The 72,089-nt window shown below is 43.7% G+C and overlaps 3 protein-coding genes across 4 annotated transcripts; 2 read left to right on the top strand and 1 right to left on the bottom strand.

The window, feature by feature from the left end:
• Nucleotides 1–2,044: 2,044 nt before the first annotated feature.
• Nucleotides 2,045–29,562, top strand: LOC115542633 (NLR family CARD domain-containing protein 3-like). The gene is made up of 10 exons (XM_030354958.1): nucleotides 2,045–2,230; nucleotides 4,357–6,196; nucleotides 7,003–7,176; nucleotides 8,654–8,745; nucleotides 18,878–18,968; nucleotides 19,918–20,091; nucleotides 24,848–25,021; nucleotides 27,954–28,127; nucleotides 28,304–28,350; nucleotides 28,843–29,562. The coding sequence occupies exons 1-10, from the start codon at nucleotides 2,188–2,190 to the stop codon at nucleotides 29,394–29,396; spliced, it is 3,363 nt and encodes a 1,120-aa protein (XP_030210818.1). The 5' UTR covers nucleotides 2,045–2,187; the 3' UTR covers nucleotides 29,397–29,562.
• Nucleotides 29,563–35,739: 6,177 nt separating this feature from the next.
• On the bottom strand, nucleotides 35,740–40,414 carry LOC115542757 (stonustoxin subunit beta). 2 transcript variants are annotated; one of them, XM_030355164.1, is made up of 3 exons: nucleotides 40,244–40,414; nucleotides 38,478–38,912; nucleotides 35,740–36,291 (listed from the first exon to the last, which is right to left on the bottom strand). In XM_030355164.1, the coding sequence occupies exons 2-3, from the start codon at nucleotides 38,908–38,910 to the stop codon at nucleotides 35,747–35,749; spliced, it is 978 nt and encodes a 325-aa protein (XP_030211024.1). In that variant the 5' UTR covers nucleotides 38,911–38,912; nucleotides 40,244–40,414; the 3' UTR covers nucleotides 35,740–35,746. The 2 variants fall into 2 exon arrangements, with proteins under 2 accessions (XP_030211024.1, XP_030211025.1); XM_030355165.1 differs by lacking the exon at nucleotides 40,244–40,414 and adding an exon at nucleotides 39,704–39,968.
• A 16,656-nt stretch (nucleotides 40,415–57,070) lies between these two features.
• Nucleotides 57,071–65,951, top strand: LOC115541274 (NACHT, LRR and PYD domains-containing protein 3-like; the record flags this gene model as incomplete). The annotated part of the gene is made up of 6 exons (XM_030352959.1): nucleotides 57,071–57,540; nucleotides 58,702–60,180; nucleotides 60,229–60,520; nucleotides 62,528–62,701; nucleotides 63,184–63,357; nucleotides 65,867–65,951. Coding segments are annotated over exons 1-6 (2,535 nt in total), but the record flags the coding sequence as incomplete, so codon positions are not given.
• Between the last annotated feature and the right edge of the window lie 6,138 nt (nucleotides 65,952–72,089).

Genomic DNA, 72,089 nt, shown 5'->3' with positions numbered 1-72,089 from the left:
TGTACTTGGCCCTGGTGTGTTCTCAGGGATGGAGGCAATTAGGACAGGGGGGTTGGTGGAATGCCTCTGTCCCAATCCAATACCTTATCCATGGGGACAAACCAGGGCCAAGTGGCAGCAGTGGGTTTCCCACCTACCCCCTCTCCTTACCCTGGATACTTGCAATCCTAAGGCAGAGGAAATCAATCATGGCAGTTTACAACAAGAGCAGTATCAAAACAAATTTCAGCAAAAGTTTTTCTTTGCCTGCGGGGGAGTCACCTTCCCCTGCAGGCCTATTTCCTCCAGAATTGTCCTAAACACAGAGACATTATTAATCAGAGAAAACAAGAGACACATTTATCAATCATGTTAATAGCCCATGTTAACAATAGGCCATTTATAATATATATATTTGACCATCTTGTAAAGGTTACATTTAAATTAGCCCTCATCCTATATGAAGCCCATAATAATAAGACAACCAGTAGAAGTCAAAACACCCTTTTTCTTTGTGTTTTTCTAGTGCTGTCTAGTACTGATGCGAGCTGTGACTTTTTTTGTCTTTCTTTCTTTAATAACCCAAAATAGGACATCGTAGTAAACGATTTCTGGGGATGTTGTATCCGTCCTGCTGTTTAATGAGGGCTAATTGAACTAACCTTTAAAAGATGGTCAAATGAAGATACATAAATGGCCTATAATAATTTTTATAAACTAACTTACGATATAAATAAACGATTGTTTCTTTACCCCCAAGCCACACTTGCTGAGTATTTCACCCCGGTGAACAGCTCATCGTTCTCCCCCCTCTATAGAATAAATCGAGCAGTATGCTGCTGGCTCCCTAAACCAAAACCAAATGTTAGAATTAGTTTTGCTTTACACTACCAAACAAAAACAGCTTAAATAGCAAGATAACGAAGTTAACTGTGTAATCAATCCCAACGTCTGTAACGTTACGGTCTGAAAACCAGGGCCCACAACCTGTGTTCACGTTGGTCCATTTATCTAACGTTACAGAATAGCAAATTATCTATATAATCGCCAAAATTTCGGTAAATATAACCATTTTAACCTCTTACATTTGAAACTATAGGGCTTAACGGGTGTTCTTAGTTAACATTACGGCGACAGCGTCACTAACTGTAACGTTACCTTACTTATATTGCCTATTACTTTAATGAAAAACGTTTTAAGGGCCCTTGTTTTTTTTAACATTTGTATCGTTAAATACTCGAGTGACTAGAAACCAAATACTTACATTTAAATGCAGAACTTAATTCGCCATTCTCCGCCATCTCCATTGATTGAGTACGCAATGAATCTTGGGAGGGATACGTTGGGCCGTGAAGGATCTTGGGATACGTTGGGCCGTGAAGGATACAGCCGATGCATCCTTCAAATCCGGGAAAAGAAGGCTGCATTCGTAGGCCGCATTTGAAGGACCCTTGGAATTGGGACAGCACTTGGCGCGTCGCTGTGACGCAATCTGCGTCGACGCATCCTTCGAATGCAGCCTTCGAAGGATGCGTCCTAGGAATTGGGACACAGCCTATGTGTCTATAACGGTCCTGCACCAGACGGCGGTACCACAGCCTCCCTCTGCGTCGCGTGGCCTCTTGGTCCCGATGAGAGACAGAGCAATGATGAGCTGGAGAAAAACAGTCCTAACAGTACCAATGTCAAAGTGTGTGTGTGTGTGTGTGTGTGTGTGTGTGTGTGTGTGTGTGTGTGTGTGTGTGTGTGTGTGTGTGTGTGTGTGTGTGTGTTCTCAACAGACAACACCAGGAGTGGTCAGAGGTTACCAGTGGTCAGTCTGTACAGCAGCATCAAACCGAGCTGATCAAGGTGTGTAAATGTCCACCAAGACGTTTGACTTCAGCTCTCCATGAACATCAGAAAGCATCTCTTGTGGACCTCATAGTCTCCAGGCTTCCCTCTTTAGACCAGCTGACGTGAATCCAGGACAGATGCTTAGAGCTCAGAGTAAAGTTCTCCTTGATGTTTGTTCTGTTCCAGAGGGCTGAGGAGAACGCACACGCTTTCCTCGACAAGGAGCTGAAGAAGCTCTGGGGGGATCTCTTCTCAGATTACCCACAATGCTCAGAGGGTCAGAGGGAGGAGGAGGTGGAGGTGGATGGTGAGAAGGAGGAGCAGAGGAGGCGCGCCATAGAGGGAGTGGTGGAAATCACAAAGCTCTGCCTGATGGAGATGAACCAGGAGGGATTGGCCGACAAACTGTTGAGAGGTAAGAGACTCTTATCTTGAAAACAGAGAAGAAATACACATTTTGAATTTGATTATTATTTATTCTGTTCAGACTAAATTACCAAATGTGTGACTTATACATTTCAAACTTCAATGTGGAGGACAATCTTTCCTCTTTGGGAATAAATGGTTTGATCCAGATCTGTAGAGTTTCTGTGGGTTATCAGGTGAAATGGTTTGATCCAGATGTGAAGGGTTATTGTGGGGGTATCAGGTTAAATGGTTTGATCCAGATATGAAGGGTTATTGTGGGGGTTCCAGGTTAAATGGTTTGATCCAGATATGTAGGGTTATTGTGGGGGTATCAGGTTAAAGAATGTTAAACAATCATTACCAGCAGCAAATCCCCCGACCACATCACCCCCCTTCTCGTCCGACTACACTGGCTCCCTGTCCAACACCGGACTGACCTTAAAACCCTTCTGCTCACCGACTAAGCCCTCCACAACGTGGCCCCCACTTATCCCCCTGACCTCCTCCAGGAGGACAGGCCCTGCCGCTCCCTTCATCATCCTCAGCTGGTCTTCACCGTCCCCACCTCCCGCCTCAGCACCGTGGGTGCTAGGGCTCTCGGCACCGTGGGTGCTAGGGCTCTCAGCCCCGTGGGTGCTAGGGCTCTCAGCCCCGTGGGTGCTAGGGCTCTCAGCACTGTGGGTGCTAGGGCTCTCAGAACCGTGGGTGCTAGGGCTCTCAGCCCCGTGGGTGCTAGGGCTCTCAGCACCCTGGGTGCTAGGCCTCTCAGCACCCTGGGTGCTAGGGCTCTGAGCTGCACTGCTCAAAGGCTTTAGAGACACCCTGACAACATTCAAATCTCTCCTCAATACACAGTTTTTCGAGGACCCCCTATGACCCCCTACCGTGGGTTCCCCTCGTATCCCCATTGTGCTGCTGTTCTTACCCCCTCCTACCTGGGTCTCCTCACTGTTCTTACCCCCTCCTACCTGGGTCTCCTCACTGCTGTTCTTACCCCCTCCTACCTGGGTCTCCTCACTGTTCTTACCCCCTCCTACCTGGGTCTCCTCACTGTTCTAACCCCCTCCTACCTGGGTATCATCACTGTTCTTACCCCCTCCTACCTGGGTCTCCTCACTGTTCTTACCCCTCCTACCTGGGTCTCCTCACTACTGTTCTTACCCCCTCCTACCTGGGTCTCCTCACTGTTCTTACCCCCTCCTACCTGGGTCTCCTCACTGTTCTTACCCCCTCCTACCTGGGTCTCCTCACTGTTCTTACACCCTCTTACCTGGGTCTCCTCACTGTTCTTACCCCCTCCTACCTGGGTCTCCTCACTGTTCTTACCCCCTCCTACCTGGGTCTCCTCACTGTTCTTACCCCCTCCTACCTGGGTCTCCTCACTGCTGTTCTTACCCCCTCCTACCTGGGTCTCCTTACTGCTGTTCTTACCCCCTCCTACCTGGGTCTCCTCACTGTTCTTACCCCCTCCTACCTGGGTCTCCTCACTGTTCTAACCCCCTCCTACCTGGGTATCATCACTGTTCTTACACCCTCCTACCTGGGTCTCCTCACTGTTCTTACCCCCTCCTACCTGGGTCTCCTCACTGTTCTTACCCCCTCCTACCTGGGTCTCCTCACTGCTGTTCTTACCCCCTCCTACCTGGGTCTCCTCACTGCTGTTCTTACACCCTCCTACCTGGGTCTCCTCACTGTTCTTTCCCCCTCCTACCTGGGTCTCCTCACTGTTCTTACACTCTCCTACCTGGGTCTCCTCACTGTTCTTACCCCCTCCTACCTGGGTCTCCTCACTGTTCTTACCCCCTCCTACCTGGGTCTTATGTCTTGTTTTGATCATGCTGTTGGCAATGCAGCTCTTGCTGTTTTTGACACTCGATTTTTTTGTTGTTTTATGAACTGTAAGGTGACCTTGGGTGTCATGAAATGCACCTTGAAATTAAATGATATTCAATGTAATTATTATTATCATTTTCACGATTAATAATATTAAACATAAACCAGACCAGCTTCTCCGACCACAAGTTATGAAGCCATTTAATATCATGAAGTTGATCATTTAACGGGAAATATTGACATGTTCCCACTGATGCCACCATCCACTTACTGATGTCTTCTGTTGTTTTTCTCATTTAGGATCTGCTGCTGTCGAGTGCCAACATAAAATCAAGTCTCAATTGAAGAAGAAGCTCTGGTGTGTGTTTCAGGGAATTGCTGAAGCAGGACGTTCAACACCTCTGACTGAGTTCTACATAGAGATCTTCATCACAGAGAGAGGCAGTGGAGAGGTCAACAAGGAACATGAGGTCAGACAGATAGAAACAGCTTCCAGGAAACGAGCCAAGGAAGAAACGGCAATCAGATGTGAAGACATCTTTAAACCCTTACCTGGACAAGATAAACCAATCAGGACAATTATGACAACTGGAGTGGCCGGCATTGGTAAAACCATCTTAACACACAAGTTCACTCTGGACTGGGCTGAAGGCAAGGCCAACCGTGACATACACTTCACATTTCTCTTCAATTTCAGGGAGCTGAATTTACTGAAAAATAAAGAGTTTAGCTTGGTGGGACTTGTTCATCACTTCTTTATTGAGACCAAAGAAGCAGGAATCTGCAGATACGACCGGTTCAACGTTGTCTTCATCTTGGATGGTCTGGATGAGTGTCGACTTCCTCTGGACTTCCAGAACAACCCGATCTGTAATGATGTCACAGAGTCAACCACGGTCGACGTTCTGCTGACAAACCTCATCAGGGGCAACCTGCTTCCCTCCGCTCGCATCTGGATAACCACACGCCCTGCGGCAGCAGATCAGATCCCTGCTAAGTGTGTTGACATGGTGACAGAGGTGAGGGGGTTCACTGACCCACAGAAGGAGGAGTACTTTAAGAAGAGATTCAAAGACGAGACGCTGGCCAACACAATCATCTCCCATGTCAAGAAATCACGAAGCCTCCACATCATGTGTCACATCCCAGTCTTCTGTTGGATCACTGCTACAGTTCTGGAGGACTTCTTCGAAACATCCCAGATAGGAGAAGAAACGCCCAAGACCGTGACTCAGATTTACAGCTACTTCCTAAGGGTTCAGTCCATACAGGGGGACAGGAAGTATCGTTCGATAGCTGAAACAGATCCACACTGGAGTTCACAGAGCAGGCACATCATTGTTTTACTGGGAAAACTGGCTTTTAACCAGCTGGAGAGTGGCAACCTGATCTTCTACGAGGAAGACCTGGCAGAGTGTAAAAAAAATTTCAACGAAGCCTCAGTGTACTCAGGACTGTGCACCCAGATCTTTAAAGCAGAGTGTGGGCTGTACAGAGGTGACAAGGTGTTCTGCTTTGTCCATCTGAGCATCCAGGTGTTTCTGGCTGCCCTTTATGTCTTCTGGTCCTTCATCCACGATGGGGTCAATCTGCTCACAGAAGAACAACCCACCTCCAGGAAAGATAAACTCCTCCTCCTCTACCAGAGTGCTGTGGACAAGGCCTTAGAGAGTGAGAACGGACACCTGGACTTGTTCCTCCGCTTCCTCCTTGGCCTCTCTCTGAAGACCAATCAGATTATCCTACGAGATCTCCTGGGACAAACAAAAAGTAGATCACTGGTCACTAAGATTAAACAAGGTCTGCAGGGACAGACAAGATGTAGCTCACAGACCAACAAGGAAACCGTGTCTTACATCAAGAAGAAGATAGGTGGAGATCTCTCTCCAGAGAGAAGCATCAATCTGTTCCACTGTCTGAATGAGCTGAACGACCGTTCTCTAGTGGAGGAGATCCAACAGTCCCTGACATCAGGAAGTCTCTCCACAGGATATCTCTCCCCTGCTCAGTGGTCAGCTCTGGTCTTCATCCTACTGACATCAGATGAGGAGCTGGACGTGTTTGACCTAAAGAAATACTCTGCTTCAGAGGAGGGTCTTCTGAGGCTGCTGCCAGTGGTCAAAGCCTCCAAAAGATCTCTGTAGGTTCACTCATAATAACATGTATTACAATACACACAACACAATATACCTAATGGTAGAATATAAACACTACAATAACGTACAAAACATCTCTGTAGGTTCACTTATAACATAGATTACTATACACACAAGGTTATATTGTCTAACCAGGTTGAAGAGACAAACTCATAAAAACCTTATTTATTATGTAACCAGGGTGAAAAGTCAAACTCAAAAGCTATATTTATTAAGAAATAATGAATGAATGAAGCCAAAAATGCATAATAATTGTTTATTAATAATTAAATACCACTGTATTTCAATAAAAATCTCCTGAATAATAGTTCCCCTGAGGTAGTATTTTCTCATATGTGAATGAGGAGTAGGAAGTCTGTATTTCTCACACCACTTCTGTGGGCGTGTTGATGACGCTTCTGCATGTCATTGAGTGGCCCCCTAAATGATTATCTGCCTGTTGCCTTTTGGTCACTGAATGGTTAAAAAATATTTAAATGTTGGCACTGCTTTTAAGAGTAATTTGTGGTGAACAAATGTTATACATTGTAACATTATAGGCAAAATGTTATGATATTATGCACTCAGATATTTGTTACATTATCGACTGGGGTTTCCACATTATTGCTATGGGTTTAAATACAACTAGAGGTTGAGCGAACGCAACGCGAGCGCCAAAACTCTAGTATATATAATAGCTGAATATAAAAGTTATAACAACTTCACCAAGGTGAAAAGTCCAACTCAATAGTAAAAGATCTACATTAGTTTAATCACACCTCCTAACATGTTCTTTTTATTACCTGTGAAGGTTGAATAGCTGTGATCTGTCAGAGAGATGCTGTGAAGCTCTGGCCTCAGTTCTCAGCTCCAACTCCTCTAGTCTGAGAGAGCTTGACCTGAGTACCAATGATCTGAAGGATTCAGGAGTGAAGCTGCTCTCTGCTGGACTGGGGAGTCCACACTGTACACTGGAAACTCTCAGGTCAGTTTCACTCAATGGTCAAACACTTACACAACAAGTTCCATATCAGAGGACGGTTATATAACTCACTTCAGTCAGTGGCATGTGCTCATTATACCACTGTGAAGGGGGTCGCCGGCCCAAATTATATTTGAATATAACTTCTAATAATATGCAAAACACCTCTGTTGATCTACTAATAACATGTATTGCAATGTATAATAAACATAATAAATACAATAAAAAGCAAGATTAATATACAAAACGATTTTCAAACACTATAAAACAACTATTCAATATGAATAAAATGAAAGAATAAAATGTTAAATTGATAAAACAATTCTAATAAATGATTTCAACAAAAGTCCTTCATAACGTTAATAATATAAGATCTGGTTAAATAAAGGTTTAAAAAAATATATATATAAGATATTTTAATCACGGTTCCTAACATGTTATTTTTATTACCTGTGAAGGTTGAATAGCTGTCACCTGTCAGAGAGATGCTGTGAAGCTCTGGCCTCAGTTCTCAGCTCCAACTCCTCTAGTCTGAGAGAGCTGGAGCTGAGTTCCAATGATCTGCAGGATTCAGGACTTAAGCTGCTCTCTGCTGGACTGGGGAGTCCACACTGTACACTGGAAACTCTCAGGTCAGTTGTCAGCCTCTTCTTCAAACTGGTTATTCTAGCTTCCAGTAAGTGCTGCTCCTTCCTGATGCATTTCTGTTGCTCTTTTCCCTGCTGACAAAACACTCCCTGGTTCTACACAATGTTAGAACCTGTGAAGAAACGGTCTTAGCGTACCAAACACAGCAGACTTCTCCTACAATTATAATTAGGGCATTTAGCAGACGCTTTTATCCAAAGCGTCTTACATCGTTTAATACACACATTGACACCCCGACGGCGGAGTCAACCATGCCAGGCGACAGCCAGCTCGTCAGGAGCAGTTAGGGTTAAGTGTCTCGCTCAGGGACACGTCAACACTCAGCTAGGAGGAGCTGGGGATCGAACTAGCAACTTTTCGGTATCAAGACAACTGCTCTATCTCCTGAGCTAAGCCGACCCGACTCCTGACTCTAATCAAACAATATCTCATTGAGTTGTAGCTATTGAGAAAGGATCATTTGTTTAAGATCCTTTCACATCCAAGTGAAGGAAGTTCTGCTGTCTGTGATGATGTCAGCTCCCCACTTCCTCTTCCTGTTCTCAGACTCTCAGGGTGACATAGCTTTGTCTCAATATTGGAATAATGTCCAAATGGAATGAATACACTTTATAAATGTGGTTACTTTACTTTAGTACGAACTGCTCTCAAGCAGATAAAGTAAATGATTGTGTGTGTGTGTGTGTGTGTGTGTGTGTGTGTGTGTGTGTGTGTGTGTGTGTGTGTGTGTGTGTGTGTGTGTGTGTGTGTGTGTGTGTGTGTGTGTGTGTGTGTGTGTGTGTGTGTGTGTGTGTGTGTGTGTGTGTGTGTGTGTGTGTGTGTGTGTGTGCAGGTTGTCTGGCTGCCTGGTCACACAGGAAGGCTGTGCTTCTCTGGCCTCAGCTCTGAGCTCCAACCCCTCCCATCTGAGAGAGCTGGACCTGAGCTACAATCACCCAGGAGACTCTGGAGCTGCGCTGCTCTCTGCTGGACTGGAGGATCCACGCTGGAGACTGGACACTCTCAGGTATGGAGAGGACAGCTCACCACTCAGGGACAAAGTCTCCTTCAAGGATTCAAGCCGCTGCTAGATGAAGTGGTTTGAAGAGGCAGCTGTCACTCATGTTGTGTAGAACGTTATGAGATGGCAGATGATGAAGGTGAATGTTTCAACATGCTGCTCTCACTTTGTTTCCCCCCCAGTGTGGAGCACGGTGGAGTGTGGAGGCTGAAACCAGCTCTAAAGAAGTGTAAGTGTCTGTTTGATTCACCACAAAACACACTCACTATTGAGATGGAAAGTCCATCCACACAGCAGGAGGTGACGTCCGTCATTCACATGTGGACTTGTGTATACGTTTGCGTAGCTATGTTTTCCTGTGTTGATCTATGTCTAGTATGTTTGTTATAGGTGTGTGTACGTATGTGTACATGTCTATATATAGAATGTATGAACCAGTTCTATGGTATCAACAGTTAGTTTCCAGCCTGTATGTGAGCTCAGTTGGTTCAGTCTGTTGTTTACACAGCTGGATTACAATGGAACCTTTCAAAGTCTAATATCTTGACAAGTATGTTGACCATATCTTAAATATTCCATAGGAGCAATGACCTCATCATGCTGAACGTTTTGATATAAGTGTATGTCGTGCAAATATTACGGTAGTAGATTCGGTTCATACATTTTTCGGCTAGGCTTCAATGTTTGAATGGGACAGTCACTCACACACACATGGGATTTACATTTAAGTTTCACTTCAATGATCTTATAACCAATGTTCACAAATATTTCTAAAGGCGATGATGATGGCGATGATGCAACCCATTCTCACGGAAATACGTGACACTGTCACGTCATTTAATCTATCCATTCGTGATCAAGAACACGTAATTAAAAAATTGTCATGCCCAAAGCACAAATTTCTAACAATATGACAGCTTTTGGCCACCCGTTTCTACTTTCACCTTTGATTCTGACAAATTGTGACAATTCACGGATATATTTAATGCAGGTGCGCTGCTCTTTAGGCAAACCACAACTGAAAAAAAAGGTAGCTGCTTCATCTCATCTTTTTTGAGTTTGAAATTTGTGCTTTTGGCACGAAAAAAATTATATTACATGTCCCAGATCACGAATGAATAGATTAAATGACGTGACGTGACAGTGTCACGTATTACCGTGAGACTGGGTTGGATGATGATGAAGAATGGTTCAGCAACTCATCATGTCCTGGTCCCGGTACGGGTCCTGGTCCGGGTCCTGGTCCTGGTCCAGGTCCCGATCTGGTCCTGGACCGGGTCCTGGTCCCGGCTCTTGTTACAGTCCTGGTCTGGGTCCTGGTCCCGGTCCCGATCCGGTTGGTCCTGGTCCCGGCTCTAGTCCTGGTCCCGGTCCTGGCCCCGGTCCGGGTCTTGGTCCTGGTCTTGGTCCTATAACATCACATGACCCCCCCCCCCCCCCCACACGTTTTGCTCAGGAGAACAGTACTAGTGATGATGATGATGATGATGAAGAATGGTTCAGCAGCTCATCATGTCTGGTTCTCCCTCAGATGCCTGTGACCTCACACTGGACCCCAACACGGCCTACAGAGACCTCTCTCTGTCTGAGGACAACAGGAAGGTGACGTGGGGTGAAGAGGACCAGTCGTGTCCGGATCACCCAGACAGATTTGACTCCCAGTGCCAGGTGTTGGGTAGAGAGGCTCTGACTGGCCGCTGTTACTGGGAGGTAGAGAGGGAAGGACGGGTTGGTATAGGAGTGACATACAGAGGAATCACAAGGAGAGGAGACGGTGATGACAGCAGGCTTGGACTGAACAACAAGTCCTGGAGTCTTCATTGTTCTGATGTTCGTTACTCTGCCGTGTACAACGGTAGACCAACAGTCCTCCGTCTCCCCCCCGCTGGCTCCACCAGAGTAGGAGTGTATCTGGACCGGCCTGCTGGCTCTCTGTCCTTCTACAGAGTGTTCCCAGGTGGAGGAGGGTCCTCAGACACACTGACACACCTCCACACCTTCTGCTCCTCCTTCACCCAGGAGGACCTCCTCCCGGGGGTCTGGGTAGAGAGGCGGGGGAGCAGCGTCTCTGTGTCGGGTGTAGAAAAAAAAAAAGGGACCTCCTCGTCGGACTGAGCGGGGCCCCTGCGCACACGCACGCACGCACGCACGCACGCACGCACGCACGCGCACACACACACACACACGCACACGCACACGCACACACACTGCCTTGTCGTTAGAGGATGAGTGTATTACTTTGTACTTCTTTTTAATGAAGAAGCTTTGGAGGCCTGAGAGAACTTATGACTCAGTGTCTGTGTGTCAGTTATAGTCTCTCTCTCTCTCTCTCTCTCTCTCTGTCTCTCTCTCTCTCTCTCTCTCTCTCTCTCTCTCTCTCTCTCTCTCTCTCTCTCTCTCTCTCTCTCTTTATTGGGCTTTTGAAAATTTGATCATGAAAGGAAGATACTTATCTAAGCAGGTTTATTAAGATTAAATGTAATAGAAATGTATATTAAATACCTATTGATGATAAATCATGTTTTTTATGCTACAATATTTGTACATTTTTAGAGACAAAGAGTTTGGATTGTAGGATTGTTTTCTACTAATCCTAACAAGGAACCTGATTTAAAGCAGTTTTTATATTTTATTCGTAATAACCAAGAGGTCTGTGGGATAATGTTGCGTGTTGTAAATGACTTTAAGCTGAATCTTGATTCCTTGTGTTCTCTTGGGAAACAAACGGCCGCAGAACATGTTCAGTTATTAAAGATACGTGCACACCTGTTGATGATTTGTAAAGTCTGCTGCTTCTATTGTTTTAGTCCTCGTGTTTATTGTGTACATGTCAGGGACTATTGTGTACATGTCAGGGACTAAGTAAGGGGCCACTCACCCCCTTAGTGGATCTGTGTTAACTGTCTGTAGCGTTGGATAAACGCGTCTGATAGAAGACTAAATAGTAAGATGTGAGGCCGTTTATCAAAGCCATGTTTTAGTCCTGTTATTGCATGTGGAGCCACTAGGGGGCGGTGAATCCACCTCGGTGGGGTTCACCTTCTGGCCAACAGGATTAGGGTGAGGAGTCGCAGGTGTGTGTGTGTGTGTGTGCGTGTGGTGTGTGTCGGTGTGTGTTTGCGTGTGCGTGTGTGTGTGTCATCAATAACAACATGACGACAAGGAGGTCAACACAGTCCCACATGAGGACTAAAGTCCCGATCAATAATCAACAGTAAAAAATGTCATTGGATTCATCAGAATCTAAAGCAATAAGAAAAATAAACAATTATTGCTCGAAATACGACCAAGATGTAAAAACTGAATGTGTGTGTGTGTGTGTGTGTGTGTGTGTGTGTGTGTGTGTGTGTGTGTGTGTGTGTGTGTGTGTGTGTGTGTGTGTGTGTGTGTGTGTGTGTGTGTGTGTGTGTGTGTGTGTTTAGTTTGGCACCTTTCTGAATAGCTGCCTGTAAAGTGTGCAGCAAGATGAGGAAGCAAGAAACACGAGAAGAATCCAACCCAACAAGATGACTCAGATGGTAAACATGCTCTTGTGTATAGAACAAAATTACAAGTAAGAATTAGGTTTACCTTCCAAATTAACTATTTTTATTCTCCTTCATTTAAGAATGCTCGATTCTGATTGTCTGGGAGGGGTGCATTAATCCGGCATATTGCCCGCTGACTTGTCGGTTCTACTTGCTGCTGACTGAGCACAGTAGATCAATACGCCGCTTGTATCGTTTTCTATCACATACATTTCAAACATGAGGTCCATTGTAAAAATAAACCTTGTTTAAAAAAGTTAAACAAGTTTTTAAAGCAAGTTTGATCGATCGTCATTAAAGCTGACTTGATACGAATGTAGCAACTACATTATTAAACTAGTGATCAGATGCAGCCATGTGTGGTTGCTATAGAAACGAGTTACCTACAGCTGAGCTAACGTTATTCACCGTAGTTCTAAAGGGAACTACTTTTCGAAGGAGATTAATTTAAACAGAGTATACATTTAATAAGCATGCAATACGAATAAGAAAAAGGCTAATTGTTTTATTATGTTGGCCGGCGCGAAGTAGAATAAACGGAATAATCACCTCAAGGCAGGGCAATAAACAGTTTAACAGTGATATGCCCGGCTCGCGGAAGGTAACAGGATATCATATGTATATTCCTTACATATGATATCCTGTATTTTCTGTTTTGTAGTGTCTTAATATAATATATGTTCATTGTTAAATTGGGACTACTATTTGTTTTTATAAAAACTAAATACCGTCTTCTATATCACTTTAATAATGTGTGTGTGTGTGTGTGTGTGTGTGTGTGTGTGTGTGTGTGTGTGTGTGTGTGTGTGTGTGTGTGTGTGTGTGTGTGTGTGTGTGTGTGTGTGTGTGTGTGTGTGTGTGTGTGTGTGTGTATGTGTGTGCGTGTATGAGTGAGCGCGCGTGTGTGTGTGTGTTTGTGTGTGTTCATGCGTGGCCTTATTGTGAGTATTCTGAGGACGCTCTGCTCTTCTGAAAAGTGAAATCATTCATTGTATAGATTCTACTGATTTATACGTTCACGAAGCAAATCAAGTGTTCATACGAACAAGAGGCTGAACTGTCTTTAGAGGATGGAGGAGGATTCACAAGGAGGAGATCAGCAGAAACAGAATAGAGGACGCACATTCTCTTCATATGTTTCAATGTTTATGAGTCTCTTTTTTGATAACATGATATCTATGTTCCTGTGGGTTCTGCTGTAAAGAAGGAGCTGCATCTGTGACTTAGTGTCTAAACATGCTCTTTGAACTCTGTCTCTTTGTTTTCCTCTGTCTGAGCTTGTAGACATCCGAGCTCCCTACACAGCGTTCATATTTAACAAAGCTATTGTTGTTCATCCCTGAGTGAAGTCATGGAACAGCAGCTATTAGGAGGCAGCACTGCGAGGGCAACTGGTCCAACTGGTTGGTTCACAGCATCATTTCCTTATTATGAGTCGGACGGTTGAGTGTGGCTCACTTCACTACAGCAGGGAGAAGACTAAGGTACTGTACTCCACTCTGATCCGTGATTGATCATAAATACGGTTGAATTATATTTCATATCAATAGGAGTACTATAAGAGTACTACTTTTCAGTAAAGGCGAATGGCGTTACTAAATGTTACGTACATGATTGAACTGTAGCATACATAAATCTCTCACTGTGTCTCTGTCTCTCTGTCTGAGCTAGACATCATAGCTCTCTTTATATTTGAACAAAGTCTTAATCACTGGGTAGACCCCAACAAACATCATGTGTGTCAAAGAGTGTGTTAGTGTGGGACAATGAGGGACACGTTACCAATGCGGAGAGGTAGTCTACAAAGGTGTCTTTCTATCTTAAGAAATTCCCGCATGTTGCTTCACATCGTATCCAGCGTGGGACGTTAATTCAAGCAACTCTCTGAGAACAACATTGCACCGGCTTTACCCAGTTCTAAGGTGTTTTACGGTGTTTGTTGTGAGTGCATTTAATTTTTTTTTTTTTCATTAAGGAGCAGGTAGGGTCAGACAGTACAGAGAGAGGTCATTAAGGAGCAGGTAGGGGTTAGACAGTACAGAGAGGTCATTAAGGAGCAGGTAGGGGTTAGACAGTACAGAGACAGGTCATTAAGGAGCAGGTAGGGGTTAGACAGTACAGAGACAGGTCATTAAGGAGCAGGTAGGGGTTAGACAGTACAGAGAGGTCACTAAGAAGCAGGTAGGGGTTAGACAGTACAGAGACAGGTCATTAAGGAGCAGGTAGGGGTTAGACAGTACAGAGACAGGGCATTAAGGAGCAGGTAGGGGTTAGACAGTACAGAGACAGGTCATTAAGGAGCAGGTAGGGGTTAGACAGTACAGAGACAGGTTATTAAGGAGCAGGTAGGGGTTAGACAGTACAGAGACAGGTCATTATGGAGCAGGTAGGGGTTAGACAGTACAGAGACAGGTCATTAAGGAGCAGGTAGGGGTTAGACAGTACAGAGACAGGGCATTAAGGAGCAGGTAGGGGTTAGACAGTACAGAGACAGGTCACTAAGGAGCAGGAAGGGGTTAGACAGTAGACAGGTCACTAAGGAGCAGGTAGGGGTTAGACAGTACAGAGACAGGTCGTTAAGGAGCAGGTAGGGGTTGGACAGTACAGAGACAAGTCATTAAGGAGCAGGTAGGGGTTAGACAGTACAGAGACAGGTCATTAAGGAGCAGGTAGGGGTTAGACAGTACAGAGACAGGTCATTAAGGAGCAGGTAGGGGTTAGGGGATTTTCTTCTCTATAATAATTTCAATAATTATAAAAAGATCTTCTGATTTAGGATTTGTCTCCTAGGGGACCTTTAAAGGTACTTGGGAAATAATGTACAGCTGCTATAATTGTGATGTTATGATTATTTATATTATTATTATATTCATTAGTGAGGAAGACGGCCCTCTTGGTTACTGAAGGTGTTTAAACTTCATCATGTTCTGGGTCTTGTTCTCTGTGGGCCCGCATTACAGATCTGGTTGTGATGTCACACCACCTGAGGAAGTCCATATATGGTCATGCTCTCAGAGCGGTTTAACCAGCACAGGGAGCAGAAAGGAATGTTATTCGCGTGATGACCTTGATCTTGATCACACATTTGAAGAACTTAAGAGACCTTCTGTGTGGAAAGATAAATAGTTATTAAAGAGTTATTAGAAACGTCTGGGAGGCATCTCCACACCTTTCCCCTCATTGAGAATAAGAGGGTCTATGAATATGCCTGCAGGCAAGACCTGCCGCTCGTCCCACGGACAGAGCCCCCTGTGACTGGCAATAAGCAATTGATATAAAAGCAGAATTAAAACGCCGGGTGGCAGTAGAAACAATGGGTAGTTGTGTTTGTGTCCAGGTTCCAGTCTACTATGGATGAGGAGATAGAGGAGGGGGGTCCTACCTCTAAGACCACTCTGTCTGGGGAACATGGCCGCCGGAGCACAGCTAAGAGGTAAGAAGAGGATCTCTCTGTCTGTGACTGTTGTCCATCTCAGAGCTCAGCAGTGATACATCATGACTCCATCATTAGTCTGAGTAACAGCTGTGTGTCTGTTGAAGCCCAGAGCAGCAGCAGAGAGCAGACTCCCCTGGACCCAGCTGTGTCTCCATGAAGAGTGACCACTCTATGGGTCATCCTGATAACTTTAAAGATGGAAATCAGTCTATTGCCGCGAGGTGAGGATTTATCAGAGATCATGAAGATACAGCTTCTATCAAGCGTCCATAAATCCTGTTTCTTGTTTTTCTAGAAGAGTCCAGCAGAAAATAATAGACTCCCCTGGACCCAGCTGTGTCTCCATGAAGAGTGACCGTTCTATGGATAAAGCATGGCAGTTTAAAGATGGAAATCATTCTATTGAGAAGAGGTAATGATTTATCAGAGATTATAAAGATACAGCTATCAAACGTCCATTTTCTAGAAGAGTCATGCAGAAGAGAGCAGACTCTTGATTTCAGACGCTACTGGTGCTGATGTTTACAAGTCAGGAACAATGCAATTGTGTGTGTATGTGTGTGTGCGTGTGTGTGTGTGTGTGTGTGTGTGTGTGTGTGTGTGTGTGTGTGTGTGTGTGTGTGTGTGTGTGTGTGTGTGTGTGTGTGTGTGTGTGTGTGTGTGTGTGTGTGTGTTCTCCACAGACTACCGGAGAGGTCAAAGGTTACCAGTGCTCAGTCTGTACAGCATCAAACAGAGCTGGAGATGAACCAGGAGGAACTGGCCGACACACTGTGGGGCGGTAAGAGACTCTTACTTTGAAGACAGAGGAGTCTATTATCATGAAGAGACTCTTACTTTGAAGACAGAGGAGAATTACTGAATGACTTTTAACTTCAATGTGGAGACATCTTCCCTCTTTGGGGTTAAATGGTTTGATCCAGATATGTAGGGTTATTGTGGGGGTATCATGTTAAATGGTTTGATCCAGATATGTAGGGTTATTGTGGGGGTATCAGGTAAATGGTTGGATGCAGATATCTTGGGTTATTGTGGGTCTATCAGGTTATATTATATCATAATTAAACTGCAGATCAACAGCACAATAAGTGGAAGGGATGCAAAACAGTCTTGTTATATCGGCAAAGCAAGTCACTTTACACTAATTCACCATCATTATTACTGTCATTAGACCAATTATATTGCTGTCCTGAACATTTTGAATCTATAACATGCAGTCCTTGCCAAGACCAGCTTCTCAGACCACAAGTAATGAAGCCACTAAATAGCATGAAGTTGATAATTGAAAGGAAATATTGACGTGTTTCTACCATCCACAAACTGGCCTTCTGTTGTTTCCTAATTTAGGATCTGATGCTGTCGAGTGCCAATATAAAATAAAGTCTCATTTGAGGAAGAAGTTCAAGTGTGTGTTTGAGGGAATCGCTAAAGCAGGACATCCAACAGGCCTGAATGACTTCTACACAGAGATCTTCATCACAGAGAGAGGCAGTGGAGAGGTGATCAAGGAACATGAGGTCAGACTGATTGAAAAAGCTTCCAGGAAACCAGTCAAGGAAGAAACACCAATCAAATGTGAGGACATCTTTAAACCCTTACCTGGACAAGATAAAACAATCAGAACCATGATGACAACTGGAGTGGCCGGCATTGGTAAAACCGTCTTAACACACAAGTTCACTCTGGACTGGGCTGAAGGCAAAACCAACCAGGACATACACTTCACATTTCTCCTCACTTTCAGAGAGCTGAATTTACTGAAAGGGAAAGAGTTTAGCTTGGTGGAACTTCTTCATCACTTCTTTATTGAGACCAAAGAAGCAGGAATCTGCAGATTCCACCGGTTCCAAATTGTCTTCATCTTGGATGGTCTGGATGAGTGTCGACTTCCTCTGGACTTCCAGAACAACCCGATCTGGACTGATGTCACAAAGTCCACCTCGGTGGACGTGCTGCTGACAAACCTCATCAGGGGCGACCTGCTTCCCTCAGCTCGCATCTGGATAACAACACGCCCTGCGGCAGCCAATCAGATCCCTGCTGAGTGTGTTGACATGGTGACAGAGGTGAGGGGGTTCACCGACCCACAGAAGGAGGAGTACTTCAGGAAGAGATTCAGAGAGGAGACGCTGGCCAACACGATCCTCTCCCACGTCAAGAAATCACGAAGCCTCCACATCATGTGTCACATCCCAGTCTTCTGTTGGATCACTGCTACTGTTCTGGAGGACATCTTAAAAACATCCAAGAGCGGAGAAGAGATGCCCAAGACCGTGACTCAGATGTACAGCCACTTCCTGAGGGTTCAGTCCATACAGGGGGACAGGAAGTACCATGGGAGATCTGAAACAGATCCAGACTGGAGTTCAGAGAGCAAGGAGATCATTGTTTCTCTGGGAAAACTGGCTTTTAACCAGCTGGAGAAAGGCAACCTGATCTTCTACGAGGCTGACCTGGAAGAGTGTGACATCGATATCAGAGCAGCCTCAGTGTACTCAGGGGTGTTCACCCAGATCTTCAAAGAGGAATGTGGGCTGTACCTGGACAAGGTGTTCTGCTTTGTCCATCTGAGCATCCAGGAGTTTCTGGCTGCCCTTTATGTCTTTCAGTCCTTCATCCACACTGGTGTCAATCTGCTCTCAGAAGATCAATCAACCTCCAGGAAAGATAAACTCCTCCTCCTCTACCAGAGTGCGGTGGACAAGGCCTTACAGAGTGAGAACGGACACCTGGACTTGTTCCTCCGCTTCCTCCTGGGCCTCTCTCTGGTGACCAATGAGATTCCCCTACGAGGTCTGCTGGGAAAGACAAGAAGTAGATCACTGATCCCTCGGATTAAACATGGTCTGATGCAACTGACACGAAGCTGCTCACAGACCAATAAAAAAACAGTGTCTTACATCAAGGAGAAGATAGGTGGAGATCTCTCTTCAGAGAGAAGCATCAATCTGTTCCACTGTCTGAATGAGCTGAACGACCGTTCTCTAGTGGAACAGATCCAACAGTCCCTGACATCAGGAAGTCTCTTCAAAAAACGTGTTTCTCCTTCTCAGTGGTCAGCTCTGGTCTTCATCTTACTGTCATCGGAAGAAGAGCTGGACATGTTTGACCTGAAGAAATACAAAGCTTCAGAGGAGGGTCTTCTGGGGCTGCTGCCAGTGGTCAAAGCCTCCAAAACATCTCTGTAGGTTCACTAATAACATACAACACAATATACCTGATAGTAGAATATTAAAGTAATGATAACATAGAAAATATCTTTGTAGGTTCACTAATAACATGTATCACAAACACACAACGTCATATTGTATAACCAGGTTGAAAAGTCAAACTCAAAGCTTTATTTATTATGAAATAATAAATAAGGAAAGCCAAGAATTAATAATAATTGTTTATTAATAGTTAAATACAGCTGTATTTAAATATGCAGCCATAACTTTAAATAAGTAAATATTGAGAAGAATACATTAATAAATAATCATTTATTATGAATAAAAGGTAACCCACTATTTTTAAAGGTTTTAACCATGTTCAGTATGTTTGGTTACATGGACGCTCTTTGGGTTTAACCAATAGGATGGGTTGATATCGAGACTTCGGGGTCATCTGGGGAAGGGTGAGAGGTCACTAGTGAGCGGGAAAAAGGAGAGAGAGGGAAGAGACAAAGGAGGAGAGTTCTTTATGCTCTCTAGAGATCGCCCAGCTAAATGATGTTGAGACATTTACTTCTTAGTTGATTGATGGTTAAAGGAGTACGGGAGAGAGTGTATGTGGGGATCGTTTTATTGGTGCTTCTGGTCGGGTCGGGATGTTTTGGACATTTGGTGTGAAGCTAGCTTGGTTTGCTAACCACCGGAGCTTCCTCCGAGCGGGATTTAAATCATCAGAGTTGTGCCCGTGGACCACAGCAGGGGGTCGCCGCGCGCATGGACTGCAATACAATACATCATTTACATAATACTACGATAAACATTAACATAGAAAACCATTTTCAAAGACAACAAATGAACTTTTCAATATTATACATTTTATAGCCAATATTGAATAAAGGATATTGAATCTAAGGATCTAATGTATTGTAAAAGATGTAAACTATTTTATCCACAGTTAATAACATTTTTTTGCGTGCGAAGGCTGGATGGCTGTGATCTGTCAGAGAGATGCTGTGAAGCTCTGGCCTCAGTTCTCAGCTCCAAGTCCTCTAGTCTGAGAGAGCTCGACCTGAGTACCAATGATCTGCAGGATTCAGGAGTGAAGCTGCTCTCTGCTGGACTGGGGAGTCCACACTGTACACTGGAAACTCTCAGGTCAGTTTCACTCAATGGTCAAACAGTTACACCTAGGGTGACCAGATATCCCGCTTTGTGCGGGACAGTCCCACATTTCCATGACTTTGTACACGTCCCGCAAATTGAGACGTTGTTCCGCATCGTTATTGACAGTCAGACTCGATTTTTTATTTTTTTGGAAATGCGTGTTTTATAATCGGGCATTTATCAAACAGCTGTGTGCGGATACAGCAGTGAGGGCTGTCATCAGGGGGAGGGGCGGGCTGTGTGATCATGTCAATCAAACTGGGACACGGACGCCGGTTAAGGACACGCCCACCAACAAGAAACAATCAGGTCAGAACAGCAGGAGATATGGAGGAGAGCGCGACCCGTGTTGTGCGTCCTGGAAAACATATGCTACAACAAAGACAGTGAAACCATATATCCATGGGTGAAACCAGTGCAAGGGGAGTCTGGTAAAGTCTTATGTGACGTTTGCATAAGTCAATTTTCCATTTCACACGGAGGAGAATTCGACGTAAAAAGACACAGAAAATGCGAGAGTCACAAACAACGGGTTGCTCAAAAGGAGGCTTCCCAGTCCATGCATACGTTCCTGCTAAAACCCAAACAAGATTCAAACGCAGATAAGGTAACAGCAGCTGAACTAGCTAGCGTTCAAACCCCCACTGAAGGCCCCCCGCTCGGAGGTGTCGCCGAGCGTAATTTCTCGTAGAACCGGGCCTGCCCACTTTGTCCCGCACAAACGTAGTGTTTGTCCCACTTCTGGTGAATTGGGATCTGGTCACCCTAGTTACACCACAAGGTCCACATCAGAGGTCATTGGACAGATTTCTCTCCAGAATGTTAACAGATCTAAATAAATAAATAGAATATATCCTCTCAGGGCTCAAGACACATTTTCTACTGGTGACACAAACGTTTTAATTTGGTGGCACTCTAAGGAATGTGTCACTGGTCACACTCCTTTATTAGACGTGAGAATGTCCTTGGTCACAGACCATCCATCTGTGTCCATTCATGTGAACAGATTCATTCACTTTAAATAAGTGGTTAATGTTTTGATTGCGTAGGGGGTATTTTTCTGTTTTTACCGCCAGCGTCTCAACAACTCTTTCCTCACCAACCAACTCTTCATACTCCTCCTCCTCAATCAAATACCAACTAATAAATGTAACCGCAAGCGGTGATTAACGGGGTCAGAGCAAAATAAATGTCAAGAACACACTAATGGAAGATTTATAAATATGACGTATAATTATGAAGGAAAGATGTTGATGAAGATGTTCCACTTAATGCTATACTGTGGTTGGCTTTCAGGTGAGCTGCAAAGCAATGGCCCAATGTCATGTTCAGCTTGTTCATAGTCTCGCAAAGCCAGACCAAACTACAGCAAGTAGAATGGTCTGGAACCACGCTACCTCGAGCCGTCTATCCGTGGGGAAACTGGGCGGGCCTGTTTTTTTTTTTTTCTTTAAACCAATCACAATTGTCTAGGGCGGGGCTAAGCCCGGGAAGCAGCAGCGGTGTCCATGCTAAATAGTGCCGGGGGGGAAATGCCAGCAACGGGAAGGGGAGGAGTAGCCGTGAAATCAGACGCTAGGCAATAGACGCTGTCCACTTCCGTTCAGCCAGACTAGCTTGTTCATGATGCTATGATTGAGATTCAAACTCTCAACCTAAGGATCACCTGTACAAGGCATTATCCCATTATTATATATGAGCCACTGATAAACCTGAACTGCAGCCTCATTCACATGGTCAAAATGTATATTGATAAGCACACCACAACAAGAAAACTCCAAGCACACATTTCACAAGATAATTAAGGGATCTGTATTAAGAGTACAGATCTGAAAATGTGCACTGTTAATGGTATCCACCTAATGATAGCAGTATGGTAGTTATTCAATAACAAAATGGTCATATAGGCAAAATGAGTTGAGTCTGTGGACGTTTGGCTTTTCTATGAAATTGTGGGAAAAGTAAAAAATCTTAGAGCAGAAGACCAGGGTGAAAAAGATGCATCTTATTTTAGAGATTAATATGATAAAATAATTTTGAGTCCATGTCAATCTGGTGAGGGGAAATAAGCTTAATTCATGATTTTTTATAATAGAGCCACCTTTGGGTGCAGTATCACAAATTTGGGTTTAAGGATAGTGGGGGTTGTTGGTAACCATACCTGAACATTTCAAGAGTTTTCAACTTACGGTATAGGCTGCAGTATGACATTTACAGAATTTGAGGAAAAAAATAAACGTTACAGAAACAATAGGGGCCAAGCATCTTTTCTGCTCGGACCCCTAATAACCGGCTGCTGATTGGATAATATGCTCCAATTAGGATTTATCTTCTCTGGGTCGTCCAGAATAGTGCATTTCTTCACATGCTCTTGAATAGCTTTAGTGCTGCGGTGACATTTCAATGAAACTTTGTACAAAGTACAAACCAGTGTTTTTTGATTTTCTGATTAAAGCAGAGTGTCTTCATGGGAACTTAAGTGGGTCGTGTTTCCCAATAAAGCGATCACATCGGCGCTGCAATACAGCCGCGCTTTAACTCAGCACTGAACTAAACCTTAGCAGTCTGCATGCATCGCAGCGCCATTACCACTCATCTTATCAAACACAAGACCTCATCTCACTCTATTTATGTTGCCATGACAGCAAAAGGTGTACCTTAGATTCAATTGGTTAATGATGGTAAAAGGTGTATGTTTTATTGCATTCCTATTCTACTCATAATCATGTAATCAGACAGTAAGGTGGACTTAAGACTTTTTTATTTAAGTCTAATAATATTTTTAGGGACATTTTTTAGGAGTTGTGTTGAATATTTTGTTATCTGACCTCTAAATAAGTCAGGTTTTGAAGATCTGCTGTATTGACATTTAGGTAAACTAATAAAAGATGTCTAATATCAAATATCAAATACAACATTAAACACAGTTCCTAACATGTTCTGTTCATCGAGCGAGAAGGCTGTTCGGTCAGAGAGATGCTAGTAGAATAGAAAAGTTATGATAACATTGAAAACATCTTTCGAGGTTAACCTATAACATGGATCTCAGCATACATAACGTTCAATCGTGTAACCAGGGTGAAAAGTCAAACTGAAAAGCTCTATTTATTATGAAATAGAAGAAGAAAAATCCTAATAAGAGCATATAATCCAATCGGCAGCCGGTTATTATTAGTAGGTATTTGATTGAGGAGGTGGTTAGTGTGGTCCCCCCTTCATTGTAAAGCGTCTTTGAGTGTCTTGAACATCCCTATATGAATTCAATCCATCAATCCATCTTGGGGTAGGGTGACAGGTCACGAGTGAGCGGGAAAAAGGAGAGAGAGGGCAGAGACAGAGGAGGAGAGTTCGTTACTCTCTGTAGAGATCGCCCAGCTAAAGGATATTTAAACATTTACTCATTAGTTGTTTGACGGTTAAATGAGTACGGAAGAGTGTATTTAGGGATTGTTTGATTCATGTTTCTGTTCGTGTCCGGGATGTTTCACACTTTTGGTGTGAAGCCAGCTTGGTTTTCTAAACACCAGAGCTTCCTAAGGGGATATATATCATCAGAGTGGCGCACAAGGACCACAGCAGGTGGTTGTCGTGCGCATGTACTACAATACAATACATAATATACATAATACTACAATAAAATGTAATATTGATTTAAAAATACATTTTCAATGACTACAAATCAGCCTTTCACTATTTTACATTATACACTCATTTTTTAATAAACATAAGAATCTAATGTAATGACTAGTATATGTTAGTTAAATTAATAAAACACCTCAAATTAAAGATTTCTACAAAAATCCTTCATTATGTTAATAGTAAATACTGTAAATTACTTTAATCACAGTTCCTAACATGTTCTGTTTATTTTGTGTGAAGGCTCAATGGATGTCATCTGTCAGAGAGATGCTGTGAAGCTCTGGCCTCAGTTCTCAGCTCCAACTCCTCTAGTCTGAGAGAGCTGGAGCTGAGTACCAATGATCTGCAGGATTCAGGAGTGAAGCTGCTCTCTGCTGGACTGAGGAGTCCACACTGTACACTGGAAACTCTCAGGTCAGTCTTTTTCAATAGTCAAACAGTTACACCACAAGTTCCACATCAGAGGACTTTGAACAGATTTACCTCCGGAAAGTTAACAGGTCTAAATAAATAGGTAAAATATGTGGTCTCAGGGCTCAAGACACATTTCCTACTGGTGGCACTATCTTTCTCATTTGGTGGCACACTAACAAATGTGGTCGCACCCCTTTATTAGACGTGAAAATGTTTGGCCCATAACACTTATATTCTGGATTGGAGAGGGAAGAGACAAAGGAGGAGAGTACTTAATTCTCTGCAGAGATCGCCCAGCTAAATTATATTCAAACATCTACTTCTCAGTTGTTTGATGGTTAAATGAGTACGGGAGGGAGTGTATTTTGGGATTGATTTATGGGTGCTTCTGTTCGTGTCGGGATGTTTTGGTGTGAAGCTAGCTTGCTTTGCTAACCACCGGAGCTTCCTGCACGAGGACCACAGCAGGGGGTCGCCACTCGCATGTACTACAATACAATACATAATTTACATAATACTACAATAAAACATTAAGATACAAAACCATTTTCAAAGACTTCGAATTAACTTTTCAATATCATACATTTTATAGCCAATATTGAATAAAGGATATTGAATAAGGATATAATGTCTTGTAAAAGATGTAAATTATTTTATCCACAGTTGCTAAAAAAAACTTTTTTTGCGTGTTAAGGTTGAATGGCTGTCATCTGTCAGAGAGATGCTGTGAAGCTCTGGCCTCAGTTCTCAGCTCCAACTCCTCTAGTCTGAGAGAGCTCGACCTGAGTACCAATGATCTGCAGGATTCAGGAGTGAAGCTGCTCTCTGCTGGACTGGGGAGTCCACACTGTACACTGGAAACTCTCAGGTCAGTTTCACTCAATGGTCAAACAGTTCCACCACAAGGTCCACATCAGAGGACATTGAACAGATTTCTCTCCAGAATGTTAACAGATCTATATAAATAAGGAGAATATTTCCCCTCAGGGCTCAAGACACATTTCTTCAGGTGACACTAACTTTTTAATTTGGTGGCACCCTAAGGAATTCGTCACTGGTCCCGAAACTTTATTAGACGTGACAATGTCCTTAGTCACAGACAATCCATCTGTGACCATTTCACTTTAAATAAGTGGTTAAAGTTTTGGTTGCGTACAGGGTCTTTTTCAGTTTTTCCCGCCAGCGCCTCGACATCTCTTTCCTCACCAACCAACCAGTGTTGTTTTCGTCAGGCAAGACGAAAACGAAAATGACGTCGTCAGACCCCTTTTTTCCATGACGAAAATGAGACTAAGACGAACGTCACCAAAGCCATATAAAGACTAAAATGTGACGAAAAATGTAGACATTTTCGTCAGACGAGAACTAGACGAGACTAAATTGTTAGTGAGTGGACGAACAAAGTTTCAAAACATGCTTTTTTCCCGCCAACTATAATATGCGTGCAATGTCAATCAAGAGCTCAGACATCAGAAATGGAGCCAGCTGCTTGTCCTAACAGTCACGCCCCCATCACACTAAAAGCCTCGCTCGCGCGCAGCTGCGCCTGCACGCACACGGCACACACACACTCATTGGGTGTGTTCGAAACCGCGTACTTGCTTACTGCTTACTACCTACTAAATATTTGGCTTACTTATCGAATCCTTAAATAATGATTGAGTAATCCATTTGAGTAATCGACGTTCAGAAGACCGTCCTTACTTAACCACCTCACATGACGTGAATCAAATGACGTGTCAATAACCTACCGGCCGGGCGCCGTTAATAAATATTATAAATAAATATATAAACGTCACATTTAACGTCACAGTACATCTTCAACCTAAGGATTTGCGGTGATATGTTAAAAACAATTATTAAACAATTATTAAAAGCACTGCTGCTGCGGCTCCCCGTTTAGCGCCATTGCTTCCACTGTTCTTTTGAATAGACGCAGTGCATTCTGGGGCAGTTGAGTACGTCTAGTAAGCTGGCGATGCTTACTCAAAATCTTTCCGGAAGTCGAAGACATTCGGATACTACTCGCTTACCTAAAACTCGCTTACTACGTTCTGCATACTCAATTTGACGTAATAGTTAGTAGGAGTAGTAAGCAAGAACGCGGTTTCGAACACACCCATACACTACAGAGAGAGGCTGGTGGACGAGGCACACACACACTCATACACTACAGAGAGAGGCTGGTGGACGAGGCACACACACACACACACACACACACACACACACACACACACCATGGCAGCAGCAGCGGTGCTAGCAGCGGTGCTAGCAGCGGTGCTAGCAGCGGACTAAAACTAGACTAAAACCTTTGGAGTTTTCGTCGGACTAAAACTAGACTAAAACCTTTTGAGTTTTCGTCAGACTAAAACTAGACTAAAACTTTCAAAGATAGAAATGACTAAAATGGGACTAAAACTAAGAAGCATTTCGTCAAAAAGACTAAGACTAAAACTAAATCTAAAATGCCTGCCAAAAACAACACTGCAACCAACTCTTCATCCTCCTCCTCCTCAATCAAATACCTACTAATATTAACCGGCTGCAGATTGGATTATAAACTCAAATTAGGATTTTTCTTCTTCTCTGTGTCATCCAGAATAGTGCATTTCTTCACATGCTCTTGAATAGCTTTAGTGCTGCGGAGACATTTCAATGAAACTTTGCACTAGTACTAGTACAAACTTGTCTTTTCATTTTCTGATCAAAGCAGAGTGTCTTCATGAGAACTTAAGTGGGTCGTGTTTCCCAATAGAGCGATCACACCGGCGCCGCAATACAGCCGCGCTATAACTCAGCACTGACCTAAATCTTGGCAGTTTGAGTGCATCGCAGCGCCATTACCACTCATATTATCAAACACAAGACCTCATCTCACTCTATTTATGTTGCCATGACAGCAAAAGGTGTACCTTCGATTAAATTGGTTAATGATGGTAAAAGGTGTATGTTTTAAGGCATTCCCATTCTACTCATAATCATGTAGTCAGATAGTAAGCTGGTCTTAAGCGTTGTTTAGCAATGTTCAGTGTATTCATTGTATCAGATTCTTAGAACTTTTTAGCGTCATTTTCAGGAGATTTGAATCTTTAGTTATCTGACCTCTAAGTAAGATGTACTGCACTGAACTAATAAAACATAACTAATAACAAAGTTCCAATAAAACATTCAACACAGTTCCTAACATGTTCTGTTTATTTTGTAAGAGGTGTGTATTGTAACACATTCATAGTTTGTTAATGACGGTATAATATAATTAAATTAATTTTAATGGAAGTATAATGGTACGATTTGTTTATTAACTATGTGAAATCATACACTTAATATTTAAGGATCCAGTTCATTAATGTTAATTATATTACTTTCTTATCTGTGAAAAAATACTTTGGTTTCAATTCTCCTAAAACTTCACTGTTCCTAAAATGTTATGTTTATTGTGTGTGCAGGCTGAATGGCTGTCATCTGTCAAAGAGATGCTGTGAAGCTCTGGCCTCAGTACTCAGCTCCAACTCCTCTAGTCTGAGCGAGCTTGACCTGAGTACCAATGATCTGGAGGATTCAGGAGTGAAGCGGCTCTTTGCTGGACTGGGGAGTCCACACTGTACACTGGAAACTCTCAGGTCAGTTTTACTCAATGGTCAAACAGTTACACCACAAGTTCCACATCAGAGGACATTCAACAGATTTACCTCTAGAAAACGTAATAGTGTGTGTGTGTGTGTGTGTGTGTGTGTGTGTGTGTGTGTGTGTGTGTGTGTGTGTGTGTGTGTGTGTGTGTGTGTGTGTGTGTGTGTGTGCAGGTTGTCTGGCTGCCTGGTCACACAGGAAGGCTGTGCTTCTCTGGCCTCAGCTCTGAGCTCCAACCCCTCCCATCTGAGAGAGCTGGACCTGAGCTACAATCACCCAGGAGACCCTGGAGCTGCGCTGCTCTCTGCTGGACTGGAGGATCCACGCTGGAGACTGGACACTCTCAGGTATGGAGAGGACAGCTCACCACTCAGGGACAAAGTCTCCTACAAGGATTCAAGCCGCTGCTAGATTAAGTGGTTTGAAAAGTCAGCTGTCACTCATGTTGTGTAGAACGTTATGAGATGGCAGATGATGAAGGTGAATGTTTCAACATGCTGCTCTCACTTTGTTTCCCCCCCAGTGTGGAGCACGGTGGAGTCTGGAGGCTGAAACCAGCTCTAAAGAAGTGTAAGTGTCGGTTTGATTCATCACAAAACATACTCACTATTGAGATGGAAAGTCCATCCACACAGCAGGAGGTGACGTCCGTCATTCACATGTGGACTTGTGTATACGTTTGTGTAGCTATGTTTCCCTGTGTTGATGTATGTCTAGTATGTTTGTTATAGGTGTGTGTACGTATGTGTACATGTCTATATATAGAATGTATGAACCAGTTCTATGGTACCAACAGTTAGTTTCCAGCCTGTATGTGAGCTCAGCTGGTTCAGTCTGTTGTTTACACAGGTGGATTACAATGGATGTGTATCGGAACCTTTCAAAGTCTAATATCTTCAAAAGTATGTCAAATATATCTGAAATATTGAAGAGGAGCAATGAGCTCATCATGTTGAACGTTTTGAGGCATATTATGTGTATGTCGTCTAAATATTACGGTAGGAGATTCAGTATATACAATTTTCTAAAAGCAGAAGCTCATCTTGCCTTGTTCTTCCTCAGATGCCTGTGAACTCACACTGGACCCAAACACGGCCTTCAGACGACTCTCTCTGTCTGAGGACAACAGAAAGGTGACGCGGGTTGGAGAGGACCAGTCGTATCCGGATCACCCAGAGAGATTTGACTTCTGTTACCAGTTGTTGGGTAGAGAGGCTCTGACTGGCCGCTGTTACTGGGAAGTAGAGTGGAAAGGAAATGTTGAGATAGGAGTGACATACAGAGGAATCACAAGGAGAGGAGGGGGTGTTGACAGCAGGCTTGGGTTGAACAACAAGGCCTGGATTCTTGTTTGTGATGATGATCATTACTCTTCCCGGTACAACGGTAGACTAACAGTCCTCCGTCTCCCCCCCGCTGGCTCCACCAGAGTAGGAGTGTATCTGGACCGGCCTGCTGGCTCTCTGTCCTTCTACAGAGTGTCCCCAGGTGGAGGAGGGTCCTCAGACACACTGACACACGTCAACACCTTCCAGGCATCCTTCACCCAGGAGGACCTCCTCCCTGGGTTTGAGGTGTATGGGGAGGGTGACTCAGTGTCTCTGTGTCGGTTGTAAAAAAACGAACGGGGGGATGGGCGGTTACACACATTGCCTTATCGTTAGAGGATGAGAGGCTTTTGATGAAGAGGCTTTGGAGGCCTGAGAGGACTGATGACTCAGTGTCTGTGTGGCAGTTATAGTCTCTCGCTCTCTCTCTTTTTCTCACTCTGTCTCTCTCTCTCTAGCCCTCTCGCTCTCTTTCTTTCTCTCTCTATTTCTTTCCTGCCGTCTGTCTCTCTTTGTTTTTCTCTATCTATGTGTTTCTCTTTTGTCTCCCTCTCTCTCTTTTTCTATCCCTCTCCCTCTGTTCTGCAAAGTATTGCATGGTAAACCAGGAAAACACATTTAAGATCTTCCATAGTTAAATAAGCACATTTATTATTTGAAATGTATATAAATTACCTATCGATGGTGAATGTTTGTATATTTTCTGATTTTCATCACCAGTTTTGGTCTTAAGGGCTCTGATATCATCATTTTTGTCATAATCCTGATTTACACCTGATTGAAAGCAGATTTCATATTTTATTCATAATAACCAAGAGGTCTGTGGGATAATGTTGCATGTTGTAAATTACTTTATACTGAATATTTATTCCTTTTGTTCTCTTGGGAAACAAACGGCCGTAGAACATGTTCAGTTATTAAAGATACGTGCACCCCTGTTGATGATTTGTAAAGTCTGCTGCTTCTATTGTTTTAGTCCTTGTGTTTATTGTGTACATGTCAGGGACTATTTTTCTTCTGTATTTGTTAATGAAGCATAATTGTAATAAACAACTCAGTGGATCCAACTGAATGTTCTCGTGTGTTCAGCCGAAGATTTCTCGTTTTATTATTAAATAATGCTTGCATAAGTGCCTTAATAATAAAAATATATTAATCAGAAACTATTAATAAAATGACAAATGTTTTCCGATATTATTCTGGGACCTCCTCCCTGGGTTTTGGTTGGGGGGGGGGGGGGGGGCCTCAGTGTCTCTGTGTGGGTTGTAGAAATAAACCACAGACAGACGGCCGGACACACTCTCTGTCTCTCTTTCTCTCCCCCCGTCTCTCTCCCTCCCCGTCTCCCTCTCTGCCCCCTGCCAGCCAGGCAGCCGCTCGGGGCGCCATATTTTTGGGGGGCGCCACGAGCAGTAAGAAAAAAAACGCTCTGCGTAGCGGTTTTCAATGAAGTACTACATAACATTGTGTTGGGAATTGGTATTTTTGCGCCCCCTGTGGCTGCAGGCGCACACCAGCTCGTTGAGAAGGTGCCGTGCACAGACGGAATGAAACCCCCACTGAAGTCCATAGGGTCATGATACACCCCCCCCCTCCCCCATGGAGGAAGTCTTGCCCGGGGCGTAACTGGACGTAGAACCGCCAATGCCCTCTATACACACCACAACAAGCAGGCGAAAATAAGATAGAGAAAGGTTAATTCAAGGTATGTTTGTACAACCTAATTCATCCTTTCACCACAGTGACTGAATTAGACTTCCCAAAACTGTGTTTTTGTGTGTGTGTGTGTGTGTGTGTGTGTGTGTGTGTGTGTGTGTGTGTGTGTGTGTGTGTGTGTGTGTGTGTGTGTGTGTGTGCGTGTGTGTGTTGGTGGCGCTGGGTCAATAGAGGGCACTAGGGTGCCGCCCCTCCGTGATATATTCACTCGATATATCTGTCAACTATGTATCAACTTTTTAAAATGCGAAATAAATCAACAAAATCCATAGCGTTTATCCTCGTTTAATTGTGTGATATACTTGTCACTGCCAGCAACCATTTAAATGCGTCTGAATGTCGATGATTTGGGCTAGGCTAGTTATTGGTCATTCGAAATAAAGCCCTCCTCCAAGTCAGGGGCGCCGGTCACGTTGAAGTCAATGTAATGGTGCGTTTTAATATCCATCCGTCTCGGAGGTCCGAGGGCGTTGCCTAGTGACACGCACAAACACGCCCCTTTTCCTCGGACGGCGATCTCGCCATCTCGGTTGAACTCAGCGGTGAAGAGAGAATTCAAGATGGCTGCGCCCATTGTGACTTGAAGTATGAACTGTTTTCATTGTGCTTGGACCACTTTGGTGGTTTAAATGGTAATTTCAATCACTCGTATTACTGCAATACCTTACTGCGTCCGTATCTCTGCCTATGTACACAAATATATTGTATTTGTGTACAGCACTTTGGTCAACTACTGTTGTTTTAAATGTGCTATATAAATAAACTTGACTTGACTTGACTATGGCCTATAGCCTACTTATATTGGAACACCTGGTCCTCTGCCAATGCTACCGCGACAACAGCTTTCCGGGTGGCGTCCATGTTTTCCTCCAACGACCGAGCGAAATAATAAAACGCTTGAAGTGTGGGCGTGGCATCAGATCCGAGATCCGAGTCGGTTCGCAGAGAATACTCGAACGCACCATAAGCTTGCAAACTTTTTGCTGTCTATCAAGCAGAGACAGCTTTTCATTGGCGTAAGAAAAAAATTCTTCAGGTCGCACCAGTGTGCGCCTGCAGGCCAATGGCATTGTTTTTCTTTTTTTTTATCTCCACCTGATTGGCCAATTCAGCGATCAATCAAATAGGCTACCTCCATCAGCAGCATGCGCGCCAAAACGACGAGTTGCAGTGAAGAGAGAGACTAACTAGCAGATACTCGCAAACTTTTGAAAGCAGATATGGAAACCACAGTCAAAGAAAACTCTGTTGTTTCTTTACGGCAATCGCCATTTTTTCCGTCGGTCAGATGTGGCAAAGAAGAGGGTGAAGGACTTGAGACCGGACTGATTTAACGATCTCTCAGCCGACCACCGATCGTGAGAGGGCATACACTCTGAGCTTCTCCTCAGACACGTATGTGAATGGGAATTGGCTAGCTGGATGTATGGTAGGTAATGCATTCTTTTGTTTCCCCTGCCTGTTGTTTCAAAGTTCTGGGACTGAAGTGGTGTGGACCACAACGGGGATGAAGGACTTGAAACATTCCACGGAAAAATGTAAGAAGCATGAATTCAGCCGAAGCCACCTTGATAATAGCTTGAAGCTTACCTTTTTCAGAACGCACAGCAGAGCAGCTCAACGAAGGCTATAGAACCGGCATCGGAAAGCACAACGATGAGGTGACAAGAAATGGATGCTGTGTCAGGGCCGGGTTGCCACAGTTTATACATGTGTGTCTCTCTGTGTGTGTGTGTGTGTGTGTGTGTGTGTGTATATACCTGTGTGTGTGTGTGTGTGTGTGTGTGTGTGTGTGTGTGTGTGTGTGTGTGTGTGTGTATATATGTGTGTGTGTGTGTGTGTGTATGTGTCTGACTTTGTATGTGTGTGTGTGTGTGTGTGTGTGTGTGTGTGTTGTGATGGAAAATCTACATGTTGTATTGTTTTGGTCTATATGAATTTAAGTTTTGTTGCTATTCTGTGTAATTTTATATAGTGTCTGCCTTCTGGGCTCCTTTTGGGTCATTTAAAGTGTGAACGTTCGAGAGTCGTGTGAAGCATTTTATTGCCTGCCTGTACCTATCTTCGTGTGTTGTAAATCAGCCAATCGTAATGCTTTGATGTCCTCAACCCCCTGGCTAACGTCAACGAGACCAGAAGGTCACTCAGGGCCGCCGACCCCTCAAATGACATCGGGGGGGGCTTCAATAGAAAAGATTACCATCTGGTAAACAAAGGCTGTTGGTTTTATGGGGGGGACACCCCCTCCAGATGCCAACCCCAGTGAATAAGAACTCATTACTTTCAAACACTCGGTGGACTTCTCCCCAGCGTACCTTCAGAGAATGAAGTAACACGCCAAGAGAAGCTCTCATCTGAGGCCTCAGATTATTGTAATGTATGCCTGTTATGTTGTTTGTTGATGCATGTTGTGATGTATCTTTGTTCGTACTTTTAATACAAATATATATAACCACTAATTGTCAACAGTATTGTGTGCTTTTTGCATCTAAATATCTCATCTGCTTAGACGCAATATCTGATACAGAAATTGCCACGACAGTGTGTGTGTGTGTGTGTCTGACTGTGTATGTGTGTCTGACACTGTGTGTGTGTGTGTGTGTGTGTGTGTCTGACACTGTGTGTGTGTGTGTGTCTGACACTGTGTGTGTGTGTGTGTGTGTGTCTGACAGTGTGTGTGTGTGTGTGTGTCTGACACTGTGTGTGTATGTGTGTGTATGTGTGTGTGTGTGTGTGTGTGTGTCTGACGCTGTGTGTGTGTGTGTGTGTCTGACGCTGTGTGTGTGTGTGTGTGTGTGTCTGACACTGTGTGTGTGTGTGTGTGTGTGTGTGTCTGACTGTGTATGTGTGTGTGTGTGTGTCTGACACTGTGTGTGTGTGTGTGTGTGTGTGTGTGTCTGACACTGTCTGTGTGTGTGTGTGTGTCTGACACTGTGTGTGTGTGTGTGTGTGTGTGTCTGACACTGTGTGTGTGTGTGTGTCTGACACTGTGTGTGTGTGTGTGTGTGTGTGTGTGTGTCTGACACTGTGTGTGTGTGTGTGTGTGTATGTGTGTGTGTCTGACACTGTGTGTGTGTGTGTGTGTGTCTGACACTGTGTGTGTGTGTGTCTGCAGGGTGGTCCTGCAGGCCCCGGGGGCCCCGGTCAGTGTGTGGGGGCCGTCCTCAGAGAGTTGACCAGCAGACACTCACACAAAGCAAATAGGTTGTATTTTCTATGTGGCTGACAAATACCAAAGTCTCTCCAACAACTTCCAATTTAACTCTACATTTCATTGTGCAAAAATCCTGACTTTGAAACGAAATAAGGCCTGGGCAGGCACAATATATTATCTTCACAGGCCTACATTACAAACATAATTTCCAAATCAATTTCACTGTGCGAGTAAGGCCTGTTTAAGATCGCAACTGAAATGGTATACGCCCTAGGCTACATTACAACAGCAAGACAAAATATACACATTTGGACCTAAGGTCCATTTATTTGTTTTTACAGCCAGAGTCAAATTATTATTACCATCAAAATTATGACTAGAACACATTGGTTGTCCTATCTAAAACCCAGTGCACTGAAGCTTTACTTCTTCGCCACCTACAGAGTTTGTTACGTACGATCATTCAAAGACCCCATGTTATTTCTCATAGACGTTTGTCCGATGGGAGCCTCGAGGCCGATTCTTCAGAGGTCTATAGTATCCATCTGCAGCCCCAGAGAACAACACCCGGCGTGACAAAAACAACCCAGGCGCGACGGAAGTACTCTGGTGTGACGGAAGTGATTTATTTGTGAGTCTGTCAATATGCTTAATATATTGAGTAATATTCATGTTAACTCTCACTTACTTCTATGAACGAAGTGCAGCTAATTTTTCAAAAAGGGCACAGTATTATTATATTCAAATTTAGCGAAAAGGAAATAAACCACGACACGGCTTTAACATGAATATTACTCAATATATTAAGCATATTGACAGTCTCATTTACCATGGTTGATCTTTGGTTTCTGATAGCGGTGTGTAAAAAAAGTTTATCAAATAAATCACTTAGTACGGCCCTTCGCCGTTGCTTCTTTCCCCATAAAAAGCTACAGTCAGTGTTAAATTACGCTGATTTACCTTTGAGCATTTCCTATTATAGGCTACTGTGTAAAACGCTGTTTAGAATCAATGTTAGTATCAAGAAAACAAAGACCCACCGGTGGGGGGAGAGCTTATGCTTTATTTATGTTTTTGTTATAATGCAAACGTGCATGTTGCAGAAACTGTGAAACAGCGCCCCCTGGGGTCACACTTTTCGGTGGGTCTTAGTATTCGGTGCAACGCCGGAAAGGCTTTGTTACTGCATCGTGAGGTTATTCTGGTAACCTTGACCGAGTAGCAGAGGTTACAGAGTTTAAGATCAAAGAAGACATACTAAGACGGAACAAGATAAGGGTTTATATTAGTAGTGATAATTAAAGTAGATAATATGACACAGAATGAGCACTGCCAATAACCTATGGATAACAGTCGACTTTAATATGGAACAAGTTATGAACTTATTTAAAGTTTTGAACTTCAATATAAGTAATAGTAGTTATCAGATCGAAAAATTATCTAGTGAAAAGATTTCTCGAGAACTGAGTTACTTCAGACAAAAGGATTTATTGCTGTAAAAAGCAGAGCCAGATGAACGTGAATGGACAAATAATACACTTATGATGATTTTCTAGCGGACAAAACAAAATATAAAATAGCATTTATCCCTTCAAATAAAACAGAATAACAAAAAGATCTTTACAAAATAGCATGAATGAAGGCAAAAGCCACTTCCTTCAGTCCCTGAAGGAGCATATTCTGTGTGTGTGTGTGTGTGTGTGTGTGTGAGAGTGTGTGTGCATGTGCGTGCGTGCGTAAAATGTACCCAAGCACGTCCATCCATCCGTCACAGAGTCACTGTGCTATAATAATCCCATACCCCAAACCCAGGGAGGAGGTCCTCCTGGGTGAAGGAGGACCAGAAGGTGTGGAGGTGTGTCAGTGTGTCTGAGGACCCTCCTCCACCTGGGGACACTCTGTAGAAGGACAGAGAGCCAGCAGGCCGGTCCAGATACACTCCTACTCTGGTGGAGCCAGCGGGGGGGAGAGGGAGGACTGTCTCTATACCGTTGTACACGGCAGTGTAACCATCTTTATCCCATCGAAGAATCCAGGACTTGTTGTTCCATCCAAGCCCACTGTCACCACCCTTTCCTTTCCTTGCGATTCCTCTGTATGTCACTCCGATCACAACAACTTCTTCGATCTCTACCTCCCAGTAACAGCGGCCAGTCAGAGCCTCTCTACACAACACCTGGTAATGGGAGTCAAATCTCTCTGGGTGATCCGGATACGACTGGTCCTCTCCAAACACAATCACCTTCCTGTTGTCCTCAGACAGAGAGAGGTCTCTGTGGGTCGTGTTCGGGTCCATTGTGAGGTCACAGGCATCTGAGGGAGAACCAGACATGATGAGCTGCTGAACCATTCTTCATCGTCTTCATCATAAAACTATAATAATAAAAGTGTAACATAAAAAGACAAAAACATAGAAAATATCATGTGCTAGGTGCCATAGTGGAATAATTTGCAATAGATTATCTAAGCAATAGTACACATTGTGTTTTTGAATTTTGTTAATTGGAAATCCAATGTGTGTGTGAGGGGCTTTGAAATTTAGACAGAACATGTATAAAGTGCAGTTAGTCCCTCAATATGTACACTACATACACATTATTATGCATCAAAACTAGGGATCGACCGATATATCGGTCGGCCGATATTATCGGCCGATATTCGCGTTTTTTACGTGTATCGGTATCGGCCGATACGCGGCCGATTTTCGCCGATTATTATTATTATTTTTTTTTATTATTTTTTTTTTTTACTTGTTCTACCTCACCTGTTTTTACTATTTGTTAAATATAGTTTTTTATATTGAATTTCAATAAATGTTCCTTTTTTTAAATTGAGACTTGTGACATTTGTTATCAGTGTAATTTTTATGATTGAGGGAGCAAAAAAAAAAAAAAAAAAGAAAAAGTAGTATCGGCTCTAAATATCGGTATCGGCGTATCGGCGTATCGGCTAAGGCTGATGAAAAAATATCGGTATCGTATCGGCCCTAAAAAATCCGTATCGGTCGATCCCTAATCAAAACATACAACCAGAATATTTTTATAGTTAAAATTGCAGAAATTAATTCTTGTTTCAGGTTGTTGTTTTGAAAAGCTGCTTATTTATAAATTTTATATTATTATTATTATTTAACAGTGGTATGATTTATATTATATATTCTGCCCTGTTCAGAGAGCAATATAGCAATTTATTCTTTCCTAATGAAAAAAAAGATTTTATATTTTGAGAATATTGGACTATTGAATGTGCATTTGAAAGCCCTAAATCAAACTAATCAGATACTGTCGTGGAAATAACATAATCAAATCTACAATTATATTCACCTTGCTAATATAATTACTAGACCCTTCTTTCTTTATAGGTCCATGCCCTTCTTCCCCACAGCAATCATTTCAAACAATGGCGGCAAGCGGTTCACGAGTGGGTTTACGATGGTGCGATAGTGAAGTCGAGTGTTTACTCGAAATTTGGGCCGACTTCAGCATTCAGTCGCAGTCGCAGACGTATTTATCGTATTACGACGTGATGACGTATGTATGAAGGAGCAATCGTGCCCAGGCCACGGCCTTTGGGAGCAGTGTGACCACGGGCCAGCGGGGGGTGTGGGAAGGGGGGGAATCGTGCTGAATCTTCCTGCAGCACGGAACAGGCAAACTTGCCTAGTGTGAGTGCGCCCTGAGAGCTATTAAGATCATTGTCATTTGCGTTGCCATTGCAGCCAGAGTCTGATCGTCAGGCCAGGGCAATTGACTGACTTCTTTGTTGTGTAGATTCCTTAAACTGTGTTGCAGCCTTGCGTCCAGACTTGCAGACATGTCCACCTCCCCCATAGTGTATTGCAGTTCAAGGGTGTGATCCAGATGCCTCGTACACCACCCGCACGAGTTGCTCTTGTGACGTAATTTCCTGGCTCGTAGCACTTATAGCGTTCCCGTTTGTCTTTTTGGCATGTCATTGACTAGTCCTTGTTATAGTTAGCTACATTAGCCTCTTTAGATAACCAGCTTGAAAACAAACAACACAACTTTACATTGTATTGCACACACAGCAAGACTTTGCAATGCATAAATTGGTGACTGGATAAAGTAGCAATGTAATCAAAGATGTAAGAGTATTTAAAAATCGACATTAAAATGAACAACACGTACAAAAAAAAAAAATCTCTTTACGGCCCCAGCCATTTTTGTTGTCGAGTCGTACGGGGGGCCTCGCTGAACTCGGTACGCTCTCCGAATCCCGAGTGGGAGGTCCCGACCAAAAGGGGGCGTTCTTACATGAAATGCAGCAAGAAATCGGGGAGATTTCCCCACTTGCAGCACGTGTGGGTGGTGTACGAGGCATCAGGAACACACCATAACTAGGCCTCTCCCGCCAATCCTTAAGTCTCCGCGATGGTCCCTCCCACTCACCTGTGACACCTTTGTATTCACTAACCACAATGCAAACGTTTCCCTGTACAGATGGTGTTTCCCTGAACGAATCTTGCGTCGGACACTTACACTCGTTTGGAGCTGATCTCAGTTCAGCCAGCCTCTTCGTCTCCGTGTTCCGCCCCTCAGCTGTTCCAGGGCTCTCCACAAGGTCCCTACGTATGACGGAGGACGGACCTCCAACGTCGCCCAGTCCCTGGTGGGTGGAGGATCCTTCAGGGATCCGAAGGTCTGGTTCAACACAAGGCTGCGTTTTGCCTCGTAAAGAACTTCTGAACCGATCAACCATCTCCGATATCAAGGTATTAACCCGTAAATCAGGTCTTGTGTGGAACAGCTCGTTGCAAAAAGGGCATCTGCACTGGCCTCGGACATCCCAGCACGTTGCTATACAGGTTCTGCAGAAGTTGTGTCCACATGGAGTGAAAACTGGGCTGTTGAACACATCCAGACAGATGGAACAGGAGAAGTCCTCCTCAGACCAGAATGTAGCAGAGGCCATTCCTAGAAAACATGGATAACAATAGTAAAATAACAGTTTGAACTCGTTCAAATGCAAGTGCTTTATACTAGTGCTGTGAAGCGATTAAAATATTTAATTAATGTCAGTTAACTCGCGATTAATCGCGAGCAATCACAATCAATCGCAATTTTTGTTTTCTATGCTAAATATCCCTTCATTTCTTTGTCCCGTTAATTGTTCTCATTGTAATGCTCTTATCAACATGGTGAAGTGCATCGGCTTGCCTTGTGTAAATGTTTTTTTATTGATAACAATATTGGCATATACTGATCAAAACAGGACGATACAAAAAAAAAGCCTATAGTGCAATTAAACGATGAACATACAAAGATACGCCTTGAACATAGCAGTCAGGCTACTGCTTCTTTGTTTTGAGCCAAAGATTTTTTTTCTTTAATTAACAAGTTTGCGTTAATCGCGCGATAAAAAAGTTCAAATGTTAAAATTGGTTTGCGTTTGTAGGCCTATTTATTTTTTTATTTGCTTGTTTAGCTATGTATGGCAGTTAACAATGTTGGTGTATTACAATTATTTATGTGGGTAGGCTACTCCAACCTCATTGCTGATCGATATGTTACCATTTATTTGTGTGTGGGGAGGGGAAAGACCGTACCGGCCTTGCGGTGGTTTGTTGACTGGTAATGTAAAAGCTATACCTTTATACGTGGTTAAACGGTCAACTAGGGGGTGGAGAAAGTAAATCTAGTCATGAAAGGGATACTACACAGTACAGAGTAGTGCAATATGTGTCGACGAGAGAAACAGACATTACCTTGAACTCCTCTAGTTTAAATTAAACACATAACCAACAAGGCCATGGGCACGTTAGGGGAACGTTGAGGGAACCAAACATAGAACCAACAACACGTAACGTTTAGAGTTCCCAAAGAAACGGTCCCTTTCCAACCAAAACCTGAGCAAAAGTTGCCGTCCGGGAACGTTACTGCAACGAAAAGCTGTCGTGATGAAAACGCTGTGGGAACCGACAAAGGTCCGCTGGGAACTCAGCTTAACTCGCGCAACTTCACGGAGTTACAATGTTTACCGCCTGGCTGGAACGCACAGACTTGATTGGCTGGGTAACCTCACGTGGGATGGCTTAACTCGCATGCAATTGGTCGGTGCGTTTCCTCACCCGCTAAACCATTACCGTAAAGACTACAGAAACTGCGGCGGTTAAGAGAGTAGCGCTCCGCCAGGGTTCACAACCCGCCGTAGGTCCGTGTTCATACCATAACCCCGCCGTAGGTCCGGGTCCGTATGGGGTCACACCGCGGGGAGAGAGGTGCTAAAGCTGTGTTTCTTTACTCACCTTGTTGCGGTTGCTGTCTGTTAGCCTGTGCGTCCCAAAACGTGTTGTGTTGTTGTCCTGAAAGAGAGAAGTGCTTCCTCGTAGGGTTTCCTGAACAACACGCGTCCTCTCCTGGCCCCGCCCCCACATCGTGTGTGTGTGTGTGTGTGTGTGTGTGTGTGTGTGTGTGTGTGTGTGTGTGTGTGTGTGTGTGTGTGTGTGTGTGTGGGGCTACATTAATTAATGATACAGTTTACGAGAGAGAGAGAGAGAGAGAGAGAGAGAGAGAGAGAGAGAGAGAGAGAGAGAGAGAGAGAGAGAGAGAGAGAGAGAGAGAGAGAGAGAGAGAGAGAGAGAGAGAGAGAGAGAGAGAGAGAGAGAGAGAGAGAGAGCGCGCGTGTGTGTCTCCGAGAGGCTGCAAAACACAAGCAGCCGCAAAGGAAGGGGAGGTTCACCACCAAACAGTCCCCCCAATCCCGTGTGTTTATTATGTTCATTTTGAGGGACTGTTTTTCAGTTTGGTTAATAAAGCATAATGGTGATAAACAACTCAGTGGATCCACTGAATGTTCTCTGTGTTCAGCAGAGGATCAGTTTACACTTTAAGGTTGGGGGTTCGCTGAATAAAAAGCACAGCCAAGGCTTCGTCTACATCTCTCAGAAAACAATAATAATAATGTAGGCCTACATCTTCCTCACCCTGAGGAAGTTTAAATTCTGAAAGCTAGATCATAGAAATTTGAGAATGTGATGTGAGAGTGGATGAAACGTAAATCTGAAAACAAGGAGAATCCGTGAGAAGGAAAGCGTCCAGAAACACCAAAATGTGGTGGAGGGGGTCCCCTCGACCTGACCTGGAGGGGGTCCCCTCGACCTGACTTGGAGGGGGTCCCCTATACCCTCTGACCTGGAGGGGGTTCCTGTGTGTGTGTGTGTGTGTGTGTGTGTGTGTGTGTGTGTGTGTGTGTGTGTGTGTGTGTGTGTGTGTGTGTGTGTGTGTGTTGAGAGTGCATAAGTGTATGAATGCATGTAACTGTATTTGTTCAGGAGGAGGCGCTGTTGTGCCAAATATGTCCTGGAGCCGCGTGTGACTGATGACACCACTACCTGGGGTGTTACCCTCCTCGCTCTCTGTACCTGACTCTCACGGAGAGCAGCGTGTTGTGACCAGTTCTTCAATAAACATTGTGTGTGCGCGCGCTGCGAAACAATCTGAACGTTTCCCAGAAAACACGTGACCCGCGCGGAGAGGTGCGGCTCCTCTGGGGCTTCTACCTCTCTCTGTCAAACCGGTTCAGCAAAGTTACTTCCCCATCCTACCGTCGGTCGCAGCGAGGAGCCTTTATTTCTCCACTTTGAAAACCTTTCACCTGATTAGCTTGTTATGAAAACACTTTAACCTCAGTTTCTTCCCTTACATTTATACTTTATAACTTTAGACCGTATGGGAGGGAACGTATTTTCTCCAGTCTACTATGGATGAGGAGACGGAGGAGAGGGGTCCCACCTCTAAGACCACTCTGTCTGGGGAACATGGCCGCCGGAGCAAAGCTAAGAGGTAAGAAGAGGATCTCTGTCTGTGACTGTTGTCCATCCCAGAGCTCAGCAGTGATACATCATGACTCCATCATTAGTCTGAGTAAAAGCTGTGTGTGTGTTGAAGCCCAGAACAGCAGAGTCGGGGGCTGGACTGGTCATCGGTCGTACCGGGCAATGCCCGGTGGGCTGGCAGGCCTTTTTGGGCCGACAAGGTTTACTTTTATTTATTTATTATTATTATTTATTGTTTGAATGCCATGTCACACAGCCGAGGTGTCGTGCGGGCTGTCAACTTAACCCGAAAGTTCAATAAAACTTTATTACTCATTATGATTGGTTCTGGGCTGGCCCTGGCACACACAAAGCAGAGGGCCTCGGCTGTCAATCAGTCACGTCACTAACTGACAGAAAAATGGAGAAGAAAACGTAAAGGAGGCGCACAGAATATCTCTCTCTCTCTCTCTCTGTGTCTCTCTCTCTCTCTCTCTCTCTCTCTCTCTCTCTGAAACAGCACAATATGCGGATATCCTCTGGTATGTTGTGTTCCTCCGCATGTCGTATAAATAATCATAGTGGGCTGCCATGGCCAAAAATGCCAGGGCTATTTTTTGGTCCCAGTCCAGCCCTGCCTCAGGTTGATCAGTCTTATCGTAATGTGACTGACGTCACTCTAGATCCACAGTAGTCGTATCGGCCACGTTCAAAACACAACGTGAACAGACAGACCAGAAACTCAGGAAGAGCTATACATCTGACCTGAGGAGTAAAGGTACGAACACACCAAACGCGTACCCGCGTATAGATGTACGCGCATTTACATTTACATTTAACGCAGCTAAAATGTTGCTTGACCATTTTGTGTCAGAAATGGTCCTACGTACGCAGCTACACGCCTGTGGCTGCGCTGGATTTAGGAGTCCGAGGAAGGAAACCCAAACGCCGCCGTGTTTGGGTGCATGATAGAGCTTGGATCGGGTTAGATTAAATAATCTCGGATATAAATAACAATAATCGTGTTAAATAACTTCACATGGTGTGTCTGGTGTGTTTCCAGCATTCGTAGTGTTGATCAGCAGAGAAATAGTCCGCCAAGACGTTGAGGTTGCTTAGCAACCAGAGACTCTGTCCATGCAAGTGAACGGAGCGTTCCCTCTTCGTCATAACTATCAAACCAAACATCCTTCACATTCACCGAGCGAACATTATGAAAGTAAAATGCACATTTCTCGCTAATTTTTTTTCCATAAACGCATTTAATGGCGTAACTATGTTACTATTTCCACCCAGAATAAAGAAAGATGTCGGCCGTATGCTTCTGTCCAAGCTCACTACTCTCTGCCAGTGACGTCGGGTCAAGCTCCACCTTGATTGGCTATCGCGGCTAAGCATCACGCGCGGTGAAAGTTCAATTTTTTGAACTCCTCGCGTACGCGCGTATATGTACACGCGTATATATACGCAGCTCATACGCCGCTAACGCGAGTAAAATGTTGCTTTTACGGTGCGGCCACACCAAACGCGTTACTCGCGTTGGATAACGCGAGTAACGCGCCTAACCTGACGCTTGATCATTGTGTGGTGGTTCAACGCTTCCAACGCGTCAACGCGCCAACGCAGCTAGATGAGTCCATGTCCATGCAAGTGAACGGAGCGTTCCCTCTTCGTCATAACTATCAAACCAAACATCCTTCACATTCACCGAGCGAACATTATGAAAGTAAAATATACATTTCTCGCTAAAAATGTTTCCATAAACGCATTTAATAGCATAACTATGTTACTATTTCCACTCAGAATAAAGAAAGATGTCGGCCGTATGCTTCTGTCCAAGCTCACTACTCTCTGCCAGTGACGTCGGCAGGGGCGGCGCCAAACGGTTGCTGGCCGTTGCTATAGCAACTCCAAGCAATTACTCAGAAACCCCAGAGCAACCCCTGATTTTTTGTCAAACTCAAACAACATATTTGAAATAATGCCATTTTCCGTAAAATGGTATTAAATAAGTTCAACTAAACCTATGGCCGAATGCGGTACCCGTCACCATACCGACCATTCCTGTCATATGAATCACCAGATTAAGTGCATAATCAGTGAGTAGCGTCAACATTTCAGGGCCGTGACTGTACTGTCGTTCAAATCAACACGAGTCAGCCTGGGACTCTCCTCTCCTCCCCTCCCCCTCACCGTGCCCAGTTCCCGAGCGTTGGGCATGCGCACACTCTGTAAGTGACATGAACAGATTAAAAAAAAAAACATACACACAATTAACAAAAACTATCCCAAGCAATATGTACAATATTAATTAATTATTATTTAATGTACATGACACAATAATTTCATTAATAGCATAGTCTTACAAAAAATAAATAACATTTCAAATATGCGGACATCTCGCGGCGAGATTATCAGTCAGAGATGTTCGTTGCCGGCTCGTTGGCACTTAAAAAATATGGACAAGTTTTTACTATTTCGAAAGAAATCAAGTTCAAACACGACTCGCGATGGCGAGGCTGAGGATGGGCTCGTTAATAGCCAGACTTTTGTTGGACTTGGCAGTTGTTCGGAGGGGGGGTTATGCTGAGGTCAAGAAACGGAAGAAAATATTGTAGCCCACACAGTTCTGAATTAGCAATACAATGTTAGCACATGCTTGCTAGCAATGTTGGTGTGTTAAACCGTATGGATTAAAGTGGAATATTGCAAGACGTCCTGTGATCAAGACATCGATTTAAGGTAGGCCGTTTGGTTATTAAGTTTGCCCGTCGCAGCACATTGACTTGGGGCCCATGTGATTTTGTTTTGAAGTAGAACTAGATTCTAGGTTTGGCTCATGCCAAAGGATGGGTTTATCGTAGCCTGGTATGATCCGCCCTTAATAGAAGTATTATGAAGTATAATAGTATCAACAATAATAGCAACTATTGTATTAATGTTCCACATAGGCCTACATTTGAGACGTATCGCGCAACTAATGTGAATGCTTTGAATGTACCGTGGCGAAGGTGGGTCTGAGATGTGCAATTCACCACTATTGACAGGACAGCTAACCTTGTAGTTGGGGGACTGCTGACGGGCTGTTGATTGAGAGAACTATGTTGTTTGTTATATGTCGTGTGGCCGCAGTGCCACCTGGACTAGCAGTGAATGTGTACATGCCGCTGGGCTATTTTCATGTTGGCCTTCTTAAAGATCTTCCTCTATATTGTTCTATGTCTTTACGTCTTTATATCTGTGCGTGTGTGAGGGAGAGGGAGAAAGATAGCGCACGTTGAACTGTCAAATGATACGATCACACTCAATCACAGTGGTGCGATTAGTCTGTGTTGTTACTGTACTGTAAACTTGCCTGGTACGGGACCGCAACCACCCCAACCCGTGCCGAAAATGTCTTCCCGGCCGTGCCTCTGCCAAATTCAGGTGTTTTGATCAAGGTTTTTTTTTTTGACCAGCAACCTCTTGAATTTATACAGCAACTGTTAATGCCCCGTTTACACCATCCCGCTAATGGCCGCTAATGGCCGATGGACCACCGATGTGGAAGTCGGGGTGATTCGGGTGACATCGGGCTAAAAATGTATGATCGGGTCAATTTATCGGGGTAGCATTTACACATACCCGATGTTATAACGATAACATAACGATTTATGCCAGGGAAGACACCCGAAGTGCGTTTCGAATGACGCCAAACACGTCAAATGACGCGTTTGGCGTCATTTGGCGTCATTTCGGTAGAAGGCAAAGGGGAGACTGGTTTAGACTGATATTTATTTATATTACAATAGCGATTTTATAATAATAGAACGCCGGTTCTAAATGGGCGAAGTACCCCTGTAATTATAAAAGTAGGACATCCATCCATCACCCCCTATTTAAACCCAAGTGGCAGATTGAGGGTCTTCCTTAATGCAATCTGGTCACTCCCAATCGTTATTTGTCGAGGGTTCTCGAGGGTCTTTCGTGTGTTGAGGTTGCCGATATAAAGACGATAAAACACGATAAAGCGCGGAAGATTAACGAATATAGCCGATGTGCCCAGGAGAATTCCCAAACGACTTGTGATTGCTTACGTTATACTCCCGTTCTATTCCCGATTATAGCCGATTAGCCCATAGCAACACCTGGTAACCGATTCTACCCCGATAGACCCAAAATTAACAAACATGTTCGTGCTTTGCCGATGTTGCCCGATCATTGAGCATTTCTTCCCGTTGTCTAACGATGTTCCCGGGAAGAGTAACGGTGTTTCCCGATGCAACCACGCTATTTGCCGATGTTATAACGATAGCTGCTGATTAAGCCATCGGGCACCATCGGGGCCCACTATCGGGTAGGTGTAAACCCCCCATAAGCAACTGCAACAAATTATTTCTGGCGCCGCCACTGGACGTCGGGTCAAGCTCCACGCTGATTGGCTATCACGGCTAAGAAAAGTTCACATTTCTGAACTCCGGGCGCTGGTGCGTTGGGCGCGTTACTGCGTTTACGTGCGTAATTACGTGCGTCTGACGCGCCTAACGCCCCTAACGCGACGCTTCAACGCATGTCTACGCGCATGTCTACGCGCCTATACCAATGGTTCCCTATGCAAAAATGCCGAGTTTGGACGCCCCTAACGGTGCGGCCACACCGCGCCTAACCTGACGCTTGATCATTGTGTGGTGGTTCAACGCTTCCAACGCGTCAACGCGCCAACGCAGCTAGATGAGTCCATGTCCATGCAAGTGAACGGAGCGTTCCCTCTTCGTCATAACTATCAAACCAAACATCCTTCACATTCACTGAGCGAACATTATGAAAGTAAAATGCACATTTCTCGCTAAAAATGTTTCCATAAACGCATTTAATGGCGTAACTATGTTACTATTTCCACCCAGAATAAAGATAGTTGTCGGCCGTGGCTGCGCTGGAGTCCGAGGTAGGAAACCCAAACGCCGCCGTGTTTGGGTGATAGAGCTTAGATCGGGTTTGATTAAATAATCTCTGATATAAATAACAATAATCGGGTTGAATAACTTCACATGGTGTGTCTGGTGTTTTTCCGGCATTCGTAGTGTTGATCAGCAGAGAAATAGTCCGCCAAGACATTGAGGTTGCTTAGCAACCAGAGACTCTGTCCATGCAAGTGAACGGAGCGTTCCCTCTTCGTCATAACTATCAAACCAAACATCCTTCACATTCACCGAGCGAACATTATGAAAGTAAAATGCACATTTCTCGCTAAAAATGTTTCCATAAACGCATTTAATAGCGTAACTATGTTACTATTTTCCACCCAGAATAAAGAAAGATGTCGGCCGTATGCTTCTGTCCAAACTCACTACTCTCTGCCAGTGACGTCGGGTCAAGCTCCACGCTGATTGGCTATCGCGGCTAAGCGCCACGCGTTGGAGCGTTGAAAGTTCACATTTCTGAACTCCGGGCGTTGGTGCGTTGGGCGCGTTACTGCGTTTACATGCGTAATTACGTGCGTCTGACGCGCCTAACGCCCCTAACGCGACGCTTCAACGCATGTAACGCGTCTACGCGCCTATACCAATGGTTCCCTATGCAAAAATGCCGAGTTTGGAAGCCCCTAACGCGAGTAACGCGGTTAGTGTGGCCGTACCGTAACGCGAGTAACGCGGTTGGTGTGGCCGTACCGTTACGCATGTAACCAGTGGCGGGCCGTACTATTAGGCAAACCAGGCATTTGCCTGGAGCCCCGGGCCCCATAGAAGGTTTTTGGGGCCCCCAAAATGCCCAAATGCATATATTTTGTTCCCATATTTATTATTTTTACAAAAATCTCTTCACAATAGTAGCATCGGGATGTCTAATTACTCATGTTTTGACGATCTTTCCGTGTGCACCCCCCTTCAGTCTGCACTACATGGACTATTCCATGTTACGCGCATCACGCTCATCACGCGTATGTGGAAATTATGTCAAATTCAAAACAGTAAGCGGTGAGAGAGAGAGAATTCGAGTGAGACATAAATCGAGTGAAACATGAAGCGATCGTACGAAAGCGGGTCACATAAAAAGAAGAAGAAAGACCAAAGGCAGGACATGCTAATGTCCTGCAGCGATGCTAATGACGTGTGTCAACAAACTGACGGAGATGATGCACAACTGGTAGTGAATATTTCTCACTCTCCTTCTTCCACTTTGGTTATTGAAATTGATGACAATAACGATAACAATGACTGGGAGACACATATTCTTGTGGATGACCCAGCACTCTGGCCCAAGCTGCTGTGTCTTGGGCAGGTGCACACATATTCTTGTGGATGACCCAGCACTCTGGCCCAAGGGCCGCAGATTCACTAAAGCATACTATTACATAGTAATGAAAAATGGTGAGAGGGTGAACAGGTCTTGGTTAGTCTACAGCAGGGATGGGCAACTGGCGACCGGCGGGCCGCATACGGCCCGCATCCTTACTCAGTCAGGCCCGCACATAATAAATAAAAAAATAAAGTTTTTTTTTTTTTTATATAATTGTCAAGAAAGATGAGAAGAATTCATAGAATTCAAAGGCAAACCCATGCGTCTAGTTTGCTTAGAAAGGATATCAGCCATTAAAGATATCCACATAAGTCGCCACTACAACTACTACAACTGCAATGAATATCATGCTTGTTGGGTTTGAGTTCATTGAGTTGTTGCACCTAATGTTGGGCCACTGTTTTTCAGTTTTGTGACATCATTGAATAATGATACATGTGAGCCCTTTGCACTGATAACAATACTAAACATGCATGTGGCTGTTTGAGCATGCAAAACATGAAATTAATTGTTGGTTAAATTAACATACCGCACATAGGTTATGATTCTGGAAGATTTTTTAGGTAGTGGCCATCCCCAAAATGCACCAGAATGCAGGAAATCATATCTACCAAATTCGAAATTGTGTAGCTTCTCTCAGCTCACGCTGGTTGAAGTGTGCAGTCATGTGGCCCTCTGATGGTTATGATGAAAAATGTGGCCCTCTTTATCATGAAAGTTGCCCATCCCAGGTCTACAGTGAAAGTGCAGACCGTGTTTTTTGCTTTTGTTGTTGCCTTTTTGGAAAACAAAAACAACTGAGTGAGGAAGGATTTAAAGACTGGAATAACCTTGCAATGCATCTAATCAACCATGAAAGGTCTGAAGAGCACAGGAAAAATACTGATAGCTGGAAGCAGCTATCAGTAGGTTTCCAGTAGTGGTTTCCAGTAGGTCACAGCAGATAGCTGCTGTGACCTACTGAAACCCTCAGGTAAATGATGACATAAGGTTAACAGTCAGTGTAATGTGTCAACATAACTAATCTTATTGTTTTGTATGTTATTCTCAATTTGTAAATAGATAATTAACATTTGCATGAAAGAAGGATAGTGACTTTTGTTCATCCCTTGTATGCCTATCAACTCTTACCACCGGGCCTAAAAAAAATTCTAGGGGAAACACTGTATTATAATTAAGATAATTAAGGACTTAAGCTGGAAACAAGTAAAATGCTCTAACATAAAAAATGCCTTTTAAGAAGAATTATTGTGTGTGTGTGCGTGCGTGTGTGTGTGTGTGTGTGTGTGTGTGTGTGTGTGTGTGTGTGTGTGTGTGTGTGTGTGTGTGTGTGTGTGTGTGTGTGTGTGTGTGTGTGTGTGTGTGTGTGTGTGTGTTAAAGCCCAGAGCAGCATCAGAGAGCAGACTCCCCTCGACCCAGCTGTGTCTCCATGAGGAGTGACAGGTCTATGTATCTTCCTCCTGAGGAGAGGGGTCCTACCTCTAAGACCGCTCTGTCTGGGGAACATGGCCGCCGGAGCAAAGCTAAGAGGTAAGAAGAGGATCTCTCTGTCTGTGACTGTTTTCCATCTCAGAGCCCAGCAGTGATACATCATGACTCCATCATTAGTTTGAGTAACAGCTGTGTGTGTGTTGAAGGCCAGAGCAGCAGCAGAGAGCAGACTCCCCTGGAACCAGCTGTGTCTCCTTGAAGAGTGACTGGTCTATGGATCCTCCTCCTGACCAGTTTAAAGATGGAAATCACCAACCTTTTAAGAAAAGGTGAGGATTCAGCCAATACATCAGGGCTGTTCAACTGGCGGCCCGCAGATCATTGATCAGAACATACCAACATCCGATCACAGGACCACTTGGTGCTGGATTGACTCATGGAGTTTTTGAATCGTATGAATGAAATTAATATTAAGACGGCTTGTAGCAGACTTTAGAGGTTCAATGTCTTTCAAAGACGTTGAACCGGACTGCTCTATTTTCAATGTTAGCTAAACGCATTGTGAATCAAGTACGATTAACGCCCCAAGTAGGAATGCAGAAGGCAATTATTTTTTATTGTCTCAGGTTGTTACACCCTAGTGTCATACAGTCTCTACCCTGAGCTCGCTGTAACAGCCTGAACTGTGTAATCTAAGATGTAAACAGTAACAATAAGTACCCACATCACCTCCAGACTCTATCCGTAACTTGTAAACAAAATAAGACAATCAGTTAAAAGACTGAAAATTCAGCATGTCTTATTTATGAAAGTCAGTGTTTCCCCCAGTAAATGTCTTAGTCAAGGTGGTCAAGGAGCGGGGGGGGGGGGGGGGGGGGGGGGGGGGGGGGGTGGCGCGAGACCATTGTTGTGACATCAAGAAAAAGCTTGACCAAAAAGCTTGATGTCACGACCATTGTTGTGAACGCCGATGCATTATTGATCTTTATTTTTACACCTGATGGAAGTATGTTTTCTTTCCCTACGAGAGTTTTCTACTTTGTTAATGCATAATAATTAAAAAAAATTAAAAAAAAAAAAAAAAAAAAAAAATTGATAATTTTTTTTATTTATTTTATATACATTGGTAGTCAAGGCGGGGCCCTATTGTTGATAAGGCGGCCGCCTTAACAACACAGTGCTGGGGGAAACACTGATGAAAGTGCAAAGTACACAGAATTAGCGCATTTCCACAAGAGAGTGCGGGTCGGTTCGGTGCGGCTTGGTGGAGTAGTGAAGGTACGGTTCGGCGCAGCTCAGTTACGGCTCGCGTTTCCACCACCGACAGTACCCTTATGGTAGGGGGGGGGGGGGTGGGTTAAACCGGATCACGTTAGCCGCGACAGCTACGTTAGCATTGTGACCTCATAGCAGCCCGACATAGTGTAGCCTCCTAATAAATCTAAGGATAAAGAAGAACGCGCACCATGAGCAAAGATCAACCACGTAGGACGTCCAAGAAGGATGGGAAACTTTTGTGCGACATTTCCGCCAATAAACGAAGCTTTCGCCGTCGTCCAGAAATACCTCGCGGATAATTTGTTTGTTTATTATCCCCCTGTCTCACGGAAGTGTGATTCTGTCGACCAATCAACGGACTGCTTGTGTAGCTCGAACTTGCCGGGACCCGTTCAGGCGTCTCAGTTGTCCCTGAAGATCGCGGATCTAACATTAGTTCGATTCGCACGCCAGTTTTATTTCATTTCATACTGTGTATTCTCTGTGTAATTCCATGCACCGAACCGTGACGTCCGTACCGATTTCGGTTCAATACGAATACATGTATCGTTACACCCCTAGGGCTCACACTAGGCAATCTGAACCGGGCCTGAGTGCGGTTGCCTCTTGTAATACGTCAAGTCGTAATACGTCACCACCAAGCGTCCGCTGCTTAGTAGAACAACACAGGGAACACAGTTGACACTTTATTGCTTTTGTTGCTTATTTAGAGCCGTTCTACTCGGATACAGGCTGTAAGGTTCTAAATTAACTTTTTTGATTACCAGCCAATCTGAATCTCCACTAGCCAATTTTTTTCTGATTGCCGCTGAATGAATTACTTTTCGGATTTTATTAAAACATCCAAGTACAATACATTATGGATTGACCGATACAGATTTTTGAGGGCCGATACGATATAGATATTTTTTCATCAGCCTTAGCCGATACGCCAATACCGAATTTCTTGGGCCGATATTTAGAGCCGATATTTAGAGCCGATACTGCTTTTGCTCCCTCAATCATAAAAATTACACTGATAACAAATGTTACAAGTCTCAATTTAAAAAAAGGAACATTTATTGAACAATATTTAACAAATAGTAAAAACTAGCGATCGACCGATATAGATTTCTTAGGGCCGATACCGATATTGATTCTTTTTCATCAGCTCAGCCGATAACCGATACGCCGATACCGATTGTCTTGAGCCGATATTTGGAGCCAATAATACCCTGCAAATCCAGAGTTCTCGTGAGAGCACAATTTGAATTTGCGGTCACTCTGGGAACGAGCAATATACTTGTGTGTATTGTTGGCCAGAACATTAATCAATCACATCGATGTATCAATGTAGGCGGGCCAAAAGCGTTGCTGTTTTACCGACTGGATACGGCAAGAGTCTTATCTATTGGTTAGCTCCACTGGTCTGGATACATCACCCCTTGTTTTCCTCTGATTGGTCGTAGTGTTATCCAATGTGTGTTATCCAGTGATATTTTCACAGCATGCTTGGTGCGGCCCCTCGAGTTGGGCCATTTTCATTACTCGTTGCCAGACCCTACAGCTTTCTAGATGTGGGTCTGGACTTCCAGGCTAAGCCTCCCTCAATTTACATCATAAAAATGACACAATGATGATAACAATTTTTACAATGTGTCAATTAAGAAAAATGAACATTTATTAAACTGTCGGTAAATCACGGCAAAAAAAGAAAATCTGCTGATACAGAAAAAATATCGGCCGATACCGATACACGTAAAGAACGCTAATATCGGCCGACCGATATATCGGTCGATCACTAGTCCAGATCCTTGCTGTTCATAAGGGGTACCAGTGGTTTGTGATCGGTCACCAGTCTAAGACTCTCCAGTCCATACAGGTACTTGTGATCGGTCACCAGTCTAAAACTGTCCAGTCCATACAGGTACTTGTGATCGGCCACCGGTCTAAAACTGTCCAGTCCATACAGGTACTTGTCGAAGCGTTCACAGGCCAAACGCTGCGGTGCTCCTTCTCTCACTGCTTTATTCTATTTCCTGAGGTCTGCGCGTAGCCGGACCTCTCTCTTGTTCGGCCTCAGCACCGGCACCATGGCGGCGCACCATTCGGTCGGCTGCGTCACCTTTTCAATGATGTCCTCATCCTCCATGCGCTGTAGTTCCTGCTTCACCAGCGGTACCAGTGGCAGGGGCATTCGTCTGGCGGCTGGCACTGCATACGGTGGTGTATCATCATGCAGGGCTATTCTGACTGGCTCAGTTTTCAATAGCCCACCAGACCCAGACACACCGCTGACCTCATCCATCCTCTTAACTAGGCACGTTTTCTCTGCTTCCTCACGGCCCAATAAGCAGTTTGTTCCCCCCACCACATACACTTTGAAAGAAAACATTTTCTCTCTGTATCTGGTGGTGCCTGGGAACACGTCTGCACATTTAAGGTCACCTCCTGGGCTTACAAAGCGTGTGTCTGGAGGCTCTAACTAGTTTACAAAGGTAAACCCAAAAAATCGACCTTACTTACTTACCTTAATCTACCTTACTGCTCAGTGAGCAGTAGGGCTCCTCTGAGATGAACAGGGTTCTGTCTTTGTTCTCTACTGTGTTTGGTCTGCATGACTGCTGTCTGTGGTCAAGACTGACAGTAAAACAGTGACCTCCATTTGGTCATTATCTGTTCTTAATATCAGAGAAGGAAAAGATAACATGCTTAAATAAGACTCTGACTTTGATAGAGCAGTTTGGTACGTCAGTGTAATGTTGTTTTTGGCGGCCTGTTTTAATTTTAGTTTTTGTCTAGTCTGTGTCAAGCTGTCTTTTTAGTTTTAGTCACGTTCATACTCTTTTCAGTCTAGTCAAGATTCAGTCGACTAAAAGTCTGAGCATTTTAGTCTTTTGTTAGTCAGAATAATCCATGACTATTTTAGTTTTAGTTAAAGCAAATTGTATTAGTCACTTTTTTGTAATGCAGTTGTATTTAACTCAGTCAATATAGTATAAGTAGGCTACCTAGTAGTTTTGACAAAACCAGCATTTTATTTTTGCCAAACCCATTTCACAATTCAAACAAGGTAATCTTATTATTATATTATTGTTACCTTATAGACTCAAGAATACATCCATTCCAGACTCAGAAGAAAAAAAAACATAATTATTTTACCAACCAAACATGTTCCGTCCACATTAGAACGGCGAATTTCGACACTGAAAACGATACTTTTCAAAAAATATTGCTGAGGTGGATGAATATGAAAACGCTGGGTTCGCGTTGTAGTGTGGTCAGGGTAGACGGAGGCTTTCAGATACGATGGCGTTTGGCAGCCATGACGCTGCCACAAGCTTGCGCTCGTCTAAAAAAAAATGGCAGGTGAAATGGAAATGATGATTACTGTGCAATGTTCTATGTATCCTCAGTTACAAGTTGTACGTTTTTATATTTACCCGGATTAGTGTGGACAAGGCCTTACGTTTTTATTAACGCTACCACCACAGCTGCGTCTTGTGAATCTAAATACTGCCGCGACGAGCGGGGATTCAGGAAGTAACGTAACCTGATACAGCCCCAGAAATAAATAAAATAAACAATTTTTCTCTACGAGTTTTAGAGTATAATTTTGTAAAAGACATTTAGTCTGGTTTTTATTCGTCAACAATATTGCATTATGCATTTAATTATAGTTATTGTCACATGACCAGCATTTACGTTGCGTCTGGTCTCGTTTCCTCACCTGTTAAAGGGTCGTTGACGACGATATTTAGTCATAATTTTCTTTGACCAAAGCAACACTACGTCAGTGTTGATCCAACAGATTTATATTTCTGTGATTCTAGTTTCAAGCTTTAGGTTACTCAGAGTAAAAACATCAGTAACAAGTTATATTATTTAAGTACGTTTATATTTTAATTTCTTAAGATAATTAAGTGTGTGTGTGTGTGTGTGTGTGTGTGTGTGTGTGTGTGTGTGTGTGTGTGTGTGTGTGTGTGTGTGTGTGTGTTATCCACAGACGCCAGGAGAGGTCAAAGGTCACCAGTGCCCAGTCTGTACAGCATCAAACAGAGCAGGAAATGAACCAGGAGGAACTGGCCGAAACACAGTGGCGCGGTAAGAGACTCTTACTTTGAGGACCGAGGGGATTATTATCATTAAGAGCCGAAGAGACTCTTACTTTGAAGACAGAGGGGACTATACTGGTTTGATCCAGATATATAGGGGTAGAGGGGGTCTCAGGTTAAATGGTTTGATCCAGATATATAGAGTTAGAGGGGAATATCAGGTCAAATGGTTTGATCCAGATATATTGGGTTAGAGGGGGTCTCAGGTTAAATGGTTTGATCCAGATATATAGGGTTAGAGGGGCTCAGGTTATCTTGAAAACAGAGCAGAAATACACATTTTGAAGAGCAGTAGGAGATTCATATTTGTTCTGTTCAGACTAAATGACATAATGGGCCCTATTTTAACGGTCTGAAACGCAAGTGAGAAGCGCAAAACGGAAGGGGCTTTGTGGGCGGATCTCTGGCGCTGTTGCTATATACCGGCGGATAAATGACTCTTGTGCCCGATCCAAATCTAAAATGGGTTGGTCTGAATACCCGTAGGTGTGTTATGGGCGTAACATGCATTAAACCAATGAGAGTGCCATCTCCCATCCCCTTTAAGAGCCATGAGCGCATTTGAACCTGACGAGGTCATATTTTGACTGCATTTGCAGTCTCCGATGAGTCACAGTCTTAATGGTCTGCTAGGGTCTTAATGGTCTGACAGGATCTTATTGGTCGGCTTTAGGCTTGGCACCCGTAAAATGCTGCTTGCAGCTTTAATTCATTATTATAATTGTTATCAAAAACGGAGAGGTGCAAAACAAGCATACATGAACTTGATGAAGAGCATGTATAACAGGAATTTTGTTTTCTTTCTACATTTGTGCTAATTGCTAATGATCTCTTGAGTGTGCGCGAGCAAGCGAAACGACAATGACAGCGCGTGAGACGAAGCAAGAGAATACTTCCATCACAATAGGCCTTATTAATCATTGTTTAATCACTATTGAAGCATAGTCTGGGGAAAATATAACGAAAGATCAACCTATATTTAGCCGATTCAAGGTTACAATCATGGCTTCGCAGGGCAGCGCCCCTCACTCAAGATTCAATTCAATTCAATTTTATTTATATAGCCCTTAATCACCATTACAGTCTCAAAGGGCTTTAACAGGCCAAATATTTGTGACACCCCCCTTTACCCATGCCCCCACACGGGCAAGAAAAAACTCCCTTGAATCAGCAAGGAAGAAATCTTGAGAAGAAACGCAGATGCCTTCCCGCTCACCTGCATGCACTCAATCGTCCAAATAATTGTAATTCAAAAATTAAACCAGTGGAGATCTGACTGTCCAGATAGTATTTATTATTATTATTTCGATTTTTCTTATTTTTACATGAGAGAAATGTGCTCCACCAAAGTTTACGAATCCAAATCTCTCCTAGGGCACCAAAATAACTAGAGCCGGCCCTGTGTTGGGTCAGTCCTAAACCTTCTTATTAATACAAGATACATTTGTTGACCAGTTGTCAATGTATTGATAAGCTGAAGCAAGAATTGTGATGTAAAGTTGTCACCAAACTTTCCGATATTGCCAAAATATATTGGTGTACTGTTTGCTTGCAGCCTACAACTAAAAGATTTAAACCAATTAGATCAGAAAAACTTTATTTATCCCAAGATGGGCAATTTCGTTCACAGTTTCCAGTCTCACATAATAAATACAATAAATAGCAATAGGAGGTAGACAAAAACATATATCAAAGGCAGTCCAACACACACATTTAACTCACAATTAATTTGCCTGTTGTTACTGACTCGCCCGTCAGTAACAACCACCCTGCCCCCGGAAACACCCAGCAACACTGGTGTGCTCTCCACCTACTCCTGACTTTTGTCATCATTTATTAACCTGATGGTTGCAGGGATAAAAGAGTGGGAGTACCTCATTGTTCTTGCCCTGATTGAACAGTAGCGCCGCCCTGAAGGCATTAGTTTAAATTCTTTACTGAGGACATGGTGTAAGCCGAAAAGTGTAAAGATACACTTTAGATTGTTGATGATGGTTAATCTGCACGCATGAAACACACGTCATAGAATAGAAACTATTCGTAATGCGGACATTCGTAATGTCAAGGAAAATATTCTAACTACAAAAAAATCTTAGCCTCAAGGAAGAGTGAAGGAAAAACCAAAGTATATTCGAAAGTATATGGAATCGGCACAAAGCCACGTTACTATAAACTGGAAGGTCAGCTCTGTTTATCTTAATGCACATGGGACATACTTAGCTGTATGATGGACATGGGTTTTTAGAATTATTGATCTGAACTAGAAACAAAATTTTAATGAACTATCAAGGTTGTTCGTTTTAAGGACTTTTATGTTGTGAGTTAACAAGTTGGTGCAACAAACGGTTTAATCTTTACCCCAATAAAGACGAGTTTAATGAATCAACTATCTTGTTTGCTCATTGTCATTTCATATTGCCTTTTGATTTCTCTTCCAGGGGAGCTTCGAAGGATCCGTTCTGAATTCGTGAAGAGAGTCTCAGACCCAGTTATCAAAGGTCTCCTGGATGACCTTTGGCAGCAGAAGGTGTTCAGTACATGGGAAAAGGACTCTGTGATGGAGGAGAGGACCAAAGCAGACCAAGCACATAGTCTGATCAACATGGTGTTGGGGAAAGGGGAGAGAGCAAGTCAAGCGATGATTGATAGCATGAAGAAGAGGGACAAACACTTATACTGCACCCTGGGTCTGATGTCCTCTCCTGCCGGTGTGGGTGAGTTGTTACCATGAATCTACTTTTTAAAGAAACGGTCTCTGCCAGCTTTGCTTTGACAAGAGGGGAGCTTCTTTGTCCTTTAATCCACTGGGATCCAGTGATTCATTATCATCCACTCGGGATTTCATTTGTGTGGAATAAAATTTACCTTTTTTGAGAGGTAGGGGTTTTGCTAAGTGCTGCTGTATTCCTTGGCTCAATGGTGTTATTGCTAGTTTGACAGGATACCTTTTATAGTTTGGTAACTTAACCCCTCACGGCCATTTTTAAATTGGCAAAACTAAATCTATATTTAGTATTACTCCTTCCAGAAAGCACAAAATGGTAATCGACAAGCACAAAATGGTTTATTCCACCTCTGCAAGTGGATTCCCCAAAACAGTAACGGGTTAGGGTTGAGTGACTGACCGCTAATGATGGAGCGCTAATGTTCACCACGATAGTCACGTCTTTCCCTCACATAAAAGAAAATAATCTCGGAAAGGGATGACAAATGTGGACCAACATCAGTCAAGTCGTAGCATTGGATTACTAGCAGTCAACATAAAGAATATCCCAGAATCCCAAACTGTTGAGATCGATTCGTCTTTTCAACTAATAAATTAACTGGTTGAAGCTGGAATGAACCAGCATATGATGGGAACGCAGGTTAGGTACTTCATATGGAAATGCTGAAAAAATACTTTTTCGTTAAGGTACTTTAGCCTTAGAGACTTGTTATAGTGGGGGTATCAGGTTAAATGGTTTGATCCAGATATGTGGGGGTTTCAGGTTAAATGGTTTGATCCAGATAATAAGGGTTATTGTGGGTCCATCAGATAAAGAATGTTAAACAATAAATTGCAAATCAACAGCAGAATAACTACGAGCTAAATAAGTGGAAGAGATGCAGCACTATCATGTTATATCAGCATATGAAGTCCCTTTCCACTGATTCACTATCATTATTACTATCAATAGACCAATTGTATTGCTGTGGAAATAACAGACAAACAACATTTTTTTTTATCCATTCCTTGTCACAACCAGCTTCTCGAAGCACAAGTAATGAAGTCAAAAAATATCACGAAGTTGATCATTTTACAGGAAATATTAACATGCTTCAACTGATGTCTCCATTCACTATCTGACTTTCTGTTCATTCTCATTTAGGATCTGCTGCTGTCGAGTGCCAACATAAAATCAAGTCTCATTTGAAGAAGAAGTTCAAGTGTGTGTCTGAGGGAATCGCTAAAGCAGGACAGCGAACAGATCTGACAAACTTCTACACAGAGCTCTTCATCACAGAGAGAGGCAGTGGAGAGGTCAACAACGAACATGAGGTCAGACTGATTGAAACAGCTTCCAGGAAACCAGCCAGGAAGGAAACACCAATCAGATGTGAATACATCTTTAGACCCTTACCTGGACGCGATCAACAAATCAGGACAGTAATGACAACTGGAGTGGCCGGCATTGGTAAAACTGTCTTAACACACAAGTTCACTCTGGACTGGGCTGAAGGCAATACCAACCAGGACATACACTTCATATTTCTCCTCACTTTCAGAGAGCTGAATTTACTGAAAGGGGAAGAGTTTAGCCTGGTGGAACTTCTTCATCTCTTCTTTATTGAGACCAAAAAGGCAGGAATCTACAGATATGACCGGTTCCAAGTTGTCTTCATCTTGGATGGTCTGGATGAGTGTCGACTTCCTCTGGACTTCCTGAGAAACCCGATCTGGACTGATGTCACAAAGTCCACCTCGGTGGATGTGCTGCTGACAAACCTCATCAGGGGCGACCTTCTTCCCTCTGCTCGCATCTGGATAACCACACGCCCTGCGGCAGCCAATCAGATCCCTGATGACTGTGTTGACATGGTGACAGAGGTGAGGGGGTTCACTGACCAACAGAAGGAGGAGTACTTCAGGAAGAGATTCAGAGAGGAGACGCTGGCCAGCATAATCATCACCCACGTCAAGAAATCACGAAGCCTCCACATCATGTGTCACATCCCAGTCTTCTGTTGGATCACTGCTACAGTTCTGGAGGACTTCTTCAAAACATCCAAGAGAGGAGAAGAGATGCCCAAGACCGTGACTCAGATGTACAGCCACTTCCTGAGGGTCCTGTCCATACAGGGGGACAGGAAGTATCGTGGGAGAGCTGAAACAGATCCAGACTGGAGTTCAGAGAGCAGAGAGATCATTGTTTCTCTGGGAAAACTGGCTTTTAACCAGCTGGAGAAAGGCAACCTGATCTTCTACGAGGAAGACCTGGCAGAGTGTGACATCGATATCAGAGCAGCCTCAGTGTACTCAGGATTGTTCACCCAGATCTTTAAAGAGGAGTTTGGGCTCTACCAGGAAAAGGTGTTCTGCTTTGTCCATCTGAGCCTCCAGGAGTTTCTGGCTGCTCTTTATGTCTTTCTGTCCTTCATCAACGATGGTGTCAATCTGCTCTCAACCTCCAGGAAAGATAAACACCTCCTCTACCAGAGTGCTGTGGACAAGGCCTTAGAGAGTGAGAACGGACACCTGGACTTGTTCCTCCGCCTCCTCCTGGGCCTCTCTCTGGAGACCAATCAGATTGTCCTACGAGGTCTGCTGGGACAGAAAAAAAGATCACTGACCACTCAGATTAAAACTGGTCTGCTGCGACTGACAGGAAGTAGCTCACAGACCAATAAGGAAACAGTGTCTTACATCAAGGAGAAGATAAAAGGAGAATTATCTTCAGAGAGAAGCATCAATCTGTTCCACTGTCTGAATGAGCTGAACGACCGTTCTCTAGTGGAGGAGATCGAACCGTACCTGACATCAGAAAGTCTCTCCGGAAAATCTCTCTCTCCTGCTCAGTGGTCAGCTCTGGTCTTCATCCTACTGGCATCAGAAGAGGAGCTGGACGTGTTTGACCTGAAGAAATACTCTGCTTCAGAGGAGGGTCTTCTGAGGCTGCTGCCAGTGGTCAAAGCCTCCAAAACATCTCTGTAGGTTAACTAATAACAATCACAGTACACACAACACAATGTACAATATATATATATATTCAAAATACAATAGTAGAATGTAAAAGTTCTGATAACATAAAAAACATCTTTCGAGGTTACCTTATAACATATATCTCATTATACATAACGTTATATTGTGTAACCAGGTTGAAAAGTCAATTTCAAAAGCTCTATTATGAAATAAGGAATGCCATGAATTAATATTGTTGTATTGTAGTTGGATACAGCTGTATTTAAATATGTATCTATATTTATAAATAAGTAATTATTGATGTGGAGGATACAATGATAAATATACGTCTATTAGTAATAACCCACTAACCTTAACCTTGTTCGGTAGTTTGGTTAGATGGATGCTTTGTGTTTAACCAATAGGATGGGTTGATAAAGAGACTTCAGGGTCATCTGGGGGAATGGTGAGAGCGAGTGAGCGGGAAAACGGAGAGGGAGAGAAGAGACAAAGGAGGAGAGTACTTTATTCTCTGTAGCGATCGCCCAGCTAAATTATATTTAAACATTTACTTAATAGTTGTAACCTGTAACAGCGCCAAAGAATTATGATTGCGGGAGCTACGGGGGACTTGATGGTTTATAGCAGGGGCTGATATATTTTGACGCAACAGATAATACTACACACTAGGGCTAGGCGATGTATAGATATTTTCAAACGAGATATGGAACGAGACCCTATGGTCTACAGCCCATTTGATCCAAATAACATCAGTTTCGAACCGCGACTGCCGCCTGCTATTTCGTAACTCTGCTTATTCTACTTCATTTAAGAATGCTCAATTCTGATTGGCTGGGAGGGGTGCATTAATCCGGCATATTGCCCGCTGACTTGTCGGTTCTACTTGCTGCTGACTGAGCACAGTAGATCAATACGCCGCTTGTATCGTTTTCTATCACATACATTTCCAACATGAGGTCCATTGTAAAAATAAACCAAGGAGTGCATGTTTGATCGATCGTCATTAAAGCTGACTTGATACGAATGTAGCAACTACGTTATTAAACTAGTGATCAGATCAGCCTTGTGTGGTTGCTATAGAAACGATTTACCTACAGCTGAGCTAACGTTATTCACCGTAGTTCTAAAGGGAACTACTTTTCGAGGGAGATTAACTTAAACAGGGTATACATTTAATAAGCATGCAATACGAATAAGAAAAAGGCTAATTATTAAAGTATTTGAATTGTTTAATTATGTTGGCCGGCGAGAAGTAGAATAAACAGAATAATGACCTCAAGGCAGGGCAATAAACAGTTTGATATGCCCGGTTCGTCGAAGCTTACCGCCGAGCGGTAAGCCGTCCACGAGCCGGAGGAGCTTGTATGGAAGCAGAAGACAAATGGCTCCATAGTTTGGAAATGTTTTGGGTAGAGGACCGGAAACCTAGCAACGCCGGTAAACAAACCCTGAGAAGCCCAATCCCTATGAGAGCTCCCCGCGCTACGGCCATCCGGAGGCGCACAGAGCTTTTGGCCGTGATATTATATATACAAATATTATATTATATACTATTATATTATATATAGAGCTCCGGGAGTCGCAAACGGCAAAAATCACTTTCTCCTCCATTCTGCGGTTCACCCCGGACTGCACTGCACTGAGTTTGACGGTTGAACGCTGATTGGCTGTTACGTTAAACATGTGACTCAGTGGCCACGCTGTTGAACGCTGACTGGCTGTCATCACGCGAAATTCGCGTCAAAGTTGAAATATTTCAACTCAAGGGAATTTGTCGCGCCACAAATCCTCGTGAACGCGCTCGCCTGTGCACGGCGAAAGTGTGGCGCGACAAATCAAAACTTGCCGGTTTTCTCTCGCGAAAAATTCTCCCGATACGCGTCTCTGCGTTCACTTTGTATGGGATCCTGTCGCCCCGTCGCGTTTGGTGTGAACGCACAGTTAAAATAGTTAGTTAAAATATCTACGTTACTTTAATCACAGTTCCTAACAGGTTGTGTTTATTGTATGTGCAGGTTGAATGACTGTCTTCTATCAGAGAGATGCTGTGAAGCTCTGGCCTCAGTTCTCAGCTCCAACTCCTCTAGTCTGAGAGAGCTGGACCTGAGTACCAATGATCTGCGGGATTCAGGGGTGAAGCTGCTCTCTGGTGGACTGAGGAGTCCACACTGTACACTGGAAACTCTCAGGTCAGTTTTACTCAATGGCCAAACAATAACACCAAAAGGGTCAATATCAGAAGACATTTAACAGATTTACATCCAGAAAGGTAAGGTCATAAATACATTGTTTTCATAAGAATAACTCAACATATTTATATTTTTGTTTGCATGACAGTTTAGGTACACATTATATTCTTAGTTTGTTAATGATGGTATATTGTGTATGTTCATAACATTATTATTCTGATTATCATGTAGTCAGACAGTAAAGTGCAGTTTAGAGTTGTTTAATAAAGTTTAATAACAACCTATTAATAAAACTATGTTTAAGTGAAGTATAATGATCATTTTTGTTTGATAATTTAACATCTGTGTGAAATTTTTGTCTTGATATTTTAAGATCCAGGTAATTCATATTATTTATTATTTCATGTATTTAAAAAAACTGGTTATAATTCTCCTATAATTGAATAACAGTTCCTAACAGGTTGTGTTTATTTTGTTTGAAGGCTGAATCGTTGTCTTCTATCAGAGAGATGCTGTGAAGCTCTGGCCTCAGTTCTCAGCTCCAACTCCTCTAGTCTGAGAGAGCTGGACCTGAGTACCAATGATCTGCTGGATTCAGGAGTGAAGCTGCTCTCTGCTGGACTGGGGAGTCCACACTGTACACTGGAAATTCTCAGGTCAGTTTTACCCAATGGTCAAACAGTTACACCACCACACCAGAGGACAGTTATATAACTCAGTACCTGTGATGACCACATACATGACTCTGGTATTATTGGAAGTGGTACCCCTTGATATTTAGGTGGATATTCTAATGCATCCATAGGCCTGCAACTGTTGAGACTGAAATAGCTCTGTTAACCAATGCTGGGTGTCTGGTCTGGGGAGGCAGAGTGCGTTTGTTTTACAATAATGACCGCCCGGAACGTCCTGATATCAACACTGAAAGTGACATTTATAGCAGCATACTGCTGCTGTGAATACTTCACCTCTGGAAGTATATTATTTTGGAAGTTATGTTCATATAAATCATGACTGTAAACATGTAACTGCACTTTGCTCATCAGTTCTCTGGTCGTGAGAGCAATAATAAAACCTCTGAGAAAAAAACGATTAATTGGGCGTTCATGTAAAGTGAGCAGCACGCAACAGAGGTATTCACTAGTTACTGACCCCACCTAGGTGTTCACTAGGTACTGCACCAAGGGGTTGACTAGTTACTGACCCCACCTAGGTGTTCACTAGTTACTGCACCAAGGGGTTCACTAGTTACTGCACCAAGGGGTTCACTAGGTACTGACCCCACCTAGGTGTTCACTAGTTACTGACCCCACCTAGGTATTCACTAGTTACTGACCCCACCTAGGTGTTCACTAGTTACTGACCCCACCTAGGTGTTCACTAGTTACTGACCCCACCAAGGGGTTCACTAGTTACTGACCCCACCTAGGTGTTCACTAGGTACTGACCCCACCTAGGTGTTCACTAGTTACTGACCCCACCTAGGTGTTCACTAGGTACTGACCCCACCAAGGGGTTCACTTGTTACTGACCCCACCTAGGTGTTCACTAGTTACTGACCCCACCAAGGGGTTCACTTGTTACTGACCCCACCTAGGTGTTCACTAGTTACTGACCCCACCTAGGTGTTCACTAGTTACTGACCCCACCTAGGTGTTCACTAGTTACTGACCCCACCTAGGTGTTCACTAGGTACTGACCCCACCAAGGGGTTCACTAGGTACTGACCCCACCTAGGTGTTCACTAGTTACTGACCCCACCTAGGTGTTCACTAGTTACTGACCCCACCTAGGTGTTCACTAGGTACTGACCCCACCTAGGTGTTCACTAGGTACTGACCCCACATAGGTGTTCACTAGGTACTGCACCTAGGTGTTCACTAGTTACTGACCCCACCACCGCGGACCCAGGAGGCGCTGGGAGGTCCGACTGGTAGCGGTCTGACCCTCCCAGGATCCTTTGCGGCCCTCGGAACATGGCGACACAATACTACATTAAACAGTGATATTAATATACAAAACTATTCTCAAACTCTACAGACTATTCAACATGAGACATTTTACAGCCAATATTGAATTAACAAAAGGATCTAATGTATTGACTATTATACAACGGGGGACCTAAATCCAGCGATCTGATTGGTTCCCAACTGTTGTATAATGAGCGTATACATAACTGCTATGACGCCCGATATGTTTGTGAAAGTTTGCATATCACTCCGCGCCTGGAAGTAGAAACAGTTACAAAGTAAAACATATGTTGGATGACCGAGAGGGTGTAAATGTTGTTACTCCGGGAGTGAGCAAGGCGATGGAGAGACTAACGAAAGCTTAGGCACACGGCGAGTGAACTGCACCATAGGATAAATTGCCGGCGAACCGCTCTATCGGAGCCTTCTCTCGGAGGGACGCTAAAGTGTGTTGCATAGCGACCGTCGATGCATAGCGGCAGCCAGGAGGGACCACTTTCTTGTATTCTTTAAGAAAACGTCTACTTTGACTTTCTTGGTTTATTTTTAAATGTAGTTTGTCTATGACTTTCGTTTCGCCATAACAGTAACCGTTGTATAAAAGCAATATTTATATTGCTTTTATACAACGCTGCGCGTCGGGGCCGGACAACGCCCCTTAACAGTGGTATAATGAGCACATACCACAGCCTGGTGTGATCTATTGCTTAAGTATATATTAATTACGTTTATAATTTATACTGGGGATTCCACACTGTACACTGGAAACTCTCAGGTCAGTTGTCAGCCTCTTCTTCAAACTGGTTATTCTAGCTTCCAGTAAGTGCTGCTCCTGACTGATGCATTTCTGTTGCTCTTTTCCCTGCTGACACAACACTCCCTGGTTCTACACAATGTTAGAACCTGTGAAGAAACGGTCTTAGCGTACCAAACACAGCGGACTTCTCCTGACTCTAACTGAACAATATCACATTGAGTTGTAGCTATTGAGAAAGGAGCATTTGTTTTAGATCCTGTTTCACATCCAAGTGAAGGAGATTCTGCTGTCTGTGATGATGTCATCTCCCCACTTCCTCTTCCTGTCCTCAGACTCTCAGGGTGACACAGCTTTGTCTCCATGAAGTATCAATAAAGCTTTTTCTTGGTCTTCAAACGAAATGAATACACTTTATAAATGTTGTGTGTGTGTGTGCAGCTTGTCTGGCTGCCTGGTCACACAGGAAGGCTGTGCTTCTCTGGCCTCAGCTCTGAGCTCCAACCCCTCCTATCTGAGAGAGCTGGACCTGAGCTACAATCACCCAGGAGACTCTGGAGCTGCGCTGCTCTCTGCTGGACTGGAGGATCCACGCTGGAGACTGGACACTCTCAGGTATGGAGAGGACAGCTCACCACTCAGGGACAAAGTCTCCTTCAAGGATTAAAGCTGCTGCTAGATGAAGTGGTTTGAAGAGTCACTCATGTTGTGTAGAACGTGATGAGACGGTGTGGTGGAAAATAACCGAGTTCTCACACTTCGACTAACTAGGAGAGCAAAATAAATCGAGGCGTCCGGAGCAAATATGACAAAAATAACAACAAAGCCGAGTAGTTTGCAACGCACTGCCGGTTAACAGATCCCGGCGTCCTTTTTATCCACACATTCACACTCACATTATTTAACAGTTCCTAACATGTTTATTTTGTGTGAAGGTTGAATGGCTGTCGTCTGTCAGAGAGAGGTTTTGAAGCTCCGGCCTCACTTCTCAGCTCCAGCTCTAGTCTGAGAGAGCTGGACCTGAGTACCAATGATCTGGAGGATTCAGGAGTGAAGCTGCTCTCTGCTGGACTGGGGAGTCCACACTGTACACTGGAAACTCTCAGGTCAGTTTAAACCACAGTTACAGTTACACCACAAGCAGTGGCGGTTTTAAGCACGGGCAAAGCGGGCAGGTGCCCAGGGCGGCTTTATTTGATGACACGTGGGGGCCGGCACGAGCACTTAAAAAAATTAATCCTGAGCGCCGCGAAGCGGTTTTCTATGATCTATCATATCACTGTGAGGGGAATTGGCACATTGGCGCCCCCTGCAGCTGCAGTGCAGGCCCCCTGCTTGCTGAGAAGGTGCCGTCACAGAAGCTGTCTGAGACGGGGAAAGGGGAGGGGGGTGTGGGGGGCTGTTCACCTCTCGGTCTCCCAAATGGAACAACAAGGGGGGGGACGGGGGATCCACTGTTAGCGCGGACTGAAATCCTTAATGAAGCCTGCAGGGTTATGTGATAAACATACGGAGGACCGCGGTCGCTGAGCTGCCCTGCCCCAACATGACACGGTAAACTCAACTAGCATCGCCACCCACCATCATCCATTTGATGTCAACAGACAAAAAATAGTCTAACAGCTTACAGAAACTATAGATAGTTGATGTGACAATCACATCATTAAAAATAGACTTGAAGCAATGATTTACTGAGGACCAATTTTTTTGGGGGCATGCTTTTGTAAGTAGTTCCAGCTCTCTAATGGATTAGTGGGCTGAAGTTGGTCATACCTCGACTTTCTTGCAATTGAGAAATATAAGATTCTCTTTCACTGATATTGTTATGATAAAACATGGCTGTTTGTGTCCCTCTCCCCCTCCAAAAAAATAAATATATATAACACAAAACTTTGTGTTCTAGGCCAACATTTAGTTTTTTGGGGGGCGCCCGGAGGGGGTCCTGCCCGGGGTGTAACCAACGTAGAACGGCCGCTGACCACAAGTGTGTCCTGTTGATACCTGGCTGCATCCTAATCTCCCCTAGTGGGGAACTACATTCGACTTTGACAAGTTACACATCAGAAGACATTGAACTGCGTGCGCTGCTCTCTGCTGGACTGGAGGATCCACGCTGGAGACTGGACACTCTCAGGTATGGAGAGGACAGCTCACCACTCAGGGACAAAGTCTCCTACAAGGATTCATGCCACTGCTAGATGCAGTGGTTTGAAGAGGCAGCTGTAACTCATGTTGTGTAGAACGTGATGAGACAGCAGATGATGAAGGTGAATATTTCAACATGCTGCTCTCACTTTGTTTCCCCCCCAGTGTGGAGCAAGTAGGAGTGTGGAGGCTGAAACCAGCTCTATTCAAGTGTAAGTTTTTGTTTAGTTTGATTTGTCAAAGCACACACTAACTTTTGATGTGGAAACTCCATCCAAACAGAAGGAGGTGACGTCTGTTCATTCAGATCCTACTGGGAATGAAGATGATGGCTGCTGACATCATGTATCTTACGTATATTAATACTATCAACTAGGGATCGACCGATACGGATTTTTTAGGGCCGATACGATACCGATATTTTTTCATCAGCCTTAGCCGATACGCCGATACGCCGATACCGATATTTAGAGCCGATACTATTTTTTTTTTTTTTTTTTTTTTTTTTTTTGCTCCCTCAATCATAAAAATTACACTGATAACAAATGTTACAAGTCTCAATTAAAAAAAAGGAACATTTATTGAACTTCAATATAAAAAACTATATTTAACAAATAGTAAAAACAGGTGAGGTAGAACAAGTAAAAAAAAATAAAAATAAAAAATTTGCGAAAATCGGCCGCGTATCGGCCGATACCGATACACGTAAAAACGCGAATATCGGCCGATAATATCGGCCGACCGATATATCGGTCGATCCCTACTATCAACCATCACAATTAATCCTACTTGTATGACATCCAATAGGTATTATTGTTGTATTATTATTGATTAATATTTGTATTATTATTATTATTGATATTATCAGACATAATCATATGATGATCATGATACTAACATTATGAATAATAGTTAAAGTGTAATGTTGGGCCACAATGAACGCGTTACGCGCGACAGATTACGCGAGTAACGTGCTTAACCTGACGCTTGATGCGTATCACAAAAATGGATCAACGCTTCTACGCAGCTAGATGAGCCCGCCCAGCGGAGGTGTCTTGCTTCGCCCTGAAGGGGCTTATTTTCGATAATGACCGGTGACGTTTTATACATTATCCTGTTTATTACACGATACAATAACTTCACATGGTGTGTCTTTTTACAATTTGTTCGTTACCATCATTCGTAGGGTTGATGAGCAGAGAAATAGTCCGCCAAAGACGTTGACGTCGCTTAGCAACCGAAGACGCTGGGGTTGACAAGTTACCGGACTACTACCCATGCAAGTGAACGGAGCGTTCCACGGCATTGAGAAGACCCATTTAATAAAGGCCTAGAATATTTCTGTTCATGGCATAGATTTCTCCTCAGGTTAGGCCAATAAAGCAATGATTAAAAAACAACAACACAAACGCTCGATCAAAGGCCCGGCCCGACCCGGCCCGCAGGACGGCTCGGGCTCGGGCAGATAATCTAAACTCTAGTGCACGACATCCTCCGTAGGCGCTCACAGCGGGGTGAGTTTCACAACCTCCTCATCGTTTCAGCATACACTGAAACGATGACTTGGTCGTCCATGTTCTTCTGCTTCTGTGCGTCCTCCGTCTCTCTGCCAGTGACGTCGGGTCAAGCTCAACACTGAATGGCTATCGCGGCTAAGCGTCACGCGTTGGCACGTCAAAAGTTACATTTTTTGAACTCCACGCGTTGGTGCGTTGGGCACGTTGGTGCGTTGGGCGTGTGATTTCGGTGCTTAAAACGCGCCTAACGCGCTGCTTTACTGCGTGTAACGCATCTACTCGCCTAAACCAATGGTTTCCTATGCAAATATGCCGATTTTCAACGCCTCCAAGGCGAGCAATGTGTTCAGTGTGGCCGTACATTAAGTCCAGCGAAAATGTAACCCGGGGTCTTTTTCTGAATGAAAACAGATCAAATAAGGCGTCCAGACCTTTTTTTTTTTGTTGATCTACCAGTATATAGGTTGCCCGGAGCAACGCTTAGAGCCCAAATGGCTAACAGTGCATTGGCTAGGGGCCAATGCACTAATATCCACTAATCAGGCATGAAAATCACTCACCTTTCGGCGAAATTCGCCGTTTTGAAACCAAAATAGGTGACCTCCGTGAATCGTGTAGATTCGATGAAAAAATATTTATGGGGTGGGGGGGGTAGGTTCAGAGGCCGGCCAGTTTATAGTCCTCCGTAAAGTGCTGTACTTATGCTGCGTTCGAGTATTCTCTGCGAACCGACTCGGATCTCGGATCTGACGCCACGCCCACACACAGGAAAACATGGACGCCACCCGGAAAGCTGTTGTCACGGTAGCATTGGCAGAGGACCAGGCGCTCCAAAATAAGTAGGCTATAGGCCATAGTCAAGTCAAGTCAAGTTTATTTATATAGCACATTTAAAACAACAGTAGTTGACCAAAATGCTGTACACGAATACAATATATTTGTGTACATAGGCAGAGATACGGACGCAGTAAGGTATTGCAGTAATACGAGTGATTGAAATTACCATTTTAACTAGGGCTGCAACAACGAATCGATAAAATCGATAAAAATCGATTACTAAATGTCGTTGTGTCGCGCGATTAATAAGTTACTCATAGGCGCAGCACTGTTTACAGCCAGCCGCCGACAGGTTGATTCACGGTTCATGCACGCCCACAGCGAGCTTCAGTGTGAGCGACCATAGCTTGTATTTGTCATATCTTAAAACTGGACTGTAGGCCTACATAAAAGTGTTGTACCTTCACTGTCTTTAGGTTAAAAAAAACTCCTTCAACTCAGTATCCGTCTAGTAGTCCAACCGAAAATTCTGTCAGCTGCTGCTGCTGCAGACGTTGTGCAGACGGGCTCGGAGTCGGCATCGCGTGCATCAACAGTCATTCAAAGCAGCGGTAGTAATCACGCAACCGGACGGTGTAGAAAGTCCCGTCAGTTAAAAATAGTAATGCCGTTTTTAAATCCATGTTAAAATCGGCAGGATATAGAGATAGTTAGCTTAAAAAAAACAACTAACCAATGGTCACAAACAGTGTAAAATGTGATGTGTTCAGGTCGGCTCAGAAATACGATTGATGCGTTCAAATGCAGCAGTAAAAAAAAAAAAAAATTGAGATTTTGGTGAAGACTTGTTTTCCCAGTAATATAAAATAGATAGTAAAGATAGAATTAATTATGACCTGTTTAATGTCCTATCTTGAACTATCATCATCTTATCAGCAATTAAAGCAATATTACAAGTTCTATTTCAAGGAGTCTCGAAAATGGTATCAATAGGTTTGACCGGTTAACCATGGACATCCCTTATATACATATAAAAGTATATCATACATTGTATGTTTCTTTTTTGTGTTATCCCAGTTATGTTTTTTTAATCTTTTTATTATTTAATATTACTTTTAATAGTTCCGGGACGTTGGAGCAATAACCTGGTGTTTTTACATTTCAGTCTACACTGTGAATTTGAAGTTATGTTCAGTTTTTGAATAAAGATGCGGCAATTCCAATTTTATTTTTATTTTTTTTCAATCCGATTCATCGATTAATCGAAAAAATAATCGACCGATTAATCGATTATTAAAATAATCGTTAGTTGCAGCCCTAATTTTAACCACCAAAGTGGTCCAAGCACAATGAAAACAGTTCATACTTCAAGTCACAATGGGCGCAGCCATCTTGAATTCTGTCTCGGAATTTTGCTCGGTCACCACTGAGTTCAACCGAAATGGCGAGTTCGCCGTCCGAGGAAAAGGGGCGTTTCGCTTGGCAACGTCCTCGGACCTCCGAGACGGATGGATATTAAAACGCAGCAATAGACATGGAGAGCCTGTCGGAGAACCTCTCCGTAGTTTACGTGCGCATCCAATATTTTTTAACTATCAGTCGAAGCAAACGAGACGGTAAGGGCTGTGATTAGTCGTCTAACAAAATCCTTTCCGGAAACGCTACTCGGTTTGACTTTGGACCTTATTTACTTTGTACGTTGTTTACTTTGCAAAGGACCAATAAAATACCAAATAGGATTTTTAAAGCTTTGGAAGTTTATTTACAAAACTATTTACAAATATTTTGTTGTCAACATATAAGATCGATCGGGCGGAGAATTGCAATGCGTATCCGACATCCCGACGGAGAACTTTGAATGCGCGAGCAGGCGTCTCATTAGACCTCGGCATTCGAGGCTATAGCCCCGGATCTTTTGGGAATAGCCCCGGATCGCTGTGCCGTAAAAAAAAACATCATAATGCATAATAGTAGCCCCGTAGAGTTTACTTCTTTGTGATTGAATTACCAGCAGCCACAGATGCAACATTGTAGCGAGTGAAAACCGCAAAATTCTGCCGTGTCCATGTATGGGCAGATTTAGAATAATTTGTTGCAAAATGTTGCAAATTCAATGTCGGTATTCTTTCTTCTCTATGCATAGCGCATCTCGTCGATATTGCTGTTTTGTGTTGCCAGCCTTTTAGTGAGATCAGAGAGTGTTGAGAAGGACAGTACCGAAATAT

This window comes from Gadus morhua, chromosome 4 (genome assembly GCF_902167405.1).
Source record: "Gadus morhua chromosome 4, gadMor3.0, whole genome shotgun sequence".
In the NCBI taxonomy this organism is placed as follows: domain Eukaryota; kingdom Metazoa; phylum Chordata; class Actinopteri; order Gadiformes; family Gadidae; genus Gadus; species Gadus morhua.
Note: the sequence above shows the minus strand (reverse complement) of the source record. Positions and strands in the feature narration are given on the sequence as shown.

Coding starts and splice junctions, on each gene's coding strand:
- LOC115542633 (XM_030354958.1), top strand. CDS start 2,188: ATGGAGATGAACCAGGAGGGATTGGCCGACAAACTGTTGAGAG. Junction 20,092..24,847: donor TGTACACTGGAAACTCTCAG/GTCAGTTTCACT, acceptor TTGCGTGTTAAG/GTTGAATGGCTGTCATCTGT. Junction 28,128..28,303: donor TGGAGACTGGACACTCTCAG/GTATGGAGAGGA, acceptor TTTCCCCCCCAG/TGTGGAGCACGGTGGAGTCT.
- LOC115542757 (XM_030355164.1), bottom strand. CDS start 38,910: ATGGCCTCTGCTACATTCTGGTCTGAGGAGGACTTCTCCTGTTCCATC. Junction 36,292..38,477: donor GAGATCAGCTCCAAACGAGT/GTAAGTGTCCGA, acceptor GTTCTCCCTCAG/ATGCCTGTGACCTCACAATG.